General features: G+C 45.0%; 1 protein-coding gene, 1 non-coding gene and 1 pseudogene across 3 annotated transcripts; all 3 read left to right on the forward strand.

Moving 5' to 3' along the window:
- The first annotated feature begins 9863 nt into the window (after window positions 1-9863).
- On the forward strand, window positions 9864-12806 carry LOC116470658 (coiled-coil domain-containing protein 86-like; annotated as a pseudogene).
- Window positions 12807-26313: 13507 nt separating this feature from the next.
- On the forward strand, window positions 26314-56964 carry ZNF354B (zinc finger protein 354B). 2 transcript variants are annotated; one of them, XR_009213921.1, is made up of 6 exons: window positions 26709-27439; window positions 32717-32843; window positions 33441-33536; window positions 49267-51075; window positions 52194-52313; window positions 54195-56964. XR_009213921.1 is itself a non-coding variant. In XM_032158832.2 (5 exons), the coding sequence occupies exons 2-5, from the start codon at window positions 27407-27409 to the stop codon at window positions 50847-50849; spliced, it is 1839 nt and encodes a 612-aa protein (XP_032014723.1). In that variant the 5' UTR covers window positions 26314-26487; window positions 27356-27406; the 3' UTR covers window positions 50850-52187. The 2 variants fall into 2 exon arrangements, 1 of the variants encoding a protein (XP_032014723.1); XM_032158832.2 differs by lacking the exons at window positions 52194-52313; window positions 54195-56964 and adding an exon at window positions 26314-26487 and having other exon boundaries at window positions 27356-27439; window positions 49267-52187.
- Window positions 51270-51434, forward strand: LOC116472127 (U1 spliceosomal RNA). The gene has a single exon (XR_004249029.1). It is a non-coding gene; the product is annotated as a U1 spliceosomal RNA (small nuclear RNA).
- Window positions 56965-58624: the final 1660 nt, after the last annotated feature.

Genomic DNA, 58624 nt, shown 5'->3' on the forward strand with positions numbered 1-58624 from the left:
GGAAGAGAGATGAGAACTCTCTTGACACTTGACTGAAATGGAAAAGGAACCAAAAGATTGTCCAAGAAAAGACAGAGAAAAATGACCACCAAGCTTCCCTGGTAACATAGCTAAAAGCAAAATCTTTCTGAGCATGCAGCCGTATTGTATTTTTATTTAATGATCACTTAAATGCTCAACTCCACTAATATAAACATTATTAAACATATACAGAACATAAAGAATTTTAAAAAGTGAGATAAAATAATTATGTAAAGTTCTGATCTCTATTTCCACACTTCGATGGTTCTGCAGCCAACTTCACAGGCCACTGCTAAAGCCAGCTTTGGAAGATGAAACATAGGATGCACAGGCAACGGGACTTGGTGAGGACTGCATGGAGCTGGGGCCAGATGCCACTGTCAGGGAAGATCTAGCTCATGCTAAGAAACCCAAACTAGCATAAACCTCTTCAAAACTTGGCACCATGGCTGTGACCAAACTCCCCCCCAGCTTGCCTACTGACGGCATCACAATGGTGGGGCAGTATTTCCTGGCACTCAGTTGCACCTGGGGCAAACAGAAAATGTTAAACAGGAAATGCTAATGTGTGTGAACGTGTGTGTGCCTGTATGTGTGTGCACGTACATGTGTGTATGTGCGCACACGAGTGTGAATGTGAGTACATGTCTATGTGTGCACGTGAATGTATGTGTATCTTGAGTATATATGCATGTATCTGTGTGTGCACGAGTGTACATGTGTATGTATGTAAGTGTGTGCATGTGTGTTTGCACTCACCAGTCTGGGTACTCGTTTGTGAGAGTGGGGCAAGGAGGAGCTGCTGGTGTCACACAAGGCTTGCGGTAACAGAGAACATTTTTTCTTCCCAGTAAAAACAAATCCCAGCCTTCTAGTGGTGACTCGCACCCTCTCAATCTCTCTCTCCACCTGCTCCTTGTTCCCCCATCTGCCCCTCCTTCTCTCTTCTTCAGAATGTTTTCTGCAGTGCTTTTTCTCATCTTAGCTTGCTCTCTCCTTCGTTCAGCCTTCTAATCATCTTGTCCATTCTTCCTGTTTCTCACTCCTATTTCTGTCCCGTCATCACTCTCCTCTCCTTGGAATGTTTGCTAAACGGCAGAGGAAAGCTGAGAGTGTTTAACACAGATATTCTTTATTCCTCCTGCACATCATTACGGAAGCATCTACAATAATGTCCACTTGCACACACAGCCCCTGACCCTCTGACCTTCCACGGGGGGCTGGTGTTGGGGATGGGGTGTGGAGGCAGCAGAGGGACATTGGGGAAGGTCCATGGATCCAGGCTCAGCTCAGAGGCTGAGTTCAAAACTTGGCACCATGGCTGTGACCAAACTTCCCCCAGTCTGCCTACTGAAGGCATCACAATGGTGGGGCAGTATCTTCTGGCCCTCGTTTCACCAGGGGCAAAGAGAAAATGTTAAACAGGAAACGTTAATGTGTGTGTGTGTGCCTGTATGGGTGTGCATGTGCATGTATGTGTGTGCACACACAAGTGTGCAATGTGTGTACACATGTGAATGTCTATCTTGAGTATATGAGCATGTACCTACATGTGCACATGAATATGTGTGCACATGAATGTAATGCGTGCGTATGTGTGTGTGTGTGCATGTGTGTTCGGACTCACCAGTCTGGGTGCTGTGGTTTGTGAGAGTGGGGCGAGGAGGAGCTGCTGGTGTCACACAAGGCTTGTGATGACAAAGAACCTATTTTCTTCCCAGTAAAAACAAATCCCAGCCTTCCAGAGGTGCCTTGCACCCTCTCAATCTTTCTCTCCACTGGCTCCAAAGTAAGGGGCTGATTATTTTAAAAATGTAACAGTGACGAGTGGTTTTTCACTCAGTTTGGTTTGTTAAGGCCATTCCTTGGGATAAAGGAAACAAAAGGGGGGGATGAGAAACAAGCATAAAAACAAGAAATAGCAGCATAAGAAAGTGAAGAGGAACATGATGATGATGATAAGATTAGACTGGAAGAAAGGAAAAAGAACAGGTGCAAGAATTAGAAGACCTGTTATGATACCTTTTTTCCCCTCCCCGATTCACGAAATAAAAAAAATCCAAGACTATGAGAACAAAAAACAAGCAAAAAGATACACAAATAGTCAACCCCTAAATTTTGTTAAGAATGAGGCAATGCTGCCACTCACAGCTAGCTCAGGTGCCAGCAGGAGGAGGGCACCCTCCAGACTGCAGGAGAAAAGAGAGGACTCCTCCTGGCCCTGGCTACGCCTCCACCTGTCACCGAGGGCTGCGGTACAGAACCGGCAGCTTCCTACCCATGCCAGGCCGGGCTAGGCCCCAAAGCGCTCCTACTCCCCCTTCCCAGGCCCCAGATTTGCTGCTGCTACCACCATTAGCGCTGACGCCAACACAACCAGCGCTGCTGTCACCTTCCATCCACCGGCCCACCCTGGCCAACACAGGTGCCCTCCTGCCACTCCTTTCGAGCTGCAGTCTCCATTGCCATCGCCACCACAACCGCAGGAGGCGAGTCGCAGAGCTGTGCCATCGGCAAACTCCGGTCTCCAGCTCACCATAGATAACTCCTCCTTTACCTCCTCCTCGGGCCTGGCTCGGAAAGCCTGGGTGGGCAAAGCCAAAAAACCCTAAAACAGGATGCAGAAAGTGGCAGTGTTAGAGCCTCACCTTGTCATGCTGGCCACTGGGTGGCAAGGGCTGGTTTCAGCGAAGGCACTCACACCCACCTTCTGAAGTCCAACCTCTCCTCCTGGCCCAAGCTGGCCTCTTGACCTGGGATGGGGACTGGAGACACCACATGCCAGGCGCTCCTTGGGGAGTAGGAACAGCAGAAACTCCGACCCAGCCAGTCCTCCCCACCCAAGTACCTGTTCTCATTCCTGACTCTGCCACCCACAGGGCCTTGAGCCCCTGCGGTGCCCACTATTCCATGCCCGGGGGTCCCAGATGGTCTCCGCAACACGAACAAGAGGGCGAGGGCCGGGGAACCACGGTGGGTGTGGGGGCCCTGCTGTGCTCAGAGAATTGCTGCGAAAACTCTGTGCGCCCGCCACGCTCCAACACGAGCAGAAGTGCACCCTCTAGAGCCTTGACTCTAGGAAGAGAAGGGCCCCTTCCTCAGAGGCCACTGCTGTACTGGCCACCTCCACAACCCACTGCCGGCGGCAGCAGTGCAGCGCCCACCAATACCGCCCCAACCTGGCCCCTAGTGCCAGCAGCGTAGCCCTCGGACTGCGCCCACGACACACCCAGAGCCAGCTACGGGCAGTGTAACCCTAATAGCACCCCCAAACTATCCCTCTGCTGCTGGCAGTGTAGCACCCGATAGTGTCCACAACCCATCCCCGCCACTGGCATTGCAGCACCCGATATCGCCCCCAACCCGCTCTTTCCCCCCTTCCCCCACCCCCGGGCAGCACAGCCCCAGATAGTGCCCTAACCTGCTCCCATCGCGGGCAGCGAACGCCCGGGGTAGTGCACCCAATCAACCGCACCCCCACCTCCTCCCTCCTCCCCCAACAGTGCAGCACCCGACAGCTCCCCTAAACAGCCCCCTACTGTTGGCTGGCATTGTTGCTGGCATTGTAGCCTGGGATAGCTCATTCAACCCGCCCTCTGCCTTGGGCAGTGCAGCAGCTGATAGCCCCCCTAACCCACCCTCCCCGCCGCCAGCAGTGCACGATAGCGCACACAATCTGCCTCCAACCCCCCCTACCTTGGGCAGTGTAGGGCCCTGATAGCACAGCCAACCCCTCCCACCACCCACCGCCAGCATCGCAAAGCTGGATAGCACCCCCCCACCAGCCCCCCGCGGCAGGCAGTGCAGACCCAAGAGCACACCAAACCTGCCACCCCCAGGCGGGCAGTGCAGCCGCAGACAGCGCACCTACCCCACCACCTTTCTACCACTGCAACTGAGCTTCAGTCTCCATCACCACCACCAACTGCAGCCACGCAGGCCTCAGTGGCAAACACTCCAGCCTCCAGCATGCACAAGTGGCCCCCGCTTCTCGTCCTCTAGCCGGTCAGGAGCAGCTCTCCCTGCCGGCCATCCTTCTACTGCTCTGGCCGCCCTCCCACCTCTCTCTGGCCGCCCTCCCACCTCTCTCTGGCCGCCCTCCTACCTCTCTCTGGCCGCCCTCCTACACGCCGGTGCGCGTTGCATTCTCCCTCGCCACCACCAACTGCAGCGAGGCGAGCCGAGGTGATGCAAGGCTCCAGCCTCCAGCGTGCAGCAGGTGGCTGAGCTCCCCTTCTCCGGGTCCTCCAAGCCGAAAACAAATTAGGTCTGCAAGCTGATACAGAAGAGCCTAAAATGACGCGAGGCCTCCTCAGCATGCACATGGGCTTACGCGCATGGTTTCTAGACTACATGTTCTGATTGGATGAGAGAAAACCTCTAGGCCTTCTCTGATTGGGCTTTATTTTCACACTCTGATTGGTTGTCCTGAGACTTGCTCTCATCCAATCAGAACATGATAATAAAGTCCAATCAGAGTAGGCCTCTGGTTTTTCTCATATCCAATCAGAACATGTAGTCCAGAAACCTCATATGCATAACCACTGTGTATAAATAGTGCTGAAGGGGAGTCAGGCCATTCCACGTTGTGTCTGCTCCGTGAGCTTCTGTGTGCCCAGCTTAGCGAACCAGGACCAGGACCAGGGATAGCCACCATCGCACGCTTGAGGCTTATAGCTTTCGGCACCGCGGCTCGCCTCACCGCGGTTGGTGGCCGCAGAGACTGCAGTGAGGCTGGAATGGTAGGAAGGGGAAAATAGTTTTGGGGTAGATGGAGGGGTACAGAGAGTGCTTAGTGCCAAAGGGAAAAGAGGATGGCGAGCAGGAGAAGGCATTGCAAAAAGACGGTGAGAAAAAAGGTGGAAAAAAAAATTTTGGGGGGTACATGGAGAGGGAAAAACGGGTGGTGAACAGGAGGGAGAGAAGGTTTTGCAGAAAGACAGTGGGGAAAACGTTTTTGGGTATATGGAAAAAGAGAGTGATGAGAGAGGAACGGGGTGAGCGGGGGGGAGCGAAGGTTTGCAAAAATACGGTTTTTCTCAGATGCTTTATTTCTGTTGAGATGCTCATATATTTGTCCTTTATTCTATTAATGTGGTGTTTGCATCCACTGATTTTTCAAATATTAAATCAATGGTGCATTCCTGGGGTAAAACACATTTGCACGTAGTGCATTATCTATTTTATATGTTGCTGGAGTTCATTTGGCGGTGTTTTGTTGAATATGTTTGATTTTATAAAACAATGAAAAATACCAGTCTATATTGTTTTGGTGTCAGAGTAATCCTGGCTTTATAAAATGAATTGGGAGGTGTTCTCTCCCCTTTTATTTTCTGCAACAGTTGGTGAACAATTGATACCAATTGCTCAGAGTGTTTGATAGAATTCACCTGCGAAGCTCCCTGAGATGGGATTTTTATTGTAAGTTTTTAAAATTACTATCTGATCTTTTAACTTCTGTAGATCTATTTATATTTTTTATTTCTCTTTTACTCTATTTTAGTTTGTCTTTTTCTAGGACTTCATCCATTCTGTCTAGGCTGTCTTAATTTTTTTGACATAAGATTTTAATTGCATTCTCTTTTAATCATTTTTGTTTTGTAATACTGGCAGTGATGGTGTTCTCTTTTATTGATGATTTTAGTAATTGGATTCTCTTCTCTTTTTTTTTTCTTGTTTAGCCTAAATAAACATTTGCCAATTTTGTTATCTTTCCAAACATTTAATTTTGGTTTATTGATGTTCTTTGTTGTTTCATATTCCCTATCTTTCTGTTGGCTTAACTCTTGTGAAATGTTTGTCTTTAGGAAGATTGTATTTGGTTAATAAAATTTAAGTTGATTTTGGAGTATCAACTTTTATGTGAAAGTAGAAGCATGAATTGGGAAATAATGGGTTCTCAAGTATTTTTTTGGTGGTGGCGGGGGTGGGTGGGGGAACAAAATGAGTATCCATGTAGTCCTTGGTTCCCCAAATCATTGAGCTAACTTGGTCAAAATAAGTAGCCTCTCATTCCTTATCTCAACAGGGTGGTCTTTCCTTGCTTGGAGACATTATGGTGAATTCACTTGATGTAGTTTCTTTTAATCATATCAATTTACTTCATGTCTCATTTTCTTTTTTTTTTTTTCTTTGAGACAGAGTCTCCCTCTGTCGCCCAGACTAGAGTGCAGTAGCCCTCGGCTCACTGCAATCTCTTGCTCCTGGGTTCAAGTGATTCTCCTGCCTCAGCCTCCCAAGTAGCCGGGATTACAGGCATCCGCCGCCATGCCTGGCTAATTTTTGTATTTTTAGTAGAGACAGGATTTCACCATCTTTGGCCAGACTGGTCTTGAACTCCTGACCTCATGATCCACCCGCCTCAGCCTCCCAAAGTGCTGGGATTACAGGCGTGACCCACGGCGCCCAGCCCATGTCCCGTTTTCAACCAGTTGTTGTACCTGGAATGATTGCTAGAATCACATTCCGTCTCGCACAGGTAAATAAGTAAATTCTGTCATTTAATATCTAAATTATATATATTTATTTATATATACATATATTTTACTTGTAATTCAATGAAGATAAAGCTTTGTATGCTCTGTGTAAAATATGCTGTCTATATTCTCATGATAGTAAAGAAAAAATTGAGTAATTGAATGTATTTGAATTTTACATATATCCTCCATTTAGTAAGAGAAATAAAATCTTAGTACTTGATTTAGTAAATTCCTACATTAAATTTCTAATTTAAATTAAGATGTTTCTTAGCAGAAACAAAGTTTATCTTAATGGGATGATAATTCACTAGTTTATCTCTGACGAGCATCAGCTAGTATTTAATCTATTATGAAATTACACAGCACCAAAATAAAATAGAATACAATTATTTAAAACACAAAAAAATATTTTATTGATTAATTTAGACATCAGATGTTTACATTATAAAATCAAAGTATTTTGGGGGTTTTGTTTTTGTTTTTAGGCTATTAGCAAATATTAACAAACGTGAACCATAGTAAAAGTTGTACAGTAACACTTGAACATTCCGTTTTCAAATAAACTGAATTTATGTGTCAGATTGAAAAGCTTTTAGATGAGCGATTTTTCTGTTTGTGTCCAAATATTTGTATATCATGTAGACAGCCCAAGAAAATATGCAGATATGTAAGCCATTGAATAGAATGGTAAAGAACACATTCTTGAAAGAAGAGAATAAGCATCCGAACCATTTTGCATTCTCACTAGCAATGTAAAAGGATTTCAGTTTCTCCGCATATTTATCACTTGTTATTTTACATTTATTTTGATTGTATCCTAGTGGGTGTGAAATAGTACCTCGTTTTGATTTGTATTTCTGTAATGACTAGTGATGCTGTATACTACATATATATATATATATACACACACTTATATTTATGCACATACACATATATAGCTTGTATACCTTGTTTGGAGAAATATCTCTTCAAATTATTTGCCCATTTTTTAATTCGTTGTTTGCCTTTTAGTTTTTGAGTCATACGTATTCTTTGAATATTCTGAATACTAGATTATCATCAGATACATGACTTGACAAATATTTTTTCTCATGCTGTAAGTGGTTGTTTTAGTCTGTCTGGACTACTATAATAAAACCCATAGATTGAGTGGTTTATAAACAACAGGAATTTATTTCTCACAGTTCTAGAGGTTGGAAAGTCCAAGATCAAAGCACTTGCAGATTCAGTGTCTGGTGAGGGCCTGCTCCGTCATAGATAGCTGTGTTCTCATTGTAACCTTGCATGGCAGAAGGGGCAAGGAAGCTCTTTGGGTCCTCTTCTATAAGGGAACTAGTCTCATTCATAAGTGCAGAGCCATCATGACTTAATCTCCTTCCCAAAACTCCACCTCTGAATACTGTCACATTGGGGGTGAAGATTTCAGCAATTTTGGAGAAACATAACCCTTCAGACAGTAGTACTTGTCTTTTAACTTTCTTGATAATGTCCTTTGATGCAAAAAAGTTTTTAATTTTGATGAAGTCCAACTTATTTTTTCTTGTGTTACTCTTGCTTTGGATGTGGTATCTAAGAACACATTGCAAAATCCAAGGTCATGAAGATTTATATGTACATACATATATGTGTGTGTATGTATATGTACATACACATATATGTGCATGTGTGTATATATATGTACATACACATATATGTGCATGTGTGTGTATATATATATATATTTTTTTCTTTTTTCTGAGAAGGAGTCTCTTTCTGTCACCTAGGCTGAAATGCGGTGGTGCAATCTCGGCACCACTCCCAAGTAGCTAAGATTACGGATTACAGGTGTGCACCACCACACCTGGCTAATGTTTCCTTCCTCTTCTTATTCAGTAAAGACTGAGCTCACATCCTGCTGGATACTTTACCACCTACAGAAGTTTGTTATAATTGCAAAAAGAAAAGATTAGTAATGACCATATGTAGTAAAACAAACAGAAACTACAAAAACAGGACCAGGAAAAGATATGGAACATGTGGAAAGAATAGAACCAGTCGGGAGCAGTTTATATTTCTAACCGAACTGCATTTTATAGTGGCCAGTGAGAAGCAAGGCCTCCAGCTAGTCAGGAGGCTGAGGCAGGAGAATTGCTTGAACCCGGGAGGCAGAGGTTGCAGTGAGCTGAGCTCACGCCACTGCACTCCAGCCTGGGCGACAGAGTCAATTGCTGGGCCGGGCAAAGTGGCCGACACCTGTAGTCCCAGCACTTTGGGAGGCTGAAGTGGGCACATCACTTGAGGTCAGAAGTTTGACACCAGCCTGGGCAACGTGGTGAAACCCCATCTCTACTAAAAATACAAAAAGTTGGCTGGGCATGGTGGCTCATGCCTGTAATCCCAGCACTTTGGGAGGCCGAGGCGGGTGGATCACCTGAGGTCAGGAGTTCAAGACCAGCAAACATGGTGAAACCCCATCTTTACTAAAAATACAAAAATTAGCCCAGTGTGGTGGCGAGCACCTATAATCCCAGCTACTCAGGAGGCTAGGGAAGGAGAATCACTTGAACCTGGGAGGTGGAGGTTGCAGTCAGCCGAGATCATGCCTTTGCACTCCAGCTGGGTGACAAAAGTGAAACTCTGTCTACAAATATGTTAAAAAAAAAAAAAAATATATATATATATATATATACACACACATATATGTAAAAAGTTAGCTGGCCATGGTGGTGGGTGCCTGTAATCCCAGCTACTCTGGAGACTGAGACAGGAGAATCACTTGAATCACTCCAATCATGACATCATGGAAAAGGCAAAACTAGGCAGCACAAAGAACTTTTAGGGTAGTGAAACATCTTGTATGACTGTAATCGTGGATACACGTCATCATGCATCTGTCAAAATCCGTAAAACGTACAACCCAAGGAGTCAACCCTAACATAAAAGATGGACTTTGGTGAATGATAATGTACTGATATTGGCTCAGTAATTCGAATATGTACCACACTTAGAAAGATGTTCATAAAGAGAAAACTGTGAGGGGAGGGGTATGTGGAAACTGTACTTTCAGCTCAATTTTTCTATAAACGTAAAACTGCTCAAAAAAGGCGTATTAATTTTTTTAATATCCTAACAGAGGATCAGAGGATGGGCAAACAAAGCCTGGGCAAAACATGGCAGAAAAAGCACAAAATACAACAAAAAAGTAAATTTTTTTCCAATAAGTTGTTGTTGCTCTAAAGTGTTACAGTGATTCTAGTTGGCAACTAAGATTTACAGGTTGAAGGGAGAGAGGGGAGGTCAAGGGGAAGCTGGAGGATGGTCTGAAAGAGGGAGAGGGGAGTTGTTCAGGCAGAAGTGGGTTGGATCCTGACTCTACCACTCACTATGCGATCCTGTCAAAGAGAAACAAAATCCGGCTCCAATTACAGGGGTAAGGGAAGGTTTTCATCAGTACCAGCTGTTGCACTAGGGAAGGATTTGCAGAGGTGACTTTGAGTTTCAAAGGGAGAATGAGGGAGTAGGGAAGGGATTGGGGGTCGCTCAGTAGAGTCAGGAAAGTGACAAATTGCAAAGGGTTGGTGTGAGTGCTGTTGGCCCCCGTGCTGCTCCCCATCTGGAAACTGCCATCCTCCCAGAGGGACGGGAGACAGAGACCTTGTCTCAGGTGCCAGCCAGAACAAACAGTACATCCTTTTGGCAGCATCCAGTTTTCTCAGGCAGGCAATTAAGGGGCGCCCGAGTTATCTGAGGGGTGTGGCCTCCAGCGCTGGTAACTGTTAGTGTTTGTTCAAGTCTCCATAGGCCAAGGCTGAGGCCTGGTGGAGAACGGGGCTCAGAGGGGCCTGGCTGGAGTCTGGTCCAGAAGGTTCTTTGTCAATAGAGCGAGTTAACGGGGCCCTGGGAGCCTCCATTTTTCCCTTGCGTATCTGTGAGGAGCAAGAGATGACGTGATCCAGGAGCCTCCCGGCTCCACATCCCGCAGACGCGGGGCTTCCGCAGCTGCCCTTTCTGATAAAGGAGCCGGGTGGGCTCCCCGACGGCACCCACTGGAGGCCCTGAAGTACCAAGGCTCCTGGAGCGTGTCCTGCGCTGGAGTCCTGGAGGATGCCACAGATCTGGAGGGGGTGGTGGGGTCCTGTCCCAGACTCGCCTTAAACGCTGTGAGGACAACAACCCCCCCCAGCCCGCCTCCACCCCCAGCCTGCCTCAGGCAGGAGGCACATTAGTCCCCTCTGCAAGCTGCAGATTCCCCACCCTGGCTCCAACTGACCATAGTTTTTTTTTTTTTTTTTGAGAAGGAAGGAGTCTCGCTCTGTCGCCCAGGCTGGAGTGCAGTGGTGCAGTCTCGGCTCACTGCAAGCTCCGCCTCTGGGGCTCACGCCATTCTCCTGCCTCAGCCTCCCGCGTAGCTGGGACTACAGGCGCCCGCCACCACGCCCGGCTAATTTTTTGTATTTTTTAGTAGAGACGGGGTTTCACTGTGTTAGCCAGGATGGTCTCGATCTCCTGACCTTGTGATCCGCCCGCCTCGGCCTCCCAAAGTGCTGGGATTACAGGCGTGAGCCACCGCGCCCGGCCCAACCATAGTTGAAATCGAGCTGGAGGCGACAACGACATCTTAGAAACCTGAGTCCCCGCCTCGGGGTATTGATGCCCTTTACTGATTGTAAAGCCAGCGTGGAACTTTGCAGCCTTGGCTCAGAAACGCAGCTGAGTGTCCTGAAGCAGGTGCGACCAGAGGACTTTGGCAGGGGAGCAGTGCCTCCCTGTGGTCAGTGCATGCCGGCCTCAGTGATGGGAGAACCTTAAGGCTGGTGACATTCAGTACCCAAGCAGGCAAATCACAGAGGTGGCTGGGAGTGTGCAGGGCTAATGGGCAAGCTAGATCAATGGAATAATGTCTTTCAGACAGGGAAACGTTTTAAAAATCGATAATGCTCAGGGCTGGCGGGGGCACACGGAAACTGGCACTGCCATAAACTGCCAGAGGAGAAAGGAAAGTGGGTGCTGGCCCTGGGAGAGGTTTCTTGTTTTGTTTTGTTTTTGGGGGGTTGTTTGGTTTTTTGCAGAGGCAGGGTCTCACTATGTTGCTGAGGTTGGTCTTGAACTCCTATCCTCAAGTAATCCTTGTGCCTTGAGTTCCCAAAGTGCTGGGTTATAGGCGTGAGCCACCAGGCCTGGTCCCCAAGAGCCTTTGGGAACTAGGAATCAAAAGTCTTTCTCTGGAGTGGGGTTGGGGGTGCGGTGTATGTGTGCAGAGGTTTGGAAACTTTGTGGCTTGGCCGTGGATCTCGTGGCCCGAGAGCCTCACCTCAGTTTCATGGGCGAGATTGGCCCTTGTGGAGTTCGAGTCCAACCCAGAAGAAACAAGGAAGCCTGGGTCTCCTCCAAGTGTTGCAGCAACCCAGCCTGGGGTCCCCCCAAAGGTAGCCAGAGACAAGCCCAGGATCACCCAGTCTGCAGCAGGGTGCAAAGGTTTGGGGTCCCCCACAAAGGCAGCCAGAGCCAAGCCCAGGGTCCCCCCAGCATCAGCAAGATCTACACCTGGAGTCATCTCAAAGACAGCCAGAGTCTAGCTCTGAATCCCCACAATGTCAGCCAAAGCCAAGTGAGGAGGCACCACAGTGTTGTCAGGGCCAGGGAGAACCAGCCTCGGAGTGGGCCCAGAGTCCAGAAGAGCTGACCTGGGGGGGGGGGGCGCGGCAGCAGCAGCTATACCCGGGCCCAGGATCACCAGAGCCTTACCCCAGTTGGCAAGTGCCGAGTTCAGAGCCATCACGGCCTGACACCCAAGGCACCTGGCTCCCTGCGGGGTCAGCAGGAGCCAAGCAAGCTGCCTCTGGCTGGGGAGAGGTAACAGGCGGCCATGGGGCAAAGAAGGGAAAAGGTTCTTCAGCCCAGGCTCCAGTATCCAAGAAGTTGAAGGAGGAGGAGGAGTTTCCTGTAATCCAGAAGGGGAGGCCCAAATTGGGGTGGGTGTGGAAGGACCACTGCAAGAAAAAGTTACCCCAGATGGTTCAGGACAAGCCCCTGGGCACATCCTGGCAGTGGAAGATGAAGGAACAGCAGGAAAGGAAGCTTGCCAAGGATTCTGACACTAACCTGGAGGAGGAGAAGGAAAGGCACTGCCAGGAGAAGAAACAGCGCTGGGCCAAGAACCTGAAACATCACCTGCAGAACGAGTGGAAGGCAGAGATTGTCCAGGTGATCCAAAACCCCACCAAGCTCAAGCTGGCGAAGACACAGCAGCTGTGCTCCACTGAGAAGCAGGACACCCTGCCCTTGCTGCAGAACCAGCCGTCCCAGCAGCCAGGAGCCAAAGTCTGACCTCCGGATGGCCCCAAGGCCCTCCATGGCCAGCAACTGTGTCAGACACAGCACCTCAAGCCACTGGCCAGATGCCTCTGCTGGAGCCAGCACTCCAAACCTATGGCTGCAAAATGGTGACCCCACCCTGGCCAGGGCTCCTGGGCCTTTGACGTCTTTTAGGTAGGTCTGTGTGGGACAGAGGCCCAGAGGGGGTCTGGGATCTGGCAGAGATGGGGGTGAGAACAGATTCAGCCCCCTCCCTTCTTCCTCTCCTTCTCCAGGTGCCTTCAGAGCAAGAACAGGATATTCTTCAGTTCCTCAGTGAGCTGGCGACTAGCAGGTGACTCCCACAGATGTTGTATGTCCTGTCTCAGGGCCCTAGGTCCAACCCAGGCCCAAAGGCTGGCAGTCAGGAATCCAGCTTCCCCTAGTTTTCCAAAGGCTGCTCTGGGCACCTCTGCGCCCCACTAGCTCTGTCTCCCAGCAAACTGAATCCAGCTCCTCCCCACTTTTCAACACTGCAAGATGAAAATGGGGAGACTGCAGGTAGCAGTTTCTCCCTAGCACCCTCTTTCCTAAACCAGACTCCTCAGAAGTATCAAAGATCTAACTCATGTCTACCCAGTCTACAACAAAAATATTTATTGAGTGTCTGTTGCATACAGGTAGGATTTGAGTCACCAGGGAATACAGACAATAGACAAAAGTCCTTCCCCTCAATGAGCTTTCATTCTGGTGGAGAGAAAACATAGTAAACAAGCAAAATGTGTCATGTGTCAAAAAAAAAAAAGTCTTTCTCCAAATGCATACACATTGATTTAGCTATTCCACTTGTAGGAATTTATTTGTAAGACTGTATAAAGTATATACAGAGTCTTACAGTATAAGGTGTAGATCTTGCTGATGCTGGGGGGACCCTGGGCTTGGCTCTGGCTGCCTTTGTGGGGGACCCCCAAACCTTTGCACTTTGCTGCAGATTGGGTGATCCTGGGATTGTCTCTGGCTGCCTTTTGGGGGACCCCAGGCCAGCTTGCTGCAACACTTAGAGGAGACCCAGGCTTCCTTGTTTCTTCTGGTTTGGACTCAAACTCCACAAGGGCCAATCTCTCCCGTGAAACTGAGGAGGCTCTCGGGCCATGAGATCCATGGCTAAGCCACAAAGTTTCCAAACCCCTGCACGTGTACACCGCCACCCCCCAAACCCAGAAAAAGACTTGTGATTCTGTATAAAGTGTGAAAAGGAGTAGTAAGTTAAAGAATTAAACAGAAACGTTCATTATCGTAGCAAAATTAAGAAAATATGCAACTGTTTAAACACATTGACATCCTTATTCAATAGTAAAACAACTATTTTGTCATTGAAATGGCTTTACAAAATATTGGTAAATTAAGTAAAATGAGAGTTTGAAATAATATGTGCACTCTGTGTTACAGGCCAGGTGATCCAGAGCAGGCAGTGGAGGGCCTGAGGCATACAAGGGACCTTACTAGGGATAAACCTATGAAAAAAGCAACCAGAAACAGGCTTGGGCAGAATAAGTCAAAACGGGTTGCAGGCTCAGCAAAACCTGAGCCAGCCAGCCAGGACGCCAGAACAAGCATTGCCCCCTCAGAGTTGGCTGGGCCAAGAAGAGGTGGCCAGATCTTTATACCCAGGCTTCAGGCACCTGAGGGGGCTCCCCAGGGAAGGCCCTGAACACTGGGGGTGCTCTCTTTGGCTCAGGCATACCCTGAAGCAGCCAGCCAGGCAGGCACTAAGCAAACTCCCACAACTGGACAGCAAGTCCTCCCCAGGGAGGGTCCAGGCAGTGCATCTCTGCATCCACCACATTCTGCTGGCAGTAGTAGTAGTTATTTTCAGACAATAAATTGTGTCTATCTATACAATAATAAATAAGCATATGGAATCCATAGGTGTAAATATTTATAAGATAATTAGAAATATAAGAAAATGGTTGGAGTAAACAAATATTTAAATTCCTGGGATAGGCTGGGCGCGGTGGCTCACGCCTGTAATCCCAGCACTTCGGGAGGCCAAGGTGAGTGGATCACGAGGTCAGGAGTTTGAGAACAGCCTGGCCAACATAGTGAAACTCTTTCTCTCCTAAAAAAAATACAAAAAAATAGCCAGGCGTGGTGGCAGGAGCCTGTCATCCCACCTACTCAGGAGACTGAGGCAGGAGAACCACTTGAATCCAGGAGGCGGAGGTTAACAATTGGTTGAGTTTGTCTACAGACCTGGGATCAAACAGAAAGAAATGCCTAGGTTAAGATGAGAGGTTGTAGAGACCAAAGTTTTACCATGCGGATGAAGCTTTCAGCTAGCAGGCTTCAGAGAGAATAGGTTGCAAAATGTTTCTTACCAGACTTAATGTCTGTTTTTTTTTTTTTTTTTGAGACGGAGTCTTGCTCTGTCACCCAGGCTGGAGTGCAGTGGTGCGATCTCGGCTCACTCCAAGCTCCGCCTCCCGAGTTCACGCCATTCTCCTGCCTCAGCCTCTCCGAGTAGCTGGGACTACAGGCGCCCGCCACCGCGCCCGGCTAATTTTTTGTATTTTTAGTAGAGACGGGGTTTCACCGTGGTCTCGATCTCCTGACCTCGTGATCTGCCCGCCTAGGCCTCCCAAAGTGCTGGGATTACAAGCGTGAGCCACCGCCCCCAGCCATGTCTGTGTTGATGTTAATGCTGGAGAGGTGTAGAGGCATGCCTGACTCCTACTCCCCAAGAAGGCCTGAACCAGTCTCTCAGGTTACATTTGAAGAGCCCTGGCTGAGGGGTCTTAAGATGGTTGAGGGGCCTTAGAATTTTGTTTTTGGTTTACAAGTGGTTCCAAAATGCTGGTACATAAAAACATCTGTGGGACATGTGAAAAAGCAGGTTTCCGAGTTTTGATTGACCTCGTTTTTCTAGCCTACTCTATGATACTGTCACAGCAACTGTCTCCTCTCTTCTGCACCATCGTTCTCCCCTTTCCCACTGGATTCTTTCACCTCATTATAGAAATATATTAACTCCCATCTTTTTGAAAAATAGCCTCAGTTTACCCACTTTTCTCATCAACTACCACCCAATATCTTTTTTTCTTTTACAAAAATCTCAGTGTGTATCCAGCATCCCTCCACCACCTGACTGTTGAACACACTCAAATCAAACTTCTAATCCTTGTCCCCAAGAGTTTTAATCTAAAACACCAGTTGCTCCCATGTTGCCAAATCCAATGGTGAATTCTCAGTCCTCATCTGAGTTGATCCTTCCATGTCATGTGGCACAGATGATCCCTCCCTCCCTTTGAAACACTCCTGCACTTGCCTTCCAAGACCTCACACCCTACTGATTCCTCTCCTGCCTCACTGGTCACTCTTTCTCCCCTTGATTGTGACTTCCTAATGCTAGAGTTCTCAAAGTCTTGATATTTAAACTGTTATTTTTTCCCTTTGGTTTCTCCTCCTCACTCTCAGCTTCATAGTGACTTCATAAAGCCTGTGTCATGGCTTGCTTTATTGTTTGTACACTTAGTACTCCCTACTCTGCAGCCCAGCCTTTTACACAGAACCCCAGACTCGTAGCTAAATGTCTCCTTGATAGCAATGATCTTCATCTCAAAAGATTCAGACTGAGCTCGTTTTCTTCCCTATCAGTCAGTCGCATCCTTCCCAGTGCTCGAACACCATGGAGACATCCCTGAATCCTTCCCTCACACATATACATTCAATCCATCATATCCTGTCAACCCGATCTTAAAACATATTCAGAGAAGGAAATTAGGACCCTACCTAATAGTGCATACAACAATTAACTCAAAGTAGATCAGTTACCTAAATATAAGTGATTTAAAACTATATAACTCTTAGAATAAAATATAGGGTCAGGAGTTCAAGACCAGCCTGGCCAACATGGTGAAACCCCGTCTCTACTAAAGATACAAAAAATTAGCTGGGCGTGGTGGCATGTGCCTGTAATTCCAGCTACTCGGGAGGCTGAGGCAGAGGAATTGCTTGAACCAGGGAGGCGGAGGTTGCAGTGAGCTGAGATGGCACCATTGCACTCCAGCCTGGGTAACAGGGTGAGACTCTGTCTCCAAAAAAAAAAGAAGAGGAAGTTTTGTTCTCTGAAGTTTATGCCTTTGGGTTCCCGAAGCCCCTCTATATTCACAGCATTTAAATATTTCTGGAAGCTGATTTTCCCCGCTCTTGGTGGAGCTGTGGCAGGGAGGGTATGTGTTTTGTACCTGAGTCTGTCAGCCAGACTTCCATGCAGACATGTCATTTCTGTCTTTCCTGTTTCTAGGGAAGAATATAAAAGCTCTGAATATAGCTTGTGTAGGTAGTCAATGACTGGAAGGGGCAGGTGTCACTGGGGACCCCCAAGGCCACCTTCATGTTCAATGATCCAGTACAGAGACCCAGAGAACTCAGAAAAGCCATTACATTCATGGTTGCAGTTACCATGCGAAGGGTAGCAGAACATGCCCCCCCCCCCCAAAATATGCTGCTGTGACATAAGGATTATTGTCAGCTGAAGGCAATTGAGAAGAAATGAGTAAAAGAAAAGTTCTCTCCCCTCCCCCCATCTGCCAGAAAGCAAGACATAAATTTACAAAAATGTCCCTCTCCTCTATACCAAGAAGGACAAAGGTTGGTCACTGGAGATGACTTTGGACCCTTACCAGCCTAGAGACTGGACCAGAGGAATTTGCATAACACGTTTGACTAACCAGCCTCTGTCTTCTACTAGGGCCCCATAACTTGCCTCCTTCACATCGTTTTTTCTTTGTTTTAGTTGAAGAATCTAGGCCTAGCATGGTGGCTCATGCGTGTAATCCCAGCACTTTAGGAGGCCAGGGCGGGAGGATCGATTGAGGCCAGGAGTTCAAGATCAGCCTGGGCAACAGAGGAAGGTCCTATCTCAAAAAAAAAAAAAAAAATCTATATACGGCACATGGTGACTCATGCCTATAATCCCAGCACTTTGGGAGGCTGAGGCGGGCAGATCACTTGAGGCCAGGATTTTGAGACCAGCCTGGACAACATGGTGAAACGCCCTCTCTACTAAAAATATAAAAATTAGCCAGGTGGGGTGGCTTATGCCTGTAATCCCATCTACTTGGGAGGCTGAGGCAGGAGAATCACTTGAGCCAGGCGACAGAGAGACTTTATCTCAAGAAAAAGGAAAGAAAAAGAACAATCTATATAAATAATCTGGGGTCCTAGACCACCTCTTTGAGAATTACTCATTCCCTGGATATCCCATGTATATAAGAGGTATACATGTTAGTAAACTTCTGTTTTTTTTTTTCTTGTTAATTTGTCTTTTGTTTACAGGGATCCTAGCTAGGAACTAGAAGGGTAAAGGGAAAATTATTGTTTACTCCCCTGTACATACAAACCCAACCAAAAAAAAGTTAATGTCACTATATTTACTTCCAACAAATTAGACTTCAGAACAAGGAAAATAATCAGGGATGAAGAGAGCCATTACAAGTGAAAAGGTGATCAATTCTCCAAGAAGACTTAATAGTCCTAAATGTGTACACACCTTCATACACAGAGCTTCAAAATACTTGAGGCAAAACCTGAAAGAACTAAGAAGAAAAATAGACAAATCCACATTTATAGCTGGCATTTCAACATTCTTCTCTCACTAACTGAATGAGAGACTAGCCAGAATTCAGTAAAAATAAAGGCAACCTGAAAAGAGCTTGGTAATCAACTTAACTGGTATTTTTAGAACACTCCACCCAAAAATAGCAGGACACACCTTATTTTCAAATGTACATGGGGCCAGGCGTGGCAGCTCATGCCTGTAATCCCAGCACTTTGGGAGGCCGAGGTGGTGGATCACCTGAGATCAGGAGTTTGAGACCAACCTGGCCAACATGGTGAAACCTCGTCTCTACTAAAATACAAAAAAAACTAGCCAGGCGTGGTGGTGCACTCCTGTAGTCCCAACTACTCAGGAGGCTGAGGTAGGAGAATCACTTGAATCCAGGAGGTGGAGGCTGCAGTGAGCCGAGATTGTGCCACTGCACTCCAGCCTGAGCAACAGAGTGAGACTCTGTCTCAAAGAAAAAAAAATGTACATGAAACATTGATCTGGACAGATCATATTCTAAGAAATAATAAAACCTTAAGATTGGCAAATAGTCTATAAACTTAAGCAAAGCAGTAATTACATTCGATCAAGCAATTTTTTTTCTCTAACATGGAATCAGTACTGTTACAGCTATGTGAAAAATCTCAAAAGACTCTACAAAAAGAAAAAGTTCCTGGAACCGTAATGAGTAAGTGTAGCAACCATACATAGTCAGTATACCGAAATAAATCATACTCCTTTATACCAGGAATGGGCAACTTTTTTTTTTTTTTTTTTTTTTGAGATGGAGTTTTGCTCTTGTTGCCCAGGCTGGAATGCAATGGTGTGATCTCAGCTCACTGCAAGCTCCACCTCCCAGGTTCAAGTGATTCTCCTGCCTCAGCCTCCCAAGTATCTGGGATTACAGGTGCACGCCACCACTCTCAGCTAATTTTTGTATTTTTTTGTAGAGACAGGGTTTCACCATGTTGGCCAGGATGGTCTTGATCTCCTGACCTCGTGATCTGCCCGCCTTGGCCTCCCAAAGTGTTGGGATTACAGGCGTGAGCCACTACTCAGCTGGCAACTTTTTTTTCTGAAGAGCAAAATAGTCAATATTTTATTTTTATAAACCATGTGATCCCTGTTGCAACTGACTCTGCTCTTGTAATGGGAAGCACCCATAGACAACACGTAAATGATAAGGGAACATGGCTGTGTTCTAGCAACATTTTATTTATGGGCACTAAGATCTGAATTTCATACAGTTTTCTTGGGTCACAAAAATGCTAGTCTTTTGAATTTTTCAACTGTTTAATAATGTGAAAAATGATTCTTAGCCAAAGAAAAGCAGCAGATGGGGAATCAGATTTGCCTCATGGGTCATTATTTGCAGACCTTTGTTATATAACAACTGGAATTTATTTATTTATTTATTTATTTATTTATTTATTTATTTTTTGAGACGGAGTCTCGCTGTGTTGCCCAGGCTGGAGTGCAGTGGTGCGATCTCGGCTCACTGCAAGCTCCACCTCCTGGGTTCATGCCATTTTCCTGCCTCAGCCTCCTGAGTAGCTGGGACTACAGGCGCCCACCACCACGCCCAGCTAATTTTTTTGTATTTTCAGTAGAGACGGGGTTTCACTGTGTTGGCCAGGTTGGTCTCGATCTCCTGACCTCGTGATCTGCCCACCTTGGCCTCCCAAAGTGCTGGGATTACAGGTGTGAGCCACTGCACCCGGCCACAACTGGAATTTTAAATTATAAAAATACCATTTACAATAGCCAAAAGAAAAAAGACAAAGTGTACAGGTATAAATTTAACAAAATATGTGCAGAATCCACATGCTGAAAACTACAAAACTGATGAAGATCAAATAATACTTAAGCCAACAGCTTTTTATGGATCAGAAGGTCGATATTGCTAAGATGTCAATTTCCCCCAACTTGCTCTATAAATGCAAGGCAATCCCAATAAAAATGCCGGCAGGAATTTGTGCAGATATTGAAAAGCTGACATAAAACGTGTAAACCAACACTTTGGTACACTGGCCCTAGGAAAGTAAGGATTGATTGATTGAAGCACAAATTTTACTTTTTTTCAATACCCTTTAGTGAGTTTTTTGCACACTCAGTGACTACTCCGCAACCACAGAGGGACCTGGGGAGGAGTAGCCCCGCCACGACCCCCAGTTAATTTTTTTGTATTTTTAGTAGAGATGGGGTTTGGCCATGTTGGTCAGGCTGGGCTCAAACTCGTGGCCTCAAGTGATTCACCAACTTTGGCCCCCTGAAGAGCTGGGATTACAGGTGTGAGCCACCGCGCCTGGTTACAGTTCACCTTCTGGCATAAACAGACAAAGCCCGCGTCATTTTAATGCTAAAACCCCATCCTAAAGTCAACATGGGATGTTACACATGTTTACCCACTGCACATGCGCCTGGCTTCCCTGGTGAATATTCATAGATTTCTCCAACCCTGCTCAATCTGTGTGTAAGGTTAACCCTAGAAGACCTAGATACCAACTTCCCCCTCCCTCTGCCAAGCATGCCTTTTCAGGTTTCCGTGGAAGCCATGTTCCCCAATCTGAGAATTGCTTCTCCCTCTGAAAAGAAAGTGTTCTATCCTTCTTCCATGGATCTCATGTTCTTCGGCTAACACCAGCATTGTGCATTTTATATTTTGGGGGTCTGGGTATTATGTGTTCCTTTAACAAAGGATGGGTTTTGCTCTTTGCTGTTAAGTTACTTGGAAACATTCTTGCTTTAGGGGATTATTTTTTGGGGGGCCAAGGTGGGCGGATCACCAGAGGTCAGGAATTCGAGACCAGCCTGACCAATGTGGTGAAACCCTGTCTCTACTAAAACTACAAAAATTAGCTAGGCGTGGTGGTGGTGTGTGCCTGTAATGTCACCATGTTGGCCAGGCTGGTTATGAACTCCTGACCTCAAGTGATCTGCCTGCCTTGGCCTCCCAAAGTGCTGGGATTACAGGTGTGAGCCACTGCGCCTGGCCTGGATGATCTTAAGTGGAAAGCACAGAGCCCATTTAGGGGGCTTCCTGGCCGTATGGGGTGTCAACCTAAATAGCAAACAGAGAGAGGCTCTCTAAAAGAAGTGTTTATTGGGGAATAGGACATTGCAACAGGAAATACTGTAGTTAAAGTATATGCATATTCAGGGAGGTAAAGGAAGACAAAGGTTTTTAAGGGAAAAGTGAGGAGGATTACATGATTGTTTTTGAAATAATTATCCGGCCGGGCGTGGTGGCTCACACCTGTAATCCCAGCACTTTGGGATGCCAAGGTGGGCAGATCACAAGGACAAGAGATCAAGACCATCCTGGCCAACATGGTGAAACCGCATCCCGACTAAAAATATAAAAATCAGCTGAACATGGTGGCATCCACCTGTAGTCCCAGCTACTTGGGAGGCTGAGGCAGGAGAATCACTTGAACCTGGGAGGCGGAGGTTGCAGCGAGCCGAGATTGCACCACTGCACTCCAGCCTGGCAGCAGAGTGAGACTGCGTCTCACAAAAGAAAAAAAAAACTTAGCCTTGGCTACAAAGATCAATAATAAGGGTGATACCATGGTGGCTGTGTTTGGACAGGCAGTTGCTGGGCAGATGTACTTGCAGAAGTGTTTTTTTGTGTAAGGTTGTGATGGCCTTTGTGCAAGGTTGTGGTTTTTGTAGAGTCTTTTTCATTGTCAGGCATAAAAGTGTGAGAACCTTCTCTTCATAGCCTTCCCTGGCTTTATTTGTCAGGATTTTCTTAACATCAGTGACTCCATTTTGATTCTGACAGTTTTCAAGGGTATTGAGAAAGCGGCCTGAAATTTGACTACGGAAATGAAGAGAATGTGATCTCTTTAGACGACATGAAAAGAATCTTAGACCACCACATTGGTCAGTCTCGTCTCACACTCCTGACCTCAAGTGATCCGCCCACCTCGGCCTCCCAAAGTGCTGTGATTACAGACGTGAGCCACTGCACCCAGCCCCTCTATATGTATTTAGAACCATATAGGACAATTATAATTTTTGCCTCCACTATCAAACACGATTTACAAGACTCGAGGAGAAGGGAAGCCTATTGCATTTGCCCTCATTTCTTCCTGGCAGAGATGAAAATCTAGGCCCTTCTTCCATTTCTGTTGGCATAGTGGGGGTGTGGACATGGTTTTTCTGCGGTTCTGGCTGGAGTACAGCAGTTACTGTGTACTGTCATGATAGGCTGTCCCTTTCCTGGTCTTTTGGCTAGAGAGAGGAGACTTTTGGGGGGTGCTTTTTGTGTGCCCATTTGCGTTTCTGAGTTGCCAGCTTCCTTGCTTCCAAGACTAGGATATGTGAGGTAAATAGAGACCCAGAGAACTCATCACCATGTTGTCACTTGAGTCTGACTGAGTGCCATTGCCAGTGGCTTGCTTCTCTCTACAGAGTTTTCTTATGTTTGTTTTAGATACAATGTTGAAGATTTGTAGTGTGTTTAGTGAAAAGAGTAGGGAAATACACGTCTGTTTTCCCCAGAGCAGAAGTACAAATTTGTTTTTTTTTGTTTTTTTTTTCTTTTTGAGACAGGGTCTCACTCTGTTGCCTAGTCTAAGGTGCAGTGGCATGATCATGGCTCACTGCAGCCTCAACCTCCTGGGCTCAGGCAGTCCTCCCACCTCAGCCTCCCGAGTAGTTCGGCTACAGGCATGTGCCACCATGCCTGGCTAATTTTGTATTTTTAGTAGAGATGGGTTTTCTCCATATTGGTCAGGCTGGTCTCAAACTCCTGACCTCAAGTCATCCGCCCGCCTCAGCCTCCCAAAATGCTGGGATTACAGGCGTGAGCCACTGCGCCCGGTCGAGTTTTTAATTTTTTACATCATCGTTGGCTGTTGGCTTTTGAGGGTTGGTGTACATATATATATGTATGTATTTATATGAGACAGATCTGGTCTTGCTCTATTGCCCAGGCGGCTGGAGTGCAGTGGCACAATCTCGGCTCACTGCAATCTCCTCCTCCCAGGCTCAAGCAACCCTCCTGTCTTAGCCTCCCAAGTAGCTGGAACCACAGGAGCGTGCCATCATGCCCAGCTAATTTTCATGATTTTTTTTTCTTTTGTAGAGACAGGCTCTCACTATGTTGTCCAAGCTGGTCTCAAACTCCTGGGCTCAAGCAGTTGTCCCACCTCAGCCTCCCAAAGTGCTGGGATTATAGGCATGCACCACCACGCCTGGCTAATTTTGTATTTTTAGTAGAGATGGGGTTTCACTATGTTGGTCAGCCTGGTCTCAAACTCCTGACCTCAGGTCATCCGCCCACTTCGGCCTCCCAAAGTGCTGGGATTACAGGCGTGAGCCACTGTGCCTGGCTGAGAAAGGATTTATTTATTTATTTGTTTATTTATTTATTTGAGACAGTCTCGCTCTGTCGCCCAGGCTGGAATGCAGTGGCAAGATCTCAGCTCACTGAAACCTCTGCCTGCTGGGTTCAAGAGATTCTCCTGCCCCAGTCTCCTGAGTAGCTGGGATTACGGGTGTGCACCACCACGCCTGGCTAATTTTTGTATTTTTAGTAGAGACGGGGTTTCACCATGTTGGCCAGGCTGGTCTCAAACCCCTGGCCTCAAGTGATGCACTTGTCTCAGCTTCTCAAAGTGCTGGGATTACAGGTGTGAGCCACCACACCTGACCGGAGGAGGGATTTTTATGGAAGACAGCAACACATTTGGCTTTGTGCTGAGAAGCAGCGTGTAGAAGAAAAACAGTAGATACTGGAAAAGGAGTCAAAAGCCATATGATTTAGGGCCCACAACAAGGATTCTGGCTTTCGCTCAAATTGCAAAGAGGAGACAATAAAACATCTCATTTTTGTTAAAAAAAAAAAAAAATCCTTTTTGCGCCCGGTGTAGTGGGTCACACCTGTAATCCCAGCACTTTGGGAGGCTGAGGCGGGAGGATCACTTGAGCCTAGGCGTTTGAGACCAGTCTGGGCAACATAGTGAGACCCCGTCTCTCAAAAACTAAAAAAAAAACAACAGCAACAGCAACAGAAACAGAAGCAGCAGCCTGTGGAAGTGTAGAGTAGTGTAGAGAGAGATAACAGGGCCTTGCACTGGGCAAGTAACCATGGAAGGACACCTGCAGTTCATGGCAACAGGGTGGGCGTGGCTCTACAGGTAAGGGAATGACTCCTTGTGCATCCAGGTGGACAGTTGTGCCGTATGGAATTACCTATATGGGAAGATTGGTATTTAACACACAGGCTACTTTCTTCTATCATTTTGACTACTTTAGATTCTACATGTAAATGAAATCATGCAGTATTTGTATTTCTGTGCCTTCTTTATTTCACTTAACATAATGTCCTCCAGGTTCATCCATATTGTCACATGTCAGGATTTCTTTATTTTTTTTAAGGCAGAATAATATTCCATTGTGTATATAAACACATTGTGGCCGGGCTCGGTGGCTCACGCTTGTAATCCCCGCACTTTGGGAGGCCAAGGCGGGCAGATCACGAGGTCAGGAGATCGAGACCACGATGAAACCCCGTCTCTACTAAAAATACAAAAAAAAAATTAGCTGGGCGTGGTGGCAGGCGCCTGTAGTCCCAGCTACTCGGAGAGGCTGAGGCAGGAGAATGGCGTGAACCCGGTAGGCGGAACTTGCAGTGAGCCCAGATCCCGCCAGCCTGGGTGACGGAGGGAGACTCCGTCTCAAAAAAAAAAACTACAAAAATTAGCCGGGCATGGTCGCGGGTGCCTGTAATCCCAGCTACTTGGGAGGCTGAGGCAGGAGAATTGCTTGAACCCGGAAGGCGGAGGTGGCAGTGAGCCAAGATTGCGCCATTGCACTCCAGCTTGGGTGACAGAGCAAGACACCATCTTAAAAAAACAAACAAACAAAGAAAACATTTCCTTTATCTATTCGTCGGTCAACAGATACTTAGTTGTTTCCGTATCTTGGCCATGGTGAATAATGCAACTAACATGGGAGTGCAGGTATCTCATGGAGTTTCATTTCCTCTGGATCTATAGCCAGAAGTGGGATTGGTGGATCTTAATGTAGCTCGTTACAATTTTTTGAGGAACCTCTAGACCGTTTTCTGTAATGATTGTACCAATTTACATCCTTTTGATAGTGGCCATCCTAACGGAGATGCAGTGATTTCTCACTGAGTTCGGGTTTGTATTTCTCTTATACCTAGAGATGTTTACCATCTTTTTATATGTTTGTTGCTCATTGCCCATTTGTATCTCTTCATTGGAGAATTGCCTATTCAAGTCCTTTGTCCATTTAAAAATCAGGTTATTTGTTTTTGTCGTCGTTGAGTTGTAAAAGTTCCACATAAATCCAGGATATATTGCAAATCAGATATATGATATGTAAGCATTTTCGTCTATCCTGTAGATTGCCTTTGTTTCCTTTGATTAGCCAGAGTTTTTAAGTTTGATGTAGTCCCATTTGTCTATTTTTGCTGTTATCTGTGCTTCTGATGTCATATTCAAGAAATCATTGCCATCTCCAGCATCTTGAAGTTTTTTCCCTTTTTACTTTAGTAATTTATAAAATAATTTGGTCTCACATTTAGGTTTTTAATCAATTTTGAGTTAATTTTTATGTATGGTGTACGGTCAGGGTACAGGTTCATGTTTTGCGTGTGGAAATCCAGCTTTGTCAACATCTTTTGCAGGGGATTATCCTTTCCTAATTGTGTAGTAGTTGTTTTCGTGCCGCCCACGCCATCCTGAAATTCACACACAGAGTTGCAGGTTACTGCCCTCCGGGAACCTCCCCTTCTCTTCCGAAGAACCAGGAACCCGGGGCTCCACAGCTCACCCGGGCCTTCTCATACGTGTGGGCGCCTAACAGCTCAGCTGCGACCCCGCCTCAAACGCGTGGAACTACACTTCCCAGAAAGCCAGCGTCCTCCCGTGGACTCCATTTCCTAGAGGCCTTAGCGGCCGCCCTGCTCCTCTAGGTCCCGGCGTTCTGCGGAGCTTTCGCTGCTCGGTGAGCGGCGCGGGGCTTGAGGTCGCCCAGACGTCGGAGGAGCCGGGTCAGGAGGCTGGAGCTTCCTGCTTGCGGAGTGCGGCGGAGAGGCGCGGCCCGGGAACGCCGGATGCTGGGGAGGTGAGCGGCATGGCTGGCTGCGCCGGGAAGAGGCGGCGCCTGGCGCCAGGACGGCTTGAGGCCGCGGGGCTCCAAGGGCCTCTGGGCGCGGGTGGGCACCCCCGCGTCTGTCACCGGACCCCGCGCCAGGACTTGGACTCTCGCCCCTCATGGGCCGCTCTGGTGCCGCTGCCGATGCCCCTGCCTCTGGCTCGCGCCGCCCGCCGTGAACGCGGGGCCAGGCGTTTCCTCCCGGGCCCACCCTGCCCGCACCGTGTGGGCCTCGCGGACTCGAGGCGCCGGGACCCCCAGCGCAGGGCAGAGGCAGCCGGGCCCGGTTTCTGAGTCAGTCCCCAGGACTGCCACCCCTCCTGCCTCGGGACACCCAGCGCTTTCGTCTTCAAAGCCGTTTTCTGTGGAGTCAGGAGATGATTTGTTGGCGGGAGGGAGAGGAACCAGGTGGGAAAAGGCTTGAGGCGGAGGGAAGTCGTCCCGGGGCCGTCGTGGTGGGAGTCCCGGCCTGCCTCTCAGGGGCGTGAACGGGGCAGGTGCCCCGGTGCTGCCTCAGTTTCCTGAGCGGTGCGGTGGGTGCTGGCAGTGCCAGCTGGCGCCGAGGAACTCAGCGGCGTGGGGCGAGCCCTGGCCCTGATGGGCTCAGCGGGTCGCTGCTGCCACGGCGGGTCCAGCGTCCCCTCTGTAAGCCCCAAGCCTGTGAGGCCTGGGCCTGGCCTGGCTGCCCAGCGCTGCTCTGGTCCGCGGGCTCCTGGCTCCTCCCGAATCCCTCTGAGGGCGCGCGGGGTCTTTCTCAGCGGAAGTCGGGGTTTCAGAGCTGCGGATTCCAGGGCTGGAAAGCAGAAGGGGTTCTTCCTGGCTCCCTTTTTCTTCTCAGATCTGCCTTCTGGAGACTGCACCGTCCTCACGGGAGAGCCAGAAAGAGGACATGGCTGCCGGGCAGCGGGAAGTGAGGCCCCAGGTGAGCTCATTGCTCCTTCAGATCCTAGTGGATGGATTTTCCCCACTAACTGGAGTTCTTCACCCGGGACCATCTTCAGCCAGGATGGAGCCCAAGTCTTTTTCCTTTGGAGGAGCTGGTCTGCCCTCATGAGTGGTGGATTCTGTAGGGAGGACCACCCACCCCCCCCCATCCGTGTCTAGTGGTTCTTTTTTAATTAACACACTTTGTTCACTAATCTTCATCCATTGTGTGACTAGTTTGGCAAGTAAGATACCACAAGTCTGTCTATCACTAGGGACAGAACAAACTTACACATCTGGGGAAAATCCCTGCCTCCTTCACTCACCCATGTCTCCCTTCCTATCCTTTGCAGGAATACTTTCTCTCTTCACCCCTGAGAATCCTCATAACACCAACCCTTCCCCAGGCTTCTCCAACGCATAGCTTTTAGTTTTTTCTCCCTCTTAACTTTGTGAATCATATTCTTTGCTTGTATCACTCTCTTGAAAACTATTGCAGACCGTTTTCATTTTTGTGTAGTGGGAATGAGGAGGCCATCCTTTCTAGGTGAGACAAGAGTGAACAGAGTTGGAGAGGTCGCTTGACTCGCAGGACACAGAGAGAAGACCCCTCAGGTAGCCGCAGAAGAGTTTCATGGGATAGCAGTAGTGCAGAGGCAGCGTAGGTGGTAGTTAGGAAGTAGGGCTGTCAAGCCAGATGGCAGCGTTTTAACCCATCTCCTCTGTTGCTGTTTGTGGGCCTTGGGCTTCACCTCTCTGTGCCTCAGTTTTCTCACCTGTAAAATAGGAATAACAACCGTGCCCACCTCCCAGCGTAGATGGAGGGGATCACATGAGTTAGTGTGTGGAAAGTGTTTGGATCAGGACCGGGCACTGAGTAGTTAACTGCTCAGTATATGGTGGTTGTGGCTGCTGAGTGACATTACTGTATTAATATATGAATGTTAATATGGATAGAAACTGCAGGACAATGTGTTTAGGGCCCAGAAGGTGTTATCCTTTATTCATTTTTTTGTTTAACAATAATAATGTCCACTGAGTGTCCAGCACGCTAGGGAATGGGCTGAGGGCTTTACATTTGTTCTCTCACTCTCACAGTAGCACAACAATTACAATTCTTGTTCTACATGTGAGGAAACTGAGGCTCAGAAAAGTTAAGTAACCTGAGCACAGTCCAAGTATGTCTGGCTGTGAGTTCCCTCGGACCACCCAGTCGTTCCTGTGGTGCGTCTTTCGGAGTATGGGCAGATCCAGCCACGTGATACTAGAGCGCTTCTGCAGTGTGGCATTATCCTTTTTTTTTGAGACGCAATCTTGCCCCGTCACCTGGCTGGAGTGCAGTGGCGCGATCTCAGCTCACTGCAGCCTCCGCCTCCCCGGTTCAAGCAATTCCCCTGTCTCAGCCTCCTGAGTAGCTAGGACTACAGACATGTGCCACCACGCCCGGCTAATTTTTTTTTTGTATTTTAGTAGAGATGGGGTTTCACCATGTTGGCCAAGATGGCCTCAATCTCCTGACCTTGTGATCCACCAGCCACAGCCTCCCAGAGTGCTGAGATTAAAGGTGTGAGCCACCGCACCTGGCGGCATTATGTTTTAGACTAGCCAACACAGTGGAGTGGGAGCTGAGGATGTGGCCAGAACAGGCTATTGTGCATTTGAGCTGGTATTTGTCCTTGAAGGCATTCTTATTCCATTCCCGCAGAGCCAAGCTGCTCTCCTGACTAGAAGCTTCTCCATCCCAGTGTCTGACTGAGTCTCTGTGGCATCCTTCCTGTCCTTGCTGCCCACGCATCAGTAATGTGTAGATCTGTGTGTAAAATTCAGTGAAGGGAATTTTAAGACCAGAGAGAGAGTGCAGAGTTCACAATTAGAAAACTGGAATTATGATCCTGCTGCTACCTCTAGCAAAGCACATGACCTGGGATCTTGGCTGCCCTGGACCTTGTGTTCTTGTCTCAGGGCCCTATGCAGATACATAGTTGTTCAAATTATTTCATGCATTTTCTAGTCTGCCAGTCAGATTATACATTCTTTGAGAACAAAGATCATTTCTTGTACTCTTCCCCAATATGCAAATAATTTGATGCTCTTTTTCACCATATAAATATTGCAGGGTCATGGTGTAAATTTTAGAGGATAAGACATTTATATATATACATATGCATATGTGTGTGTATATATACATATGTATATGTGTGTGTATATATACATATGTTGTGTGTATATATACATATGTATATGTGTGTGTATATATACATATGTGTGTGTATATATACATATGTATATGTGTGTATATATATGTATGTTTATGGATACGTGTGTATATATACGTGCATAGATATGTGTATATTTATATAGTCGTGTGTTACATAATGACATTTTGGTCAATAAAATACCATAAATGTGACAGTGGTCCCATAAGATTAAAACATAGCCGAAAGATTCCTGTCTCCTAACGACAAAGCCATTGTAACATCATAGTGCAAGGCTTTTCTCCTGTTTTGTGGTGATGCTGGTATAAACAGACCCTACCGTGCAGCCTGCCAGTCCTATAAAAGTATACAACATATGCGATTGTACAGTTCATAATAGTTGATAATATCTGACTGTGTTGCTGGGTTATATATTTATTATACTATTCTTGTTATTTTACAGTGTCTTTCTTTTGCTTGTTTTTTAAAAAGTTAACTGTAACAGCCTCAGGCAGGTTCTTCGAGAGGTATTCAGAAGAAAGCTTTGTTCTCATGGGAGATGACAGCTGCATGTGTGTCATTGCCCCTGAAGACCTTCCAGTGGGACAGGATGTAGAGGTGGAAGACAGTGGTGTTGATGATGCTGACCCTGTGTAGGCCTAGACTAATGTGTGTATTTATGTCCTAGTTTTTAACAAAAAAATTTTTAAAGTAAAAATAAAATTAAAAGCTTTCAAAATAGGAGAAGGCTTATAGAATAAGGATATAAAGAAAGAATATTTTTGTACAGCTAGACAATGTGTTTAAGATAAGTATTACTACAAAAGAGTCAAAGTTTGAAAAAATTAAAAAGTTTAGAAAGTAAAAGTTACAGTAAGCTAAGGAAATTTGTTAAAGAAAACTTAAAAAAAATAAGTTTAGTGTAGCCTAAGTGTACAGTGTTTAAAATGTCTACAGTCATGCACAGTAGTGTCCTAAGTTTCACATTCACTCACCACTCAGCCAGGCGACTTCCAGTCCTGCAAGCTCCATTCATGGCAAGTGCCCTGTACAGGTGTACCATTTCGTCTGTTTTATACTGTAGTTTACCATGCCTTTTCTATGTTTAAATATATTTATATACACAGACACTTAGCATTGTCTTACAGTTCTCTACAGTATTCAGTACGGTAACATGCTGTACAGGTTTGTAGCCTAGGAGTAACAGGCTGTACCATATAGCCCGGGTGTGTGGGAGGCCATACCATCCAGGTTTCTCTCTTATATTCCCATAATGATGAAATGGTTTAACAATGCATTTCTCAGAATGTACCTCCATCGTTAATGCGACACATGACTGTATACTCTATATATTTCATATATACGATAGAAAATAAAATCACCCTTAACCCCACCATCTGGAGATAATCACTGTCATTCAGTTTATTGCATGTCTCAATAATTTTTTATGTATGTAGAAATATTTTTTTTTTCTTTTGGGAGAGGGAGTCTCACTCAGTCACCCAGGCTGGAGTGCAGTGGTGCAGTCTCGGCTCACTGCAAGTTCCGCCTCCTGGGTTCAAGCAGTTCTCCTGCCTCAACCTCCCGAGTAGCTGGGATTACAGGCACATGCCACCACGCCCGGCTAATTTTTTGTATTTTTGTAGAGACAGAGTTTCACCGTATTGCCCAGGCTGGTCTTGAACTCCTGAGCTCAGGCAATCCACCCGCCTCAGCCTCCCAAAGTGCTAGGATTAGAGGCATGAGCCACCACACCTGGCCAGAAACATTTTTTTGAATGGGGACAAACTCGAAACAGTGATATATAACCTGCTTTGTACTTAACATTTTCATGGATGTCTTTTTATGTCAACAAATAGCAATTTATACCATCAGCTCTAATGATTGCCTAGTATTTGTTTGTATTAATGTGATAATAGCTAACATTTGAACCTTTAATGTGAGACTGATATGGTTTTAAGTGCATTGTGCAGATTAACTTATTTATTTATTAAGTATGTGTTAGATTTTGAGAGGCGGTTTTAGAGTACTTTTGAATGGAGCCCAGGACATCTGCCTGGATTGGAATCCCAGCTATACCACTGAACAGCTGTGTGACTTTAGACAAAAATTTTTTTTTTCTTTTTTGAGTTGGAGTCTCATTCTGTTTCCGGGCTGGAGTGCAGTGGCATGATCTCAGCTCAGTGCAACCTCTGCCTCCTGGGTTCAAGCGATTCTCCTGCCTCAGCCTCCTGAGTAGCTGGGATTACAGGTGCACACCACCATGCCTGGTTAATTTTTGTTATTTTTAGTAGAGACCGCGTTTCACTGTGTTGGCCAGGATGGTCTCGATCTCTTGACCTCATGATCCACCCACCTCAGCCTCCCAAAGTGCTGGGATTACAGACGTGAGTCACCGCACCCAGCCAACTTTAAACAAATTTCTTAGCCTCTCAGTGACTTTGCTTTCTGTGATGTAAAATGGGAACAATAACTGTTTTCTTCATAAGGTAATTGTGAAGGTTAGACAAAGTATATACTAACGATTAATATAAAGCTCTATAGTGTCTGGCCCATGTAGAGCATTCAGTAAAAGAGAGGTGTTCTGATTTTCATCATTATTATCCTCAAGCTTGAATCAGCACACAGGTAGTGCCGTAAGTTATTTAACCCAGCCTCTATCAGTGAGTATTTAGGTTGTTTCCTGTTTTTTTTTGCTACTAACACCATGATAAGTATCCTTGTGCTTATATTTTTGTGCACTGTTTCTTACAGTAATTGCTGAGTTAAAGATTATACACAGTTCTAAGTTTTTATGTATTATAAAATTGCCAATGAAAGATTATTCTAATTAAGGCTCCCACTAATGGCCGTAATTCCTCCACCCATCTCTTACAGTGGCTGCACAAGGCCTGAATCTCACTGTGTGCTGCTCAGTATATATTTGTTACTGGCCAATTGTTCATTAAAAGAATGACCTGGAACCTTCAGAAGCTTGAACAGTATCAGAAGTGTTTCACGGGCAGCCTGTCTTCCCCACTGCCGCCCCCTCCACTCTGTGAGGGTGGTCCTGGGTGAGCTGGAACGACTTTTCCTTACAGGTGTCACTGACATTCGAGGACGTGGCTGTGCTCTTTACCCGGGATGAGTGGAGAAAGCTGGCTCCTTCTCAGAGAAACTTGTACCGGGATGTGATGCTGGAGAACTATAGGAACCTGGTCTCACTGGGTAAGGAAATTTCCCCTCTAGAAACAGAATTCAAAAATCAGGATATCTCAGCACCTCCTTCCCTGAATAAAAGCAGTTGATCACTGAAAAATTTGAGCTGAGTTTGAGGATTGTGTGAATCAGATCTCTATAAATAAACATTGAAAACTTACTTTCTCCTAATAAGTATGGAATTGCTCTATGTCTTGGCGGGTGAATGTTGATAATTATCTCCTTCCTGCTGCACAATTTCACATTAGAAATTCTCTCATAGTTCAGGCAGCATTTTCCTGCTTTGGTTGTTCTGTGGTTTGTTTGCTCATCCTCAGCAGAGGGCTTACCTCATCCTTCTTCATCGACCTACCATTGCCTTTCCCACTTCTTTCCAGTCAGATGAATCTTGTAAAATCCATCTTCAAAAAGGAATCATAAGATGTTTTCTCATTTTAAAAAAAAGCTACTTGATAGATCATTCTGTAGATGCCAGTTTATAAGTTTTAATTACATCATACATGCAACGTTCCTTCTGTAGAAAAGCCACGGTACCCTAATAATCAGAGGATACTTCGTTGTGTCAAAACGAAGACTGAGACTTTTTTTGTTGTTGTTTATGTGCAGGACTGTCGTTTACCAAACCAAAAGTCATCTCCCTGTTGCAGCAAGGAGAAGATCCCTGGAAGGTGGAGAAAGACAGTTCTGGCGTCTCCTCTTTAGGTAAGTGGGTGGCCCGAGGTGCTCGGGAATCGCTGCAGACGGGTCTGCTTAATGAGAGGAGGTAGGAACGTTGGTTGGGAAATTCCCTTGAGGGTTCTCAGGCCTCAAGAAGTGGTGGGGAAGGGGAAGCCCAGGCTCTTAGACAGGATTACTCCCTTGTAGTCACTTCCCCATGAATCCCTCAATCTCTTTTCTTACTCTTTCCTGTTGTTTTAGAATAGGGCTGTATTTTCATGTATTCATTCAGCAAACAGTATATTTAAGGAATTTCAAATAATCACTCTGGCTGAAGCTCAGGGTGTATTTGGGAAAGGAGGAGGTGAGGAAGGAGATAGCCTAGAAAGCTAGGGAAGGGCCGCGTGGTAAGTGCTTGGGCACAGTTCTAAGAGGTGGAAACTGTCCCGTGGGGCACTGGAAATCATTGAAGGATTTGGGCAGGAATCATTTCGTCCTTGGTATCTTATAAAAGTTGGTCTGAATCAGAAACAGTTGAGTCTCCATCCGTGTAAGAACAATGAAGGGACCTGCGGCGTGTCCTTACTCTGGTGAGCATCACCACCCTGAAAACAAATCCAGGGACGTGGACAGAGCTCCCAAAAAGTTACAGAGCATTGTTAGGACGCCACCATTTATGTCTAATGAAAATTATGTGTATGTGTAATGTGCATGCACGTAAGCAGAGAGAAAGGTTAGAAGGACACACCTTAGCTGGTGACATTAGTTACAGTTGGAATGGGATTGAGAATGGGTCCATGAAAGGGGATGTTATTTACATGTAATGTTTTAATTTTTCACAAAGAGAATATATTCATGACGTTGCTATGTGATTGGAATTTAATACAGATGGTCACTTTGGGAGTATCGTGATTGAAAGTGAGGCAAAACTAGAGGCGGGAAGCCTTGCAGAGCGATTGCAGTCATGGAGGGAGGCAGGAGGTGGAAGGGCCTGGATGAAGGCACTTGCCATGAGTTCGTGAGGGAGGAGGCAGCGCCTGCGTGATCAGGGCACAGGAGCAGTTGGGTGTGGGATGGATTTCACTTGAGATGTGAGTGAAGTAGTCAGGGAATCCTGGTGTAGTGACAGGGCCGAGACTCAAGGGAGGTCAGGGAGCCATCAGCATGACGGGCATTAGAAGCCTGGAGCTGGCCGGGTGAGGGGGCCAAGTGGAGGCCTGAATTTCAGGAAACAGCATTTGCGAGGTGCTTAAGCAGGAGGAATCTGACAGAGCCTGAGAAGTAATCAGAGGAGAGAAACGGGGAGGGGCCATCGTGGCAGTGGGGGGCTGAGAGCAGTTGAACTGGGGGGGCTCTGGCTCTGGGGGATTGAGGTTGAACCCTCTCCCACAGCTTTGTATAGCATTGGGCAGAAAGGGATGCAGGTCTCATGCTTCTGGAGTGCACAATCTGGTGGGGGACAAGGTGAACACACTCAGTGCACACAAGGCACAGAAGGACACGTTCCAGTGAGGACCACATGGGAAAGACACTCAGTGCTGTGAGAGTGCAGAGCAGGCAGGTGGCGTCAGCAAAGGCTTCCCTGTGGAAGGGCCTGGGATCAAAGGACTGAAGAATTGCTCAGGCCTAAAGAATGGTGTTTGTGGCCGGGCGCGGTGGCTCACGCCTGTAATCCCAGCACTTTGGGAGGCCGAGGCGGGTGGATCACAATGTCAGGATTTTATCGAGACCATCCTGGCTAACATGGTGAAACCCCGTCTCTACTAAAAATACAAAAAATTAGCCAGACGTGGTGTTGGGCACCTGTAGTCCCAGCTACTGGGGAGGCTGAGGCAGGAGAATGGCGTGAACCCGGGAGGCGGAGCTTGCAGTGAGCCAAGATCGCGCCACTGCACTCCAGCCTGGACGACAGAGCAAGACCTCATCTCAAAATAAAAAAAAGAAACCCCGTCTCTACTAAAAATAGAAAAAAATTAGACGGGCATGGTGGCGGGTGCCTGTAGTCCCAGCTACTTGGGAGGCTGAGGCAGGAGAATGGCGTGAACCTGGGAGGCGGAACTTGCAGCGAGCCGAGATCATGCCACTGCACTCCAGCCTTAGTGACAGAGCAAGACTCCACCTCAAAAAAAAAAAGAATGGTGTTCGTGAAGGTCCAAAGAAGTAAAGCCAGTGAGGAGAAGGTAGAGCCAGGCACTGAAGAGAGCCGTGGGCCCTGTCACAGAGTTTGGTTGGTGCTTGAGAGCTAAACACAGGCTCTGAGGAGCCACACGTATCCCAGGGCAGGCCCAGGCTGTATTCTGCAGCTGTCAGCCCATGTGAGGAACCTGACCGCCACAGTGCAGGGCTTGTCAAGTCCAGAGGGCTCAGTGATGGCCCCTCGTGCCATGGGTCCAGCGAGGAGCCGCAGGGCAGGCAGCCTTGGTCCCCATAGCCCCTGTGCTGGGGAGAGCTTTCTCGTGATGATAGCTTGAACTTTTTTTTTTTAATAAGGGAACCACACTTGTGTTTTTAATCTCCTTTGATAGAAATACACTAATTGTATATTAAATTAAAATTTAATGAACTGCCAGAGACCACCACAAAGTAAGTTGAATGCAGGCAGCAGGGAACCAGGTGAGACTGAAGAGCGGCGTCAGTCTGGCCATTATGTGTGGGCTGAATCTGGTGTGGAAGATCAGGAGGAAAGAATTGTTCCCTTTCCCTTTAACTGGGGAGCATCTGATGGCTGAGTAAGTCTCCCCTCTAGAGAGCAGTATTAACAGGCTGAAAATATGACTGGAGTGCAGAGCTGTCCAGAGGGATGCCGGGCACCTGATGGTATTGTCAGTCAGTCCCTTTTCAGATTCGGGAGGATGGCCCTGCGGGAAAACCGTGAGCAGTTTATTGAGTAAGGAAGGATGTCAGAGCTGTTTCTTGCCCGATTCCTCGTGGTGGGATGACCTTCCTCCTCCTTTTGTCAGATGGAAGTCAGATGGCATTCCTAGGGTGCTGACGTGCTTGCATCTCTGCTGCACCCCTGTTGGGGTTCCTGTCTGCCTGGACTAAGATTGCCCCAGGACAGCTTCCTTTTCCCGTGCGCGCTCACTTTATTGAGAGCGTGGTTGAAGGACTGGGATGTTCCTGGAATTATCTCAGATTATTAACTCTAGCTCGAACCAAAAACTCAACCTGTAGCCTGGGTGAGGTGGGTCACGCCTGTAATTCCAGCACTTTGGGAGGCCAAGGTGGGAGGATCACTTGAGCCCAGGAGTTCGAGACCAACCTCGGTAACATAGACCCCGTCTATGTTTATATAACTTTAAAAAAGAAAAAAATATTTTAGACAAAAACCTACCCTTTGAACAGCCAGTGATAGAAAAACTTATGCTCTCCATGATAGGACTCTCTTGAACCTCCAGTAGCCTCAAAATGTACTTGTACAAAGTTATTTTCTTTTGAGATGGACTCTTGCTCTGTCGGCTAGGCTGGAGTGCATTGGCGTGATCTCAGCTCACTGCAGTGCCCTCCTCCCAGGTTCAAGCGATTCTTGTGCTTCAGCCTCTCGAGTAGCTGGGATTACAGGCACATGCCACCATGCCGGGCTAATTTTTGGCATTTTTTTAGTAGAGACCAGGTTTTGCCATGTTGGCCAGGCTGGTCTTGAACTTCTGACCTGAAGTGATCTGTCCCCCTCAGCCTCCCAAAAGGCTGGGATTACAGGCGTGAGCCACCGCGCCTGGCCTGCTTTGTTTTCTTACTGCAAGAAGCCATCTTGGGTAGGCTGAATTGTGCAGGGTGGTGAGTGGAGGGGTTGCTCAGCAAGGTTTGCTGAAGCGCAACTGCACACGGGGAGGATTGTCTTTTCCTGATTTACACGGAATGCTGTGGGGCTTAGCAGCAGCCCTTATGACATGGCCTGGAATGGGTTTAAAAAGTGACTGCTGACAAGATGGAAGTGTGGCCACAATGCTCTGTAGCCCTGTTTCATTTTACTTGTTTTTGTAGAGATGGAGGTCTTGCTATGCTGCCCAGGCTGTTTTTGAACTCTTGGCCTCAAGCAGTCCTCCCATGTCAGCCTCCCAAAATCCTGGGATTATAGGCCTGAACCACCACACCTACCCAGTATAGTCCAGTTCAATTTGTATGAGTTAGTCTTTTTCTTGTTTGCCAGCAAAGACTCGTACATATGCCCTGCCTTTCCCCTCCTACCAACAACATCTCTTCTCTTCATAACTTCCAGAATTGTCTATTTAAAGAGTAAATCAACCATATTGCTTCTGTACTCAAAATCTCCATTGGTTTCCATCCCATGCGGTATAGCCCAAAGTCCCCATCATGGCCTTCAAGAGACCTACATGGTCTGGCCCTGGCTACCTCTTCACCCTGATCTCCTTCCACTCTGGCCTTCATTCGAGGCCTCTGATCACCCTTGGCCGCCCTGAGGTTTGTCAGGGGGGCCAAGCAGGCCCCCACTCAGGGCCTCTGCCCTGCTTTTTTCTGTCTGGGACCGTTCTTCGTGGCGGTCATGCGTCCATGTGGCTCACTCACTGCCTTGTGCTGCACAGGCTTCGGCTCACACAGGCACAGATCATCTGACATGCAGCCCTGCAGCCCCCACGCTATCTCCTCAGCGTGCTTTATTTTCCTTCCCTGTGCTTAGCACTGTGTAATAGACCTGTGTCTTCATCATCTCTCTCTGCCTCTGCATTGTAAGCTGCTGTAGGAGGGGTTGCCTCATTCATTCACTCCTGTTTTCCAAGAACCTAAAACAGTCCCTGGCCAGGGTAGGCGTCCAGTTGTATAATGAATGAACGAGTGACTTGGACTAGGTTAGTGGTGTTGGAGACGGAAAGAAGTGAACCAGTCCCAGAGATGTCCAGGAGATACAGCCAGCAGGACTTGGATTCGACGTGGAAGATATACGAGATAGGGTTGTCAGGGATGCTTGTTTTGTTTCTGGTTTGTTCTGGGATGGCCGGTGTCATTCAATGAGATACTAGCACTGGAAGGAGATTAGATTTGGAGGATGGTATGAGTTTGATATTTTTACTTTTCAGGGGAATTTTACTTTCTTTAGAAAATTTTTTACTTTAAGATAATAGTACATTTATATGCAGTTGTGAGAAGTAGTATAGAAAGATTCTATGTCCCTTATACTCATTTCCAAAACCATAGTGTAATATCACAACCAAGATATTGACATTGGTACAGTGAAGATACAGAAAGATCCCTTCAGTCAGCACAGAGATCCCTCCTGGTATCCATTTTTAGACATACCCATTTCCCTCTTATTCACTGCCCCTGTTCCCTGCCTCTTTTTCTGCAGTCTTGATAATCACTAATGTGTTCTCCATTCTATAATTTTATCATTTCAAGAATGTCATATACATGGAATAATAAAATGTATACAACGTTATGGGATTTTTTTTTTTTTTTGCCCCACTTAACATAAATCTCTGGAAATTCATCTGTGTAGCTGTATACATCAGTACTTCATTTCTTTTAATTGCTGAATAGTGTTTGGTAGAGTATATCATAGTTTGTATAGCCATTCCCTTGTTGAAGGACATCTGGATTATTTACAGTTTTTGGCATTTAAGTATAATGCTGTTACAAACATTCATGTGCAAGTTTTTGTGCAAAAATTAGTTTTTATTTCTGTGTGATAAATGCCCAGGAGTGCAATTGCTGAGTCATCGGGTAGTTGTATGTTTAGTTTTTGAAGACATAGCCAAGTTGTTTTCCAGAGTGGCTGTGCCATTTTACATTTCACCAGTAGCATGTGAATGATCCAGGGTTGTTGCATCCTTGCCAATATTTTGCCTTGGTACTACTATTTATTTTAACAACTCTGGTAGGTATATGGTGAAATACATTGTGATTTTAATTTGCATGTTCCTAACATCTGTTGATGTTTCACATAGTTCATGTGCTTATTTGCCATTTGTATTTCCTTTTTTTATTTTTTATTTTTTGGAGACAGTCTTGCTCTGTCACCCAGGCTGGAGTACAGTGGTGTGATCTCAGCTCACGCCACCACACCCAGCTAATTTTTGGCATTTTTAGTAGAGACGCGGTTTCACCTTATTGGCCAGGCTGGTCTCAAACTCCTGACCTCAAGTGATCTGCCTACCTCGGCTTCCCAGAGTGCTGGGCTTACAGGCGTGAGTCACCACACCTGGCCTGTGCTTCTTATTTAATACAATGTCTGGGTATTTTGTTCATTTTCTAGTTGAGTTATTTTGGAGTTTTTTACTGTTGAGTTTTGAAAGATGTTTATATATGCCGGATAGTAGTTGCCAGATACGTGGTTCACAAATGCTTTCTCTTACTCTGTAGTTTGTCTTTTTATCCTTTTTACTGGTTCTTTTGCAGAACACAATTTTTAATTTTACTGAGGTCCAGTTGATCAGTGTTTCCTTTTATGGATTGTGCTTTTGGTGTCAAATGTAAGAATTCTGCCTATACTTAGATCATGAAGATTCTCTGCCATGTTCTTCTAGAAGTGCTATAGTTTTACATTTATATTCTTGACCGTTTTTGAGTTAATTTTTGTGTTAGATGCGAGGTTCATTTTTTTGCATGTGAATGTTTAGTTGCTCCATCATTATTTGTTGAAGCCATCTTTCCTCTACTGAGTTCTTTGGTGCCTTTGTCAAAAGTCACTTGGGCGTGTTTGTTGGGTTGTTTCTGGGTTTTCTTTTCCATTCCATTGTTCTGTGTTTCTGTTCCTCTGCCAATACCACACAGTGTTGATTGCTGTATATATACAGGCTTTAATGTTGGGTAGAGTGATTACTTGTTGTTTTTTAGAAAGTTTTATCTACCGTAGTTCTTTTGTTTGTATGAATTTTAGAATAATCATCAATCTCTACAAAAAGAATCTTGCTGAGATTTTGATAGGAATTGCAGTAAACCTGTATATCAATTTTCTGTATTTAGTCTTCCAATCTGTGAACATATGTCGTTCTATTTATTGAGGTCTTTTTTATTTTCTTCCATCAGTGTTTGTAGTTTTCATCATGTGAGTCCTCTATTTTTTTTCTTTTCTTTTTTTTTTTTTTTTTTGAGATGGAGTCTCACACACTCTGCTGTCCAGTAGGCTGGAGTGTAGTGGCGTGATCTCTGCTCACTGCAACCTCCACTTCCTGGACTCAAGCAATTCTCCTGCCTCAGCCTCCCGAGTAGCTGAGATTACAGGTGTGCACCACTATGCCCAGCTGATTTTTGTATTTTTAGCAGAAACAGCGTTTCACCATTTTGGCCAGGCTGGTCTCGAACTCCTGGCCTCAAGTGATCCGCCTGCCTCGACCTTTCAAATTGCTGGGATTACAGGCATGAGCCACCATGCCTGGCCCATTTCCTGCATTTGAATATTGGCCTCTCAAGCAAGGTTGGGGAAGTTTTCATGGACAATAGTATCCTGAAATGTGCTTTCCAAGGTACTTGCCTTCTCCCCACTTCTTTCAGGGATGCCAGTGAGTCGTAGATTTTGTTTCTTTACGTAATCCCGTATTCTCAGGGTTTGTTCATTGGTTTTTATTCTTTTTTCTTTATTTTTATCTGTCTGAGTTCAGAGAGCCAGTCTTTGAGCTCTGAGATTCTGTCCTCAGCTTGGTCTGTTCTGCATTTCAATTGCATTATGAAATTCTTGTATGTTTTTGAGCTCTATTAGATCAGTTTGGTTCTTTCTTATAATGGCCATTTTGTCTATCACCTCCTCTATTATTTTACTGTAATCCTTACATTCCTTGGATTGGGTTTCAACTTTCTCTTGAGTCTTTATGATCTTTGTTCCTGTCCGTGGTCTGAGTTCTATTTCTGTCATTTCATCCTGCTTAGGAGCCCTTGCTGGGAAACTAGTGCAGTCTTTTGGAGGAAAGAAGACACCTTGGGTTTTCGATTTGCCAGAGTTCTCATGATGGTTCTTTTTCATCTGTGTGAGCTTATGTTTCATTAACTGTGATGTAACTTGAGTATAGTCAGTTGACTTCTTTTTGAATGTTTTCAGAGGGCCGGTGTTTTATGCAGGGTGTTTATTCGTAGCTGAATTCTTGTCCTAGTTTCACAGAGGGGTATATTAGCAAAGTAATTCTGGTGTTGAAGTTTGGGCTGTGGTCTGGTAGATGGCGCTTAAGTGTAATGGCCAGTAGGTAGGCTCTTACTCAGCTATGTGACTCCTCTGTATTTCCTCAAGATTGCAGCCGTGGTCCTCAGTGCTCTGAAAATATGGGCTTCTCTCCCACTCGAGTGCTGGCTGCACACCTCAGCTTGGCACTGCCAGGCTGCCCACCACAGCTCTGGGGTGATCTTGGTTTATGTTCCCTCCCTAGCTTGGAGGCAACAGGGGAAGGGACTTTGGTTGGTGGTGGTTGTGGCAGAGAGCCTTTCACTTGTCTATGGGCCTCTACCCTAAAGAGATGCAGGACCACTATCAATCAGTGCAGTTGGCCCAGGGTGGGTGACTGCCCTGTGCCCAAGATGGGGAAGGAGGCCCTGCCTGCTGAGGAGCAGGAGGAGCTGGCAGGGGAAGGGAGGTCACCAGTGAGACAGAGTGACTGCTGCTTATGGCAACTGCAGCTTCCTGGAGGTACAGCTGAAGTACTCAGGGTTTTTGTTCCTTCCTCTGTCCAAGGATAGCAAGGGCAATACCACTGCAGTGGCAGCGACAGAGGGACTTTCGATTGCCTCTGTCAGCTCCACCTCAGAAGCATGGAGCCACTGCTACTGGGAATCTTCAGCCGAGGGGCAAGGTGGCTACACTGCTGGCCAGAGGTGGGGGATCTACTTGGTGAAGAGTCAGGGATTGGTTGTTACAGGGAGAAGAGACTGGGCTGCTGTCCATATAGTGACTGTGGCATGCTAGAAGCACAGATGAAGGCTTCACTGTTTCTTCCCCAGACCGAGGGCAGCAGGTGCAGGACTGCTGCTGTGGCAGTGACATAGGGGCTATCAGTTGCCTCTGGGAGTCCTTCCTCAGGGAAGACAGAGCCACTACCAGTGGGAATGCTCAGCCAGGGGAGGATTGGCTGTTCTGCTGTCCAAAGCCAGGGTCCCTGCCTGGTGAAGAGTTGGGTATGGGAGCTCACAAGGTAGAGAGACTGGGCTCATCTCCATATGGTGGCTGTAGTATACTAGAGGTATCAGCGTAGCGATCGGGCCCTGTGTTCCTTCCCAGCCCAAGGGTGGATAGTGTGGTACCATTTTAGCTATAGTGGTGGAGGGGCTATGGGTTCTCGCTCAGATTTCCTCCTCAGAGAAATGCAGAGCCACCTCCAGCTGAAGCGTTCAGGTAGGCTTGATGGTTGTGCTGGAGTCCCAGGTCAGGAGGCCTTGTCCAGTGAGGAGAAGTGGAAGTGGGGACCTGCGTGGGCAACAGTCTGGCAACATTTTGTGGGGTGGCTGTGCACTTCCTGGAGTTCTGTTCCAGTCCCTAGTCACTGTGCCCCCTCCAGAGCCTGAGGGCAACAGCAGTGAGGGCTGTGGCACAGCAAAATAGCAGCCTGCCTCTCCCTCCGGGAGCTCTGACCTCGGGAAGTACAGAGCTGCTACTGGCCCCAGAGCCTAGGCAGAGCTGGTGTGACCATGCGAGGGTCCAGGACGATGCATATTTCGGCCTGCTTGGTGGCATCCTGTATGGCCCTTAAGTTCTGTTCACTTTTTAAGTATTTTCTTCTTTTTCTTCCTTAGACTCAAGGAATTTTAATTTTCCTGTCTTAAAGTTGTTGATTTTTCCTATGGCCCGCTTAAACCTTTTGAATTTCCCTAGTGAAATTTTCATTTCAGTTATTATGCTTTCAACTCCTAGAATTTCCTCTTGGTTTCTTTTTGTTTACTTTTTATTGATACTTCGACTTATTCATTATTTTCATGAGTCATTCATATTTGCCTCTAGCTCTGAGCATCTTTATGATAGTTGTTTTTGTGTAGCATGCCACCATCTGGTCTTCTCCACAGATGTTTTCTATTTATTTTTTTCCATTGACTGAACCATACTTTCCTATTTTTTTATGCTTTTTTTTTTTTTATACAGTGTTGCAACTCGGGATCAGATTTTCCCACTTCCGTAGGATTTGCTGGGTTTTGTTTTTGTTTGTCTTTTTGTTTTTGTTTTTGCTGTAGGGTGGCACTAGTCCAGGAATTAGCCTGAAGTATAACCTGTAGGTCTTCTCACATTTTTTTCTGGGCCCACGTCTTTCCCTGGCCTTGTGCAGTGACTTTCTAAATTCCCCATGTGTGCAGTTGTTCTTTGTTTTGTTTTGTTTTGTTTTGTTTTTGAGATGGAGTCTTACTCTGTTACCCAGGCTGGAGTGCAGGGGTGTGATCTCGGCTCACTGCAACCTCCACCTTTTGGGTTTAAGCAATTCTTCTGGCTCAGCCTCCTGAGTAGCTGGGATTACAGGCACCCACCACCACACCTGGCTAATTTTTATGTTTTTAGTAGAGACAGCGTTTCCCCATTGGCCAGGCTGGTCTTGGAACTCTTGACCTCAAGTGATCCGCCCACCTCAGCCTTCCAAAGTGCTAGGATTACAGGTGTGAGCCACCATGCCAAATGTCCGATTCCCCAAAGCAGAAAAAGAGGAGAACAGAAGGGGGAAAAAAGTAGGCACTGTTCCTTAAATCTTCTGGAAGCCACATCAGGTCAGTGGGGATTGCAAAAATGACAGCCTGCCTTTGTGTTTGTACCTCCGTGATTCAAAGCAGTAATTTGCAGTCAGAACCCAGATCCCCATTATTTGGAGAACAAGGTCTTTATTGCCACTTTGGCCACCAAAGGCCACTCTAGGGATGCTAGTACGGCTTCAAGCCATGAGATTAGGAGATTGGAGATGGGTAGCTGCTGCCAACTAAAATTAATTTCACTTGACTGGCCAGGCCTTCCCCTAGAAGCTACAAGCCTTCAAATAGTTTCCAGAGTTTCAAAATAGTTGTATCAGACAGATTCTGACACCTCAGTTGTCTAGGTGGATAGATAGAACCTTGGTGCTTCCTACTCTACCATCTTCCCTGACATCTACTTTTTCTTTTACCTTACATTTATTTTGCACTTTTGGCATTTTCTGTCTTTAAGTATGTAAGTAGTATGCCACCATCTGGAGTTCTGATGGAGAGGTGCTACTGATGTCTATTGGGTAGTGTGCTGAGGGTGAGGTCTTGCATAAAAGTCACAGTTAGGCCGGGCACAGTGGCTCACGCCTGTGATCCCAGCACTTTAGGAGGCTGAGGCGGGCAGATCACGAGGTCAGGAGATCGAGACCATCCTGGCTAAAACGGTGAAACCCTGTCTCTACTAAAAATACAAAAAATTAGCTGGGCGTGGTGGCGGGCGCCTGTAGTCCCAGCTACTCGGGAGGCCGAGGCAGGAGAATGGCGTGAACCCGGGAGGTGGAGCTTGCAGTGAGCCGAGATTGTGCCACTGCACTCCAGCCTGGGCAACAGAGCGAGACACCATCTCAAAAAAAAAAAAAAGTCACAGTTATGAAGTTAATTCTTATCATTTGGGGAAGAGATTTTGATAGGTTGCTTCTCACACATCCATCATTATCTTCAGCTACCCAGAAGGCTTTGTTTGATATTTACTCTTTAAATGTAAATTTTATGGCACTTAACCTCGGTGCCCATTTAGGTCTCTTCCAAGTATACTTTCCTTACTTTCCTGTTCTAAAGCCTTTTAAAATAAACTTCCACTCTAGCTCTGAAAAGAAAGAAATAAATGTACATTTTGTCATTTGATAAATATTTAAATTTTCCACTTGGAAGTGTTTTTGTTTGTTTTGTTTTGTTTTTTTTTTTGCTTTTTTGAGATGGAGTTTTGCTCTTGTTACCCAGGCTGGAGTGCAGTGGCACAATCTCGGCTCACTGCAACCTCTGCCTCTTGGGTTCAAGTGATTCTCCTGCCTTAGCCTCCCAAGTAGCTGGGATTACAGGCATGCACCACCACACCTGGCTAATTTTGTATTTTTAGTAGAGACAGGGTTTCACCATATTGGTCAGGCTGGTCTCGAACTCCTGACCTCAAATGATGCACCTGCCTCGGCCTCCCAAAGTGCTGGGATTACGGGTGTGAGCCACCACACCCAGCTGAAAGTATGTTTTTAAAGTATATATATTTTTAGGACCTTGTTGTCTGTGTGTGCTGCTTTTTTTTTTTGAGCTGGAGTCTCGCTCTGTTGCCCAGGCTGGAGTGCAGTGGTGCCAACTCGGCTCACTTCAGCCTCTGCCTCCCAGGTTCAAGCGATTCTCCTGCCTCAGCCTCCCGAGTAGCTGGGATTACAGGCATCTGCCACCACACCCAGCTAATTTTTGTGTTTAGTAGAGATGAGATTTCACCATGTTGGCTAGGCTGGTCTCAAACTCCTGACCTTAAGAGATCTCCCTGCCTCGGCCTCCCAAAGTGCTAGGATTATAGACGGGAGCCGCTGTGCCCAGCCTGTGTGCTGATTTCTTTGCAGAAACCAGAGTTGTTTTTGTTTTTTGTTTTTGTTTTCTGAGACGGAGTCTTGCTCAGCTGCCCAGGCTGGAGTGCAGAGGCCCAATCTCGGCTCACTGCAATCAACGTTTCCCGAGTTCAAGCCATTTGACCGTCTCCGCCTCCTGAGTAGCTGGGATTACAGGCACCCGCCATCATGCCCAGCTAATTTTTGTATTTTAGAAGAGAAGGGGTTTCACCATGTTGATGGGGATGGTCTTGAACTCCTGACCTCCTGTGATCCACCCGTCTCAGCCTCCCAAAGTGCTAGGAATGGGGCATGAGCCGCCGTGCCTGGCCCAGAATCCAAAGTTTTTAAATTGCAACTTTCTTAATAGGTATGGAGTATAAAAGGAAAAAGATTAACCCACTCACTCCTGTTACAAGGAAGGACAGAAAGTGGAAGAAAACTTCATTTTTAGTTTTGTTGTGGAAAAGTTCGAGTATATATAAAAGTAGAGAGAATAGGCTGGGCGCGGTGGCTCACGCCTGTAATCCCAGCACTTTGGGAGGCCAAGGTGGGTAGATCACGAGGTCAGGAGATTGAGACCATCCTGGCTAACACGGCGAAACCCCGTCTCTACTAAAAATACAAAAATTAGCTGGGCATGGTGGCATGTGCCTGTAGTCCCAGCTACTTGGGAGGCTGAGGCAGGAGAATGGCGTGAATCCGGGAGGTGGAGGTTGCAGTGAGCTGAGATCACATCACCGCACTCCAGCCTGGGCGACAGAGCGAGACTCCATCTCAAAATAAATAAATAAAAAAGTAGAATAATATAATGACTTCCCATGTATTTGTCATCCAATTTCTTTTTTTCCTTTTCTTTCTTTCTTTTTTAGATGTGGTCTCACTCTGTTGCCAGGTTTGAGTGCAGTGGCACGATCTTGGCTCACTGCAACCTCTGCCTTTTGGGTTCAAGTGATTCTCCTGCCTCAGCCTCTTGAATAGCTGGGACTGTAGGGGCACGCCACCGCACCCAGCTAACTTTTGTATTTTTAGTAGAGATGGGGTTTCACTATTTCGGCCAGGATGGTCTCGATCTCCTGACCTCGTGATCTGCCCGCCTCAGCCTCCCAAAGTTTTGGGATTACAGGTGTGAGCCACCGCACCTGGCCTCTTTTTTTTTTTTTTTTTTTAAAGGACAGGGTCTCTTACTTTGTTACGCAGGCTGGAGTGGAATTACATAATCATGGCTTATTGTAGCCTCCTGGGCTCAAGTGATCCTCCAGCCTCAGCCTTTTATGTAGCTAGGACTGCAGACGAGTGCTACTATGCCTAGCTAATGTATTTTGTTTGTTTTAGAGATGGGATCTTACTGTATTGCCCAGGCTGATCTCGAACTCCTAGGCTCAAGGGATCCTCTTGTCTTGGCCTCCCAAATTGCTGGGATTACAGGGAGGAGCCACTATACCCAGCCCATCACCCAATTTCAGTAGTTGTCAACTCATGGTCATTTTTTTTTTTTTTTTTTTTGAGATGGAGTTTCACTCTTGTTGCCCAGGCTGGACTGCAGTGACGTGATCTTGGCTCACTGCAACCTCTGATCCTGGGGTTCAAGTGATTCTCCTGCCTCAGCCTCCCTAGTCGCTAGCATTACAGGCGCCTGCCACCAAGTCCAGCTAATTTTTGTTATTTTTAGTAGAGACGGGGTTTCGCCATGTTGGCCAGGCTGGTCTCAAACTCCTGACCTCAGGTGATCGACCTGCCTCGGCCTCCCAAAGTGCTGGGGTTACAGGCGTGAGCCAGCACGCTCAGCCAACTCATGATCATTTTTGTTTCATCTGTTCCAATGATTCTGTACCAGGACTGATTTTATCATTTGTCCATGTCTTGAAAGATTTTTGCTTGTTGCAAGCCTGGAGGGAGGAATTGTGAGGGGCAGGTGCTACTGATGTCTGTTGGGTGGAGATCAAGTATGCTGCTAAACATTCCACAATGCACAGGGCAGTCCACACTATCCACACAACTAAAAAATCAGCCCAAAATGTCATCTGAGGTTGAGAAATCCTTATCTATATCTTGTCTTAATGCACTGACATTTTTATAATGTTACTACATCCAAGAATAGGAGAGGTGATTATTTGTTCGGATATACTTTAATGTCATTCATCAGATATACTTTAATGTCATTCAAGACTGGTATAAAATTTCCCTTATATAGGTTTTTCATATTACTTGTAAATTTACTGTGATTCTTAGTATAAATGAAGGCTATTGATTTTAATGTGTCAATTTTATATCCAGCTACTTCACTGAGTGAGTTTTATCATTCATTCTCTGGACTGTTTTTTTGAGATGGAGTCTTGCTCTGTCATCCAGGCACGATCTCGGCTCACTGCAGCCTCCACCTCCCAGGTTCAAGCAATTCTCCTGCCTCCGCCTCCCAAGTAGCTAGGATTACAGGTGTGCGCCACAATGCCCGGCTAATTTTTGTATTTTTAGTAGAGATGGGGTTTCACTGTGTTGGCCAGGATGCTCTCAATCCATTCTCTGGACTTCTTAATATTATCTGCAAATAGAGGTAGTTTTGCTTCCTCTTTACTCATATCTGATTGATTTATATTGCCTGATTGCATTGGTTAATATGTCTAGTACAGTGTTAAATTGTAGGGAAAATAATGGGTGTCTTTGCCTTGTTCTTGAGCATAGCAGAAATACCTCTAGTGTATTTAGTAGATACTAGCTTTAGGACAAAGGTCTATGTATTTTATCATGTTGAGGAAGTATCCCCTCATTTCATTTTTGCTTGAGTGTGTTTATTGTCTGTGGTGCTGAATTTTGTTGAACATTTTCTCAGCATCTCTAGATGTGGATTATTCCTTACTTAAATGCATTTAATGTACTATAATAAGTGCTATAATAAGGGGAGTGAGTTGTTGGAACTCAAAGTTAGGAAAAGGTGCACAGAGGAGTTAACATTTGAACTGAATCTGAAGGATACAAAGGAGTTTGGAATGTAGGAAAAGGAGGGAAGACATTCAAGAGTATAAATAATTATAGGAATGGGGTAATTTATGAGTCCATCATAGGCTTTGGGTACCAGATTATATTTCCTAAATTCATATGCCTCCTTCTCTGATCCCTCTGCTCCATTCTCTTGGTCACTCTTACACACTCACCCTTCTTAACTGAGTTTGCTTTATTCATTTGTTCACTTATCAGTTCAGCTGTCATCCATTATTTTATATAGTGTTTTTTAAAATTTTGTCCTCTTTTAGTCATATAGCAAACCCTTATTGAGATACCATTAATCCCTTCTACAGATTTAGTCTCAGCCAATCACATGAATCATGGGCTGTTGCTTTCTTTTTTTCTTTTTTCAGGATGTAAGAGCACGCCTAAAATGACAAAGTCAACTCAAACTCAGGATTCATTTCAGGAGCAGATGAGGAAAAGACTGAAAAGGGATGAACCCTGGAACTTCATATCAGAAAGATCCTGCATATATGAAGAGAAATTTAAGAAGCAGCAGGACAAAAATGAAGATTTACAAATAATTTCAGTTGCCCATACAAAAATCCTTACTGTAGATAGAAGCCATAAAAATGTTGAATTTGGCCAAAACTTCTACCTGAAATCAGTCTTCATTAAGCAACAGAGATTTGCTAAAGAAAAAACTCCATCAAAATGTGAAATACAAAGAAATAGTTTCAAGCAGAATTCAAATTTACTTAACCAATCAAAAATCAAAACGGCAGAGAAACGCTATAAATGCAGTACATGTGAAAAAGCCTTCATTCACAATTCATCCCTTCGTAAACATCAGAAAAACCACACTGGAGAAAAATTATTTAAATGTAAAGAATGTTTAAAAGCTTTCAGCCAAAGTTCTGCTCTTATTCAACATCAAAGAACTCATACAGGAGAGAAACCCTATATATGTAAAGAATGTGGGAAAGCCTTCAGCCATAGTGCATCCCTTTGTAAGCATTTAAGAACCCATACTGTGGAGAAATGCTATAGATGTAAAGAATGTGGTAAATCCTTCAGTCGAAGGTCTGGGCTTTTTATACATCAAAAACTCCATGCTCAAGAAAATCCCCATAGGTATAATCCAGGTAGGAAGGCATCCAGTTATAGCACATCCCTTTCTGGAAGTCAGAAAATTCATCTCAGAAAGAAGTCCTACTTATGTAATGAATGTGGCAACACCTTTAAGTCTAGCTCATCCCTTCGTTATCATCAGAGAATTCACACTGGAGAGAAACCTTTTAAATGTAGTGAATGTGGGAGGGCCTTCAGCCAGAGTGCCTCTCTTATTCAACATGAAAGAATTCACACTGGAGAAAAGCCCTATAGATGCAATGAATGTGGTAAAGGCTTTACTTCTGTTTCACGACTTAATAGACACCGAATAATTCATACTGGAGAGAAATTGTATAATTGTAATGAATGTGGTAAAGCCTTAAGCTCCCACTCAACACTTATTATTCATGAGCGAATTCATACTGGAGAAAAACCATGTAAATGTAAAGTATGTGGAAAAGCTTTCAGACAGAGTTCAGCTCTCATTCAACATCAGAGAATGCATACTGGAGAAAGACCCTATAAGTGTAACGAGTGTGGAAGAACATTCAGGTGTAACTCGTCGCTTAGTAATCACCAGAGAATTCATACTGGAGAGAAACCATATCGATGTGAGGAATGTGGGATGTCTTTTGGCCAAAGTGCAGCTCTTATACAACATCAGAGGATTCATACAGGAGAAAAACCCTTTAAATGTAATACATGTGGAAAAACTTTTAGACAAAGCTCATCACTTATTGCACATCAAAGAATTCATACTGGAGAGAAACCTTATGAATGTAATACATGTGGGAAACTCTTTAGCCAGAGGTCATCTCTTACTAATCATTATAAAATTCACATTGAAGAGGACTCCTTAAAAGCCGATTTGCATGTGTGAAAGCCTTAAACCAAAACCCATCAGAGAATACATGCTTGAGAGTGATTTATTAAATATAACTTATATGAGAAAACTCTTAGTTCTCATCAGATACTAAGTTTTAAGAATAAACTTTAGCTATGTAATAACTATGGGGAAAGCTTTTATACTTGTCACTCACTTTTTAAAATATCCTGAGACAGTTCACTGTTGCAGACATTGAAATTGGCCATTTGTAAGATAAAAGGTATGTTTATAAAATCTCTATATAATACATGCTATCTATGACATGCAAAAAAGAAAAGTCTGGGTGCTGGGTTGCTGAATTTCTCATTAGAAAAACATTTGTATAAGCTACTATTATATAAATATAAGCATATTTGTTACAGCAAATATTTTAATAGCAAACAAAATAATTGATCTTAAAAATATATGCAATATATACTTACCTGGCTGGGGAGATTACCATGATCACGAAGGTGGTTTTCCCAGGCCAAGGCTTATCCATTGCATTCCGGATGTGTTGACCCCTTCAATTTCCCAAAATGTGGAAAACTCGACTGCATAATTTTTGGTAGTGGGGGACTACATTTGCACTTTCTCCTAAAATATATATGTGTGTATATATATATATATATATATATATGCAGTATTAGAGCAAAGGACCAAATAAGAGATAAAAACTAACTGAACTACCTCTTAGTGTCTGGAATTTACCTTTTCCTGACTTACTGTCAAACTTCGTGCATGGCTTTTATTAAAAAAGAAAAAATCTGTTCTCTTCTTTGTTCTAGTCATTCCCAAACAACGTCTAATAGTCTCCCGTATTTTCTACACATTTCCTAGTTTTGTTTTCAGAATTTTTTCTTTATTGTCTTCAAGTCATATTTATTATGAAACCATACTTGTTATGCTCTGAACAGTAATGTTAGATAGTTTAGGTTGAAGCATTTTGTTTGTTTAGGCAATCACTTCAAGGTTAAAGCTATTAATATTTTTTTAGTTGGCTGCAGATGAAATCCTAATTGTTCAAAGAGCCTGTCACTTGTGACAGTCTTCAAAAGGAATCAGTTTATGAAATAAAAGTTTGTTTTCCTCGTGGGGTTTTAAAAGTTTTAGACTGCAAAGGAAATTCTTTAAAAATAATGGTAAATTTCAAAACTGATTTACTTAGAAATGTTTGTTTAAGCCTGAGTTTGGGCCAGATATTATCCTGAGCTCTAGAAATTGTATAGAAGAAAGAAACAGACCTTAAAGAAGTCATGAATTGAGTGGGTGGAGAAGAGGCGGTTAAAGGGAGTAAGCAAATCATAATGTGTTGGGGTTTTCACAGATAAATAGTTAAGCTGTGATGCTGTGTTGCAGAATACAAATGGAGAGATTTGCATGGGATGCAGAAATATGGAAGACTAACCAAGCAAACCAGGAGAGACCAGCAGTAGTGTCCCAGAGACGATGGTGTCTGAGCCCAGTTTTGGAAGAATAGTAGGTATTCTTCATAAAGTGAGGTTCTAAATAGAGGGAGCCACATATGCAAAGGTGTAGGGTGGGTGGGTGACAGCATATTACATCTGTAGAGAATCTATAGGAAGTAATGAAAAAGATAAGCTTGAGAAGAAGGCAGTGGCTAGGTAACAAAAGGTCTTACTTGCCAAACTAAGGAATTTGAATTTTATTCTGAAATTTAGGGTACTAAGTAACGATTTTAAGTAATGGAAACTGTATTGCACGAATGTGTAGAGGATGAATTTAGGAGATTGAAGACTGCTCAACAGACTGAAGCCTAGAATTCAGCCTCCAGTGATGGGTGAAGGAGACTCTAAGCTCAAGCAAGGATAGTCAGTGAAGAATATGTTGCACAGCTAATGTAGTAAGAATAGATAAGGCATAGTTTTTGCAATCAAGTAATTGGGGAAGGTGATTGACACACAGGGTAGATTAACTGCTGGGTTTCTGCCTTAGTTACCTGGATGGATGGTGGTGTGATATGCCTTGTAGGCAATATAGGGGTAAACAGTTTGATTTTATACATGTTAAATGAGTCATCCAAACCCAAAAGCTCAATTTGAGCTGGATGGCTTGAGTTAGGAGTAATTAAGATACAGTTAGTGAAAAGCTTGGCACATGTAAATTGGCCATGAGAATGTATAGATTAAATGAGAAAGGGATCATGGATACAACCCAGGAAAACAACAATATACAAGGAATTGTGCAAAGGTGAAAAGGAATGGCCCTTTATGTAGCAGAAAAGGCAGAAGAGGATGTCACTGAACCCAAGGGATAAATGAATCTCAGATGGGCAGTAGTGTCAGGTGCTATAAACGAAGTAATAAGGAGAGTAAGTAGGTAAATAAGGAGATAATTGTAGACTTTGACAAGAGAAATTTCACTGAAGGAGAGTGAACAAGTAGGCTGTCGAAGACTGTATTTCAAATATAATTGAAGGGAAGAATGACTTAGGGAGCATTTCTAGTTTAATAATGTGTACACATGTAGATAGTGGATTAAAGAAGACATTGCTGGGAGGAACAACTTTTCTGAAATAAATTCGAGTCATAGCATAGGTGGAGGAATTAACCTTAACTTCAGGGAGGGAAAAGCCCACATAAAGAAGGGAATACAGATAAGTGATTTGGAGGTAAAGGAAGCCTGCTGACTCATTTTCTCTAAGATAGGGGACTTCATTTTTTAAGAGTCTCAATTTTGATATTTGGGTGCTTAATGATATTAAATTAATGAGTTTCAATCCTTGCCCTGGAGGTTTTTTGGGAAGTCAGGGCTCTTGAGTTTTATTTCCTACCCTTGTTTCAGTAAGAAAGCTCCATGTTTGTCAGTTTCATGTATTTGATAGTTGTTATTTTTAATTATAAGGAAAAAATTTGCTGGCGAATTAAAGTTTGAAAACTACTCAGGGAGGGAGAGAAAATGCTTTCTAAAAAGTGGTAAATCTGAAGAGACTGGAAAGAAATGTCAGAGTTGAACAGGCATGTGGAGGTAGATGGAAAGGCATTCCAAATTGGGGAAAAGCTTGTGCAATGGAAAGGAGGCAGGAAGTGTTCACGGTATTATTGCAAATTGTATTTTAAAACTTCATTCCTGTTTGTTGCTAGTATATAGAAGTATAATTGGTTTTTGTATATTGACCTTGTATCCAGCAACCTAGCTAAATTCACTTATTTCTAATAGCTTGCTTGTAGATTTTTTTGGATATTTTGCACATACGATCATCTAAATGATTTCCATTCTGTTTCTCTTTTCCAATCATAATACATTTTATTTATTTTTCTTACGTTATAGCACTAGTACAGGCTAGTACATTGTTGAATAGAAATGATAAGTATATTTCTCTATTTAATATTATGTTAGCTTTCTTTCCAGGCTGGGCATGGTGGCTCACACCTGTAATCCCAGCACTTTGGGAGGCCAAGACAAGAGGATTGCTTGAGCCCAGGAGTTCGAGACCAGCCTGAGCAACAAGAACAACAACAAAATTAGCCAGGCATAGTGGTGCACATCTGTAGTCCCAGCTACTTGGGAGGCTGAGGTAAGAGAATTGCTTGAGCTCAGGAGGTTGAGGCTGCAGTGAGCTATGATCCCACCACTGCACTCCAGCTTGGGGAAAGAGCAAGACTCTGCCTCCCCCACGTGCGCCCCCCACTCCTGCCCCCGCCAAAAAATTGTTTGTGGATCCCTGTTACCAGAATAAGGACGTTCCCTCATATTCCTAGTGTGATGTGAGTTTTTATCATAAAATGGAGTAGTAGTTTGTCATGTCCATTTTTTGCATTGGTTGAAATGATCGTTTTGTTTTTCTCTTCATTCTTTTAATAGATAATTGTTTGAATTTTGGTGTTACCCAATGTTTCATTCCTGAAATAAATTCTACTTGGTCATGATATATCATCATGTATGTGTATATGTATATAAGATCAGGTTTCTTCCTTAGTAAACAGAAGCCTGATGAAGTGCCCAACGTTGTGTTCTAAGAACTTAGAGCAAAAAGAAATTATCCAGGTCTCAAGGAAAGATGTAATAATACGTGGAAATGAGGTACTCTTGGAAGGCAAGGCCAAGAGTAAGGCCAGGAGCAAAAGGCTCAGAGGAAGAGTAAAGCTAGCATTTGTAGGGACCTGTAGGGAGACTGGCTTTGCTGGTGTAGAGGGCTCCTGGTAGGATAAAATAAAAATATTTGAAATGAAAGCTACAGTTATCCTGTCAGAGACTTTGAATGCTGTCTAAGACTGTAGGAGTTTGGATATGATGGTGGACATATTAATTCACTATATTTCTGAGGAGCAAATGACCAATTTGAGACTATTTTAGGAAGCATTATCTGATAGAATAGATGATTCAAAGATTATTTGATCATTTCTGATTATGATCAAATGATTCAAAGGTTATTTGATCATTGAGAAACTGAAGGACTGATTGTTGGGAGTAGGTCTTTGGGCGAGTCTGTGAGAAGAGTTCTTAATGAGAACTAAAACGGTTATTTCTGTTCTTGGTGTCTGAAACTGTTCTGGTATTTTGCCAAATATTACAGATGGTAAAATGCTTAATTAAAGCTGACATGGTTATATTTTTAAAAATTTAGATGCAATTAGTCTTTCAAGATCAGAAGATACTTAGTGTCATCGTTCAGTCCGTTCTAAGCTGTAAAGTCAGTTATTTCAGTAATGTAATTTCTGAGATCTATAAAAAATGAAAATATTTTATTTTCTTATATAACTTTCTGTGGGAGCATTGAACAGTCAAGAAACTTGTATGTTTTCCAGCCCCCATTCTACTTCAAGTTACATGGTGTCTAGCCTTTTCAGCTCTAGAAATTCCACATTATTATGTAATATCCTGCTTTGTGGTTCTTAGTGGTATATGGTATAGATCAACTCAAAATTTTAAATTTCATCATAGGAATTTTTGTATAGAGATTTCAAGATGAGTTGACCTGAGAACAAAAAGAACTACAAAGAAATCTTACTATTTTCCTGATGGTATATATTGTTCAATAAAACACTATATTGGTATGTATTGTTCAATAAAACACTGTATTGGTATATATTGTTCAACAAAATAATCATATATTACAAATTAAAGTTTCAACCTAAAAATCAGATTGTTCCAGGAAGATGGAATAGACAGATGTACCTTTCCTTATTTATTCCATACATCTGAAACCTTGTATATTGTAAACAAACGTAAGACTCCAGTGATTCTTTTTTTTTTTTCCTTCAAGACGGTCTTGTTCTGTTCCCAGGCTGGAATGCAATGATGTGATCACGGCTCACTGCAGTCTTGACCTCCCAGGCCCAAGTGATCCTCCCACCCCAGCCTCCAAAATAGCTGGGACCACAGTCCTATACCATGCATCACTGTGCCTGGCTATTTTTTTTTGTAGGGGTGGGTTTCCCTATGTTTCCCAGGCTCCAACTCCTGGGCTCAAGTGATCCTTCTGCCTTGGCCTCCCAAAGTGCTGGGATACAGGTGTGAGCCAGCATGCCTGGCCAGTGGTGATTCTTTTTGCCTCATATGTCCCAGACTTGGAGCTGAAGAAGATGGAAACCCAGAAACACCAACAGAGACCCACCAAAAAAGGAAGCTCTAAGAAAAGCCTACTGTCTCTACCCAAAGGACCAGGAATTGGGCAGTCTAGCAAGACAGAAAACTTTAGACAGCCACTCTACTTTAGTCACACAACCAGATAAAGCTGCCCCCATGACTATGCACACCAGCAAAAGCCAAGTGGGAAGTCCAAACTTCTATCCTTATAAGGATGAAAAGAAGGCTCATAAAACCCCTGCTGGGGGGTGTCAGAGAGTGCTAAGAGCTAGGTTATTCATCCACACTGGCTGGTAATGAGCACCTGCCCCATGCCAGCAATAATAGTGGGGACCATGTGCAGAAAGGGCTTCTATCCCCACCCAGTAGGAAGAAGGCATCATTCCCCTATTGTGGTCGGTTGGTGTAAGTGGAGGCCTAGTGCAGAGTAAGACCATTTACCCCTGCCCAGCAATAATCAAACCACATTCCAACCCCACAGTGTCACTGGAGGCTACATAGGGAGCAGGAATAAGTCACACTTAATACCTCCCGATCATAGTTATATTAGTGTAGGCCTAGTGAGCTCCCAGAAATTTCACCCACATGAAGAAGTAAAATGGAGACCCTTAATGTGGTATCTAGAGATATCAAATGAGGAACATGAGCTTCTAGTCTACCTGGTCAAATAAGATTCAGAGTTTCATAACATAATACTAAAAATGTTCAAGTTTCAACAGTCATGTCAAGAGCCAGGAAGATCACTTAAATGAAAAATGACAATCAGTAGACACTAACAAGTTAATGATAGACATGCTAGAATTATCTGACAAAGATTTTTAAGTAGCCATCGTAAACATGTTTCAATGAGCAATTATGAAAATGTTTGAAATAAAAAGACTCAGCAAGGAAGTGAGAAAGAAAAAATGGAAATTTTAGGCTGGGCGTGGTGGATCACGCTTGTAATCCCAGCACTTTGGGAGGCTGAGGCGGGCAGACCATGGGGTCAGGAGTTCGAGACCAGCCTGGCCAATATGGTGAAACTCCGTCTCTACTAAAAATACAAAAATTAGCTGGGTGTGGTGGCGCACACCTGTAATCCCAGCTACTTGGGAGGCTGACGCAGAAGAATCTCTTGAACCCGGGAGGCAGAGGTTGCAGTGAGCCAAGATCGTGCCACTGCACTCCAGCCTGGGCAACAGAGCAAGATTGTTTCAAAACAAAAGAAAAAGAAAAAAAAAATGGAAATTTTAGAACTAAAATACAGTAACCAAAAATTTAAAAAATTCACTGCATTGGCACAGCAGCAGAACTGAGAGGACAGAGGAAAGTATCAGTGGATTTAAAGATACAATAGAATTTACTCAGTCTTAAATACAGAGAAAACAGACTGGAAGAAAAGCAGAGACTCAGGAATCTGAAGAACTGTAATAAAAGATCTAACAATATAATCAGAGTTCAGGAGAGAGAGAGAAGAACAAGTGGGCCTGGAAAATCTTTGACGTATTAATGGCTGAAAATTCCCAAGTTTAGCAATAGGTATGAACCTATACATTCAAGAAGCTGAGCAAACCCCCAAAAGCATGAAACCAAGGAATCCACACCAAAACACATCACAGTTCAACTTCGGAAAACTAAAAGAAAATCTGGAGGCTAGGCCGGGCTTGGTGGCTCACGCCTGTAATCCCAGCACTTTGGGAGGCTGAGGCGGGCGGATCACGAGGTCAGGAGATCGAGACCATCCTGGCTAACATGGTGAAACCCTGTCTACTAAAAATACAAAAAATCAGCCGGGCGTGGTAGCGGGCGCCTGTAGTCCCAGCTACTCGGGAGGCTGAGGCAGGAGAATGGCGTGAACCCGGGAGGTGGAGCTTGCAATGAGCCGAGATTGCGCCACTGCACTCCAGCCTGGGAGACAGAGCGAGACAACATCTCAAAAAAAAAAAAAAAAAAAAAAAAAAAAAAAAAAAAAAAAAAAAAAAAAAAAATCTGGAGGCTAGAGAGAAAAATCACAGTTTACCTATAGGGATAAAAATCAAATGAAAACAGATTTTTCACTAGAAACCACAAAGGCAGAACATTTTTCAAGTACTGAAATAAAATAATTTTTAACCCACGGAAATGACATCGGCAGGATAGGAAGCCCTAGTCCCTTGTTCTCCCACAGAGACATCAACTAAACATCAAACTACAAATTGCTTTTGTGAGAATTCCAGAGGCTAAGAGGTTGTAGCACGCCAGGTGAGTGCAAAGACAAGAAG

This window comes from Hylobates moloch, unplaced genomic scaffold (genome assembly GCF_009828535.3).
Source record: "Hylobates moloch isolate HMO894 unplaced genomic scaffold, HMol_V3 SCAFFOLD_6, whole genome shotgun sequence".
Lineage (NCBI taxonomy): Eukaryota > Metazoa > Chordata > Mammalia > Primates > Hylobatidae > Hylobates > Hylobates moloch.

Excerpts from the sequence above, each read along its gene's own strand:
- ZNF354B (XM_032158832.2), top strand. The coding sequence starts at position 27,407 with ATGGCTGCCGGGCAGCGGGAAGTGAGGCCCCAG. Across the intron at positions 27,440-32,716 it reads AGCGGGAAGTGAGGCCCCAG|GTGTCACTGACATTCGAGGA; the intron begins GTGAGCTCATTG and ends TTTTCCTTACAG. Across the intron at positions 33,537-49,266 it reads TTCTGGCGTCTCCTCTTTAG|GATGTAAGAGCACGCCTAAA; the intron begins GTAAGTGGGTGG and ends TTCTTTTTTCAG.